At 34.3% G+C, this 72,089-nt stretch overlaps 1 protein-coding gene and 2 pseudogenes across 2 annotated transcripts in view; 2 read left to right on the forward strand and 1 right to left on the reverse strand.

The window, feature by feature from the left end:
• Window positions 1-1,258, forward strand: part of LOC143233144 (5-hydroxytryptamine receptor pseudogene) — a 1,267-nt pseudogene extending 9 nt beyond the window's left edge.
• A 25,266-nt stretch (window positions 1,259-26,524) lies between these two features.
• Window positions 26,525-48,782, reverse strand: LOC143234468 (RNA-binding protein 45-like; annotated as a pseudogene). Its single transcript, XR_013018681.1, has 9 exons — window positions 48,413-48,782; window positions 44,374-44,626; window positions 42,461-42,628; window positions 41,520-41,675; window positions 41,051-41,177; window positions 38,091-38,224; window positions 35,739-35,987; window positions 34,055-34,210; window positions 26,525-27,152 (listed from the first exon to the last, which is right to left on the reverse strand). The product of XR_013018681.1 is annotated as an RNA-binding protein 45-like (transcript).
• A 22,797-nt stretch (window positions 48,783-71,579) lies between these two features.
• LOC143235742 (uncharacterized) overlaps window positions 71,580-72,089 on the forward strand; it is a 103,938-nt gene continuing 103,428 nt past the window's right edge. The window contains exon 1 of the mRNA XM_076473948.1: window positions 71,580-71,915. Within this exon, the coding sequence (XP_076330063.1) occupies window positions 71,837-71,915 (79 nt within the window). The 5' untranslated portion in view covers window positions 71,580-71,836. The remainder of the gene's footprint in view (window positions 71,916-72,089) is intronic.

The following is a 72,089-nucleotide window of genomic DNA, read 5'->3' on the forward strand; positions in this document are numbered from 1 at the left end:
TCCTATTATATTTAAAATATAAAAATTCTACATTTTTCAGGAAGAAAAATAAAATAAGGCAGATTCTTGGTCCCAGCCATGAGTGGCTTCGAGACATCGAATGGTTCTAGTCTTTCTTCCGAAATCCGAAATCTGTCGTCTGAAGTAACAACAGCAGCTAGCAGCTCCCTCTACGTTATCATAGTGTCTGTAGTATTAGGCCTCCTGATTCTCGCTACAGTAGTCGGAAACCTATTTGTAATTGCCGCTATACTGATAGAGAAGCACCTGAGGTCCATCGGCAATTATCTCGTGCTCTCATTGGCTGTCGCTGATCTCATGGTGGCTTGTCTGGTCATGCCTCTGAGTGCCGTGTATGAAGTTACTAACGAGTGGGTTTTGGGTTCGGGTTTATGTGAAGCGTGGACATTCTGTGACGTGCTCTGCTGCACGGCCTCCATTCTCCACCTACTCGCTATTGCCGTGGACAGATATTGGGCTGTCACTCGCGTGGACTATGTTCGCCAAAGAAGTTCTCGCCGAATAGGTCTGATGATTTTCCTGGTCTGGGGGGTGGCCGTCGTTGTATCGGTGGCGCCTGTGTTTGGCTGGAAAGACACGAACTTCCAAAAGCGGGTTGAAGAAGACAGAATGTGTTTGGTCAGTCAGGACTTAGCTTACCAGGTGTTTGCCACTTGTTCCAGTTTTTATTTACCTCTCATTGTTATCCTTCTTCTCTACTGGAAAATCTTTCAAGTAGCGATAAATCGGATTCGGAATAAACCTGGAGCCAAAGCTTTTCTCCTAGTTCGGAAGGCGACAACCAACGTGACCATCGCCGTTGCTGGAAATGATCAAAAAAGTTCCAACGGTGTCAACAGTGGGATTACTAGGCTTGTAGCTCTTGCCAAAAGAGACAAACATCGGAGACGAGAAACCTTGGAGACGAGGCGCGAACGGAAGGCTGCAAAAACGCTTGCAATAATTACTGGGGTTTTTGTCATTTGCTGGCTGCCGTTCTTCGTGATGGCGGTTGTGATGCCAATGTGCAGCTCCTGTCAACCCAATAAAATATTCTTCAGTTTCTTTCTCTGGTTGGGCTATATTAACTCCTTGGTTAATCCAATAATTTACACCATCTTCAGCCCAGACTTCCGAGGTGCTTTCCGTCGAATTCTCTGTGGAATGGAGGTGTTACCGACGCCGAGGGCGACTTAGGCTTAGACACGTAACAAGACAAACTTTAAAAAAAAACCTCACTGATCAAATGGCAACTAGGGCGCCATCTAGAACACTAATAAATAATGTAATGCTCCTATGTTTCATTAGTCTTAAGCTTGCGTAAAAATACGAGTTGAAGTCGAAATATTCAATAAAATATTTAATTAAAAAATAACAATTTTATTAAATTCTTTATGTAAACAATGCCCCACCTTAAGTATGTTTTAACTTACTTTATTTATTTTTATTTCTGAAGACATTTATGTTTAGACAGATTTTAGGAACACTTGACAAGCAAGAAAAAACAACAAACAAACTATAGGTATACTAGAAACTATAGATACACTAGATAAAGACATATTTTACGTTATATCTTTGTGTGAAAAATCAGTTTCCGTGAAAATTATCTTTACAGAAATTCAGACTTTTGGTAATACCCTTATTAATATTATATGAAAAAAACACATCTGTTGTACTGAATATATCCAAACTAATCCGTAATATTACTTTATGAACTTCGTATTTAAAAGTATATTTTTAGAAAACGTAGTTGTCTTCTTAAATGAAATTACTAGAATAAATTATGTTGAAATAATCTGTTCCCTTTTATAATTATGTGAACAGCAACAACAAATAATTAAATTTTGTAGCCTATATAAATATTTAATTGAGTGATGACGCATGGCTTGTCAGTTTGAACAAGTGAGTTAAACGTGAATTTTCAACAAATGTAATAATTGCCTTAGAAACTGCACTTTGGTTAGGTATAATTTCTGTGTGGTTGCCATATTTTTAAACACTTTAGTTTTTGAGTAAAAAATGAAACAAAATATGCGCGTCCTCGAACTCAAGTTCCTCTCGGTCGTTCGGCTGTTTCCGTGACGTTTTACAACTATGACGTAATAGTTGCCAAATACGTTTCGTTGCGCGCCGACCATTTTGTTCCTTTTAGTACTGGTGTTTTATGTAAATCTATTGGTGCTTTTTTCAGATTACATACCTTGTGAGACTATTTTTTGTCTTGATATTGCTACTTTATGTTTGTCTTATGATAACATGGTTTACTGCATTGCTTGTGGTTGTAAAAACGGTTTGTCATCGGACAAAAGCTTCTTTTCGTTTCCGTGCAAGGAGAAGGAACCGACAAGGTGGCGACAGTGGGTGCGGATGGTAAATAAGAAGAACTGGATTCACCCCATGCAAAGCTTTGTCAAGATCACTTTGAACGCTTATGTTTTCTGTCGGATCCCACTGTTTACAATTCCGTGGGTTTCAAGCTAGGCAGGTTGAGACAGAATTACGACGTATAATTGAAATTCATTTTGTTACGAGTCATAAATACCCGGTACAATGATTGTGGAAGGGCCGAGTATCAGTTACCATAGTCGGCAAAGTATAAACAATTAAAACCCAGGCTGTCATACCAATAAGTTATAAACACCAGACAGATTTCGAGATGCTTAAAATTGCACGTGAAATAATACAGACCATACGAGATCTGTTCAAAAAATACGCGGACTGACGTCATAAAACAAAATGTACTTTATTTAGAAGTTACAGGTCTGGGACTCCTTCAAAGTACTCTCCTCCCCAACGCACACACTTATCCCAACGGTGTTTCCACTTGTTGAAACATTCCTGGTACGCTTCTTTTGTAATGTCCTCCAGCTCCTTCGTCGCATTTGACTTAATCTCGGGAATCGTCTCAAATCTTCTTCCTTTCAAGGGTCTTTTGAGTTTGGGGAACAAGACAAAATCGCAAGGAGCATTGTCAGGTGAGTAGGGGGGTGGGGAAGAACAGTGATCGAGTGTTTGGCCAAAAACGCACGAGTTCTGAGGGCTGAATTTTTCAGCAACGCGATGCATCTTCACTTCTTCGGTCAAAATCTCGTAACAAGATCCAACTGATATCCCACACTCTTCAGAAAGCTCCCTGACAGTCAGACGTCGATTTGCCCGCACCAGGGTGTTGATTTTGTCGACGTGTGGGTCGTCAGTTGACGTGGAAGGACGTCCAGGACGCACATCATCTTCAATGGACTGTCGACCATCCTTAAAACGTTCATGCCACTTGAAACATGCCGTACGCTTCATAGCAACATCACCGTAAGCCGTGTTAAGCATAGCAAAAGTTTCAGTCGCAGATTTTCCAAGTTTAACACAAAATTTCACAGCAAGTCGTTGCTCCTTCAGGTCATTCATTCTGAAATCCGCCAAACGAAAAAATCGCACTTCACTTAAAACCGCGTAGCTAATACACAAATGAAGATATCTGCAATCGGGAAATGGCGTCGTATTCAGCTGATCTGTGCGAACCTAGCGACACCAAGCGGATTCCCCTGGAACCAACTGGAGCCGCGCAATTTAAACAGTCCGCGTATTTTTTGAACAGCCCTCGTATTTGTCGCCATAACTTAGGCTTATCATTCTTGCACTGGAGGTAAAACCGACTCGCAACCGGCCTGAGCGCTATCAGTATCACTCACAGTTCCGCATATCTCGCTCGTGGAACTGTCCTCATCACTAGAACTTGTCAGATCTGTGTCAAAAGTAACTGTTCTACGTTCGTTCAGTGTAGGTTTGAATTGATATGGCGCTGCTCGACACTGTTCAGAACACAAAGTCAAAACAGACTCCGCCTCTGTTTCTCCGTATGCACTGGCCATGTTTATTTACATTCAACGCGCCGGCGTTGGCGGTTTGTTTGGCAACTATTACGTCACAGTACTTTTTCTCGCGGCAAACGTAAAAACTAAAACGTTCGGATTGCCACTCAGAAAGGGCTCTTTCTGTACTAAGTTCTATATTTCATTTATTAGTACATTTTTTTTTTAATTTGAACCTACAAAATTAATCAGTATAAGTAGTTTTTTTTACTGCAAAGTTTTCTTTTTCCGTAAAATTCACCCTTAAAGGCAATTTGGTATCACTTATTTTATTTTTATTTTTAAATGATTTAACGATAAATTTTGTCAGATCTAAAGAGTTATACCAAATTCTGGAAACAGTAATGCTATCGTAAAGACGTTACTAAAATTTCTTATCTCCGGTATGGTTGCTTGTTCTGAGATCTTCTGTAAAACATTAGATCGCCAAAGAAAAGTGAATTATTTCTGCTTTTAGCTGTCTTCAAATGATTGGCTATCTTAATAGACAAGTGACCAATCCCACTCTTCCTACTATTACGTCATACACATTGTAGTAATACGTCTACCTAGAAATGGTAAAATGGTTTATATGTAAAGAAACGAATCCACAAGATGGTGTGAAACATGGAATTGGAAACTTTAGGATAAGAAACAAATAAATTGAGAATTTTTTTAATGTTTTCTCTCTTGTAAATATTTCTGAGTTTACATGCCATTAAAATATGAGAAACTCTCGTAACACCCATTGTTCACAAAGGCTTAACTAACACCAAATCATATACGTAAAAACTGAGAGGCGTTGAATGACGTCAGATATTTAATACTATTTTTTCACACTCAGTGATTCGCAACGTTAACTAACACTCTAATCACTTCAAATTTCTTGTAGTATATTTCACTTTCTTATTATCGATTATGACGTCACAAGTTGATATAATTAGTTTAAAATAAAACTCCACTTAGCTTTTATTGTACGCATTAGTTTAAGAGTAACTCGCATTATAGCACAGAGTTGTTTTCGTAACCTGAATCTAAGTGGGGTGAAAGCAATTTCAATTTACTAAAACTTCTCGAGCGCACGAGAGGTTTGATTAGCATACGAAAAATACTGCAAAATACGAGTAGATTGTTTGAATATAAAAACTCAGGCAGATGTTTGTTTTACTTCAGATAGCATTAAACTGCAGTTTTCAACACGTTTCTTTCTTTGTAAAGCACTTAAATGAAGTTTCCTGAGAAAGACAACATTCGTAAAGCTTATTCGACATACATTGGAATTAGTAAGTAATTTTGTGGAAATTCTAAAGAACAACTTTCGTGTTTGACTTAACCCTTATCTCGTGCTTTCATGCTCTTTTTAAAACTATATTTAATGTCTCGAAATTTCTTATGCTGGAAAAATTAAATTCAGGTTTTTGTTACTTTTTCTCTGGTGTTTCATGTGGTAATGTTGTAGGTCACACGGAATTCCAAGAATTTATAGTTTCAACCACTATATACACACCAGTTTTGTTGTTTTTCTTCATTGTTATTTACTGACCTGGTCATTCTGACCGACTTCAACAGTTTTTCTTTAAAATCATTATTTTAATTAATAACATATAACTGATGGCCTAAGTGTTTTTTTTTTTTGTCGTTTGCTTGATACTTATAATTAAGATCCCTCTAATGGATCAGTGACAAGTCCGAGAAGTCACACTAATAAAAACCGGGTTCTGATACCTGCGGTAGGCACAACACGGACAATCCATTGTGAAGATATAAAACTAAACAAAAAGTTTATTAAGTTAAAAAAACATGTTTGAAAAATATTTATGATCATAAACATGTTGCGAAAAAAAAATTGGACCCGATAAACTTAATTTTTCAGCGACTACAGTGTACGCACTTTAACGATAATGTAACGAAACAAAATTGGCAAACACCATTTTAAATCTTTAAAAATCATGTCCTGAAACCTAGACTTTTTTCCTTGGTTGGAGAACACCACTTACACGAAACATTAAAAATAATTTGTAATTTTACGCCAGGAACGACAGACTTACCTTTGTAACGCTGGGTGGCGCAAGGGTAGGTGCGTTTTTCGTTGTTGAGCGCGAAGTCACGCGATGACCTAGCGAAGATCGTAGTGTTAAGCCTAAAGATAGATATACTGTTGTGCCACTGGAGTGGGTGGCGAACAGTGGAGCATTGCATCTTTTTGTATATTCACCCAGTTGGGTTTTTCAGAACAAAATCTAATTAAACTTAAGTGTTTCAACTTATAAATATGCGTTTTACCAAAATACATAATTCTCTTAAATTTATTTGTTTGGAGTTAAGCATAAAGCTACACAATGGATTATTTGTGCTTTGCCCACCACGGGTATTGAAACTAGATTTCTAGGGCGGTCAGTCCGCAGACATGCCGGTGTGCTACTTGAGGACTCGTGTACGATCTTTCTCTCAGTCTGCATACGTTAAGATCAACATTTATAAAAAATAATTTCACATTCGAATCGAATTTTAATTAATACAAATAGAAAGGCCAAGTAAAGACAACAAGAAAACTGCTCGCGAAATATAAAAAGTATAAAATCGCATTAAACCAAAACGTTCAAAGCGGTCAAAGAGGAGTTATAAGAAAAAAACAACATTTTTAGTAAGTCATTCATTTGACCTCTTGTGGTGAGCTCTAACGTGTAAACACTGAAACAAAAGACAGCTTTTATAAAACAAGGTACTTACTGTCAGCGTTTCACTTAACGTGCAGGTAACTGTTCTTCATTTGTCACTAGTATATGTCTTGTTACGATGTTAATAATGTATTTAATAATTGAGCCAGGTCGTATTGTCACACCAGTACGACTCAGGTTTCACCAGTTAATATGTAATAATGTCTTTAATAACTGAACCATATCGTATTGTCATACCAGTACGACTCAGGTTTCACCAGTTAATATGTAATAATGTCTTTAATAACTGAACCATATCGTATTGTCATATTTAGAATGACTCGGATTCCACCAGTTATTAAATTCTATTTGAAAGCATGTTGTACCTGTAGTTAGATTTTTCTTTATGTACAATATTATCCAGAAATAAAGTAAGTACACACCTTCAAGTTTCGGAGCAAGTTTTGATTTCAATTTAAACCCTAATGCATTTCAAAATGTGTGAAATAGAAAACATATTTATAGGTTTCAATATTATGTCCAGAGTTATATGAAACACGAAAAAAGACAAACAATACAGGAAATGTCATTTTCCACCCGCCTCTTCTCTTTCATGCCTCTTCTCATTAGAAATAATTTATTTATGAAGCGATATCCAAATAAGTCACAGCTAAAGAACATAATGAAAACATTACCTGAAGGATTACAACTGTGTCATTTTGCTGTTATAATAAAATATACATATATAGATACTGGAGTCATGTACCACCATGTCCTGTTATTAGAGCTAATCCAAACTTATATTACTATACAATATCACAAAAGGAAAACGTTCTCGTAAGGCTAATTATATCCAAACCAATTATTGTAAAATATAATACAATATCACAAAAGTACCACTTCTACACGTTTTATCTAAGGCTAATTACATCCAAACCAATTATTGTAAAATATAATACAATATCACAAAAGGGCCACTTCTACACGTTTTTTTCTAAGGCTAATTACATCCAAACCAATTATTGTAAAATATAATACAATATCACAAAAGGACCACTTCTACACGTTTTTTTCAAAGGCTAATTACATCCAAACCAATTATTGTAAAATATAATACAATATCACAAAAGAACCACTTCTACACGTTTTTGTAAGGCTAATTATATCCAAACGAATTATTGTAAAACATAATACAATATCACAAAAAACCCACTTCCACACGTTCTTGTAAGGCTAATTATATCCAAACGAATTATTGTAAAACATAATACAATATCACAAAAGGATTACATGTATATGTTTTTGTAAGATTAATTACATCCAAACCAATGACTGTAAAAACAAAATAAAAACTTACTTAGTGAAACAGAAACGTGATGGTTGGATTTCTATCTGACTCTTGATTTCTTTAATACAATTTTTTATGCATGGAATACAGACAATATTATTTCTTTTAAAATCTTAACGCATTTTATGAAACTATATTTGTAATAAATTATTATTATGCAAAAGAAATACTTTAGTTTTTAACACACGACTTTAGAAACTAAAACTATATATATAGTGTTACATGTAATCAGAAACGTATTTTCTAAGACTACGCTAATACTGGGAAAGATTTGAGCTACTTTTCGGACGCGCGTGTATTCCATTGATTGGTGAGAAAAGTTCATTCGCGGACACTCAAACTGTCTTTTATTTTAATAACTGCATGTGCATTGTTTTGTTTTCTCAATAATAGATCAACTTTAACCAAGGAAGGACCTCTATGGTTTTGGAAAATTTCGTTCCAACTTTTAATACCATATTTCACTGAACGTAGTGACTTCAACTTGCGACAGATGTCTCTTTACGCAGTACCGTAAATACATAAATACAAATTTGTAGGTTTATTTTGTGGATTCTTATGATATTGGCAGGTATTTCATAACCTGGTTTCGATTCCAAAGTGTAATTTTCGATGTAATTTAAAAAAAAACATCAAAAATTATCTTTTTGTATTTTAATTACCGATCAGTGACTTTTTAATACATAATTGCAATGTTAGAATTGAAAAACTAGACTTATATTTATATTTAGTTTGAGATGCAGCTCCCCGCTAGTACAGCGGTAAGTCTAGGATTTACAACGCTAAAATCAGAGGTTCGATTCGCCTCGGTGGGCTCAGGAGATAGCCCGATGTGGCTTTGCTGTAAGAACACATGCATATATATACATAGACATATCGATAAAAATAAATTAGCCAAAATCTTAAGGTAAAAGAAACGTTTATAATTTGTACAACGCGTAACAAAAATATACTATGTAAAAACTACACTGACAAACATCAATATTATTTATAAAATACAATGTGATAACTGCCACGACTTCTGTATTGGAGAAACAAGTAGAAAAATGGAGACCAGATTCAAAGAACACTGCAAATCAAATAAACATAACATAACCATAGAAAACACCCAAATATTAAATAAAGAAACAAACATTAACAAATGCAAAATTAAAGCCTTACTTATACAACAACTCAAACCCAAGCACGCCCTCTACATTCCTACACTCAATTACACAACAACCTTCAAACATGTGGTCAGTAACACTTTAGAGCGAACGATGATCATACGCAGCACGGAAGTTGAAGAGAAGGAACCTGACCCTCCATGGTCCGAACATATCATGTCCAAACACCGAGAGAACAACCCTTTCTTTGTGAGTCTGACGACGACCGAAGAAGGTCGAAACGTTGATCGCTCCTCTATTAGTGCCTTCTCTATCCATACCATCCGTTTTTAAATATATGTGTCTGTTTCAGTTTTGTTCTCGACACAACTTCCTACATAACCACAAGTGTCTGTTTCAGTTTTATTCTGGACACAACTTCCTATATAACCACAAGTGTCTGTTTCAGTTTTGTTCTCGATACAACTTCCTATATAACCACAAGTGTCTGTTTCAGTTTTGTTCTGGACACAACTTCCTACATAACCACAAGTGTCTGTTTCAGTTTTGTTCTCGACACAACTTCCTACATAACCACAAGTGTCTGTTTCAGTTTTGTTCTCGACACAACTTCCTACATAACCACAAGTGTCTGTTTCAGTTTTATTCTGGACACAACTTCCTATATAACCACAAGTGTCTGTTTCAGTTTTGTTCTCGATACAACTTCCTATATAACCACAAGTGTCTGTTTCAGTTTTGTTCTCGATACAACTTCCTATATAACCAGAAGTGTCTGTTTCAGTTTTGTTCTGGACACAACTTCCTACATAACCACAAGTGTCTGTTTCAGTTTTGTTCTCGACACAACTTCCTACATAACCACAAGTGTCTGTTTCAGTTTTGTTCTCGACACAACTTCCTACATAACCACAAGTGTCTGTTTCAGTTTTGTTCTCGATACAACTTCCTATATAACCACAAGTGTCTGTTTCAGTTTTGTTCTCGATACAACTTCCTATATAACCAGAAGTGTCTGTTTCAGTTTTGTTCTCGACACAACTTCCTACATAACCACAAGTGTCTGTTTCAGTTTTGTTCTCGACACAACTTCCTACATAACCACAAGTGTCTGTTTCAGTTTTATTCTGGACACAACTTCCTATATAACCACAAGTGTCTGTTTCAGTTTTGTTCTCGATACAACTTCCTATATAACCACAAGTGTCTGTTTCAGTTTTGTTCTCGATACAACTTCCTACATAACCACAAGTGTCTGTTTCAGTTTTATTCTGGACACAACTTCCTATATAACCACAAGTGTCTGTTTCAGTTTTGTTCTCGATACAACTTCCTACATAACCACAAGTGTCTGTTTCAGTTTTATTCTCGACACAACTTCCTATATAACCAGAAGTGTCTGTTTCAGTTTTGTTCTGGACACAACTTCCTACATAACCACAAGTGTCTGTTTCAGTTTTGTTCTCGACACAACTTCCTACATAACCACAAGTGTCTGTTTCAGTTTTGTTCTCGACACAACTTCCTACATAACCACAAGTGTCTGTTTCAGGTTTGTTCTGGACACAACGTCATATATGAACTTTACCAGAAATTCAAACAATTGATTCATCTGATTCAAGGTTATCCAGGTTTAAGAAAACAATGTAATAAAGAATCACAGCTGTTTTCTTCTTCATTAATAAAACTGATGTCGACCACGTATCATCGTGTTTACTATTCGCTCTTGTTTCCGAAATGGAAATCAATGGTCACTGTCGGGAACACGTGCTTTGAATAATAACTACACTGGTTTGAGCACCAAAAGAAACGGTGTTGAGTACAAAAGACATGATATTAGCTTCACTACCGTTTTTTGTTCTTTTCTAACTTTTGTAATGCATTATTCTACATGACACTAAACGTTTTATTTCAGACTTGTATACATATTTACGTCACGTGTATGAAAAGTTAATTAGCAGTCATCATTTGTCACAGGTGATTAATCCTGAGTAATTTGGATTAATTAAGTAGAAAAGTTAGTGTCATTAACTAATCCGAATTCTGTATTGGTTGTATGTAACACCCTGCAAGTTTTATCAATTTACCCCTTTAAAAGGGTACGTTTTAAAAAAATAAATAAATCTGGCTTTATACATGACTGCCATCTGGCGGTAGTTATCAAAAAACTTAAATTATTATCTTTAGTTTCCTTGTTAGTTTGTTTATTTTTAAGCACAAAACTATGCAATGGGCTACCTGTACTCTGCCTACCACGGGTATCTAAACCTGAATTTTAATATTTTAAACCTGCAGACTTACTGGCGAGAGTGTTGATTTTCTTTGAGAGTTTAGTTCTGTTTTTGTTAAACTACACATTAAACACTCAGTCACTGATTAATAATCTGATAAGATATATTAAGTCTACCACTGGATACCAAAGGTCGTCAGAAATGGTTTTAACAACTTGTTTTAACTCTCTTACCACTGCGCTACTGACTAACCCTATCTAGAATCTAATGTCACTTTCAAATTTGAAGTCAATGTATTTTGTAAGCAATATTTGTACACTGGATATACTGTAACATCATGCTAAGGATGTGATGTGATTTATTTGTTATTCTACTTTTATTTTCCGTAATGTTAATAGTTTACAAAGTTAAAAGTCCATTAAAGAAGGCACAAAATTCATTCCTAGATGTCTTTTGGCATCAAGAAACGGTACAACGGCGTGAGCCGAGCGAACTTAAATTAGAAGCTGTTCGAATTAGTATATTCATATGAGGTTGTATTTCATATGAAATAAAACCTGTTGCATATTAGCGACGTGAATTATCGCGTGGAAATGAAATACTGGTGTACAATCATCTCAGACACAACCCATATTGTGCCAGTTAAAGATGGTGTGATTTATATTATTACGAGCCTCATTAGGAAATCTTACTACAAGTATTATCACAATAAATTTCACACTTCGCAGCTTATAAACTTGTAAGCCTTGTATAAAAACCTATTCATCTACTGATAAAGGTGTTGAGCTAAGGTTTTCTTAAAACATGGTTAGTTAATAAAGCTATCCTACTAGTGCTGGACCATTAAGGATGACGTTTTGAAAACAATTGTATGTCTTGCTGTCATGTAGTGGACTTTATTGTTACAACCTGCATTAGGTTCGCCATGATGCATTATGACGTAGCATAACTTGTCGTTGTTACAACCGTATTGCGGAATCCATGACGTATTGTTATCAGTATAAGGTTACAACTAGCTTTTTATGTTTAGACTGAGGCCAGATATCAGTGTTCTGAGTTTTGCTTGTTCTCGAATAGTAAAAGTACAAAAAAAAACAACATATGATGTAGCTTAGCTCTTGTACACCGACATTCGACTCCTTTAGGTGAACAAAGCAGATAGTCCAAAGTGGTTTGCTATGAGAAGACCCACAAATATCCAAGCTTCGTGTAGGCATCTGATGCTTGTTTGTTTGTATTTAACCACGAAGCTAAAGAATAGTCTATACGTGCTCTGACAACTACGAGTATCGAAACACGAATTCTAGCGTTGTAAGTCCGCTAACATACCGTTGTTTGTTAGTTTGTTTTGAATTTCACGCAAAGCTACTCGAGGGCTATCTGCGCTAGCCATCCCTAATTTAGCAGTGAAAGAATAGAGGGAAGACAGCTAGTCATCACCAACTCTTGGGCTACTGTTTTATCAACGAATAGTGGGATTGAGCATACATTATAACGCCTCCATGGCTGAAAGGGCATGTTTGGTGCGACCGAATTCAAATCCGCGACCCTCGGATTACGAGTCGAACGCCTTAACACTTGGCCATGCCGGGCCACATACCGTTGTGCCACTGATAATGAAGAAATATTTTACAGCTTTGTACACGTTAGAATTTAAAGTTCAGTGTTTGATTGGTTATTTCAGAGCAAAGCCACATTGGACTATCTGCTCTGTTCACCGCAATGAATTTAACCATGATTTTAGCGATGTAAGTCCGTGAACTTACAGAAGTTTAACGTTTTAGTTAAATTAAATAGTTGAATTTTAGATTAGTCTAGAGGTATAGATGGCGCAAGCTACGTCTTGTTTATTTTTTAATTTAGTGCAAAGCTACTGGAGGACTATCTGCGCTAGCCGTTCCTAATTTAACAGTGTAAGACAGGAGGGAAGGCAGCTAGTCATCACCACCCACCGCCAACTCTTTTACCAACGAATAGTAGGATCGACTGTTACGTTATAACGCTTTAACGGGTGAAAAGACGAGCGTGTTTGATGCGATGGGAATTCGAACCCGTGATCCTCAGATTACGAGTCAAACACCTTAACCCACCTGGCCATGCTGGTCCCTACGTCTTCTTATAATGTATGTTAAATTACCACCGAGACGATAATTGTATTAAATTTTCATTTGAACATAAAAATATGAGGCTTAAGAGTAGCAATTCGAAGGCCGCGGTTCAAATCTCTGTCACACCAAACGTGCTCGCCCTTTCAGACTTAGGGGCGTTATAACGTGACGGTTAATCCAGCTATTCGTTGGTAAAAGAGTGCCGAAGAGCTGGCGGTGATGACTAGCTGCCTTTCCTCTAGTCTTACACTGATAAATTAGGGACGGCTAGCGCAGATAGTCCTCAGTAGCTTTGCACGAAATTCAAAATACACCAAACTTGACAGTTTGTGATGACCGGATATCCATCGTTGCCGTCGTTCCAACTCCATACTTCCGCCTGAGTCTGATAGCTAGTTATTTATTAAATTATTTTTCGCAGTATTAGACAATGAATTAAAGTAGTTAATTAGCATTTAGTAATAAAAATCTAAATCATCTTAGGCTATTTTATAACCATGACATACATTTTACCACAAAGTTTCGCACACTTACGATAAAGCTTTTCTTTAGAACTGCATGACATTTTGTTTGTGCTGCCATCTAGTTATGGCTAAATCCTTAAACTCTTGCACTACCTAAAATTATTGTACTATTGGTCTGTTTGTTGGTACTCTACCATATACGTGTACAAAAATATGGCAGTAATTGCTTGTTTAATTAATAGTTTCTATTTTCTTTCGCTCCCAATGGCACAGCGGTATGACTGCGGACATACAACGCTATAAATAAGGTTTCGATACCCGTGGTGGGCAGAGCACAGACAGCTCACTGTTTAGCTCTGAACTTAACATAAAACAAGAACAACAAAAAACTATTTGCTTCAAACAGCACGTCCTTGTTTATTTGCACTTAAGCACAAAGCCACATAGTGGGTTGCTTGAGCTCTCTTCACCACGGGTATCAAAACCTGGTTTCTGGCGTTGTAAGTTCGCAAACATACCGCTGTGTCACCGAAGTCCAAAGAACAATTTTAATAGATCCTAGAACAGATTACAAAAAACAAACCTTATACATATATATACACTTTACAAGAATATTTAAAAAACTTATAAATTTTAAAAAACGTACGAGTCCTGTTATAAAACAAGCATTAAAATGATAATAATAAATTTATAAAACTTTGGCCAACGGATAAGTGTGTAAAGCTGCCAAGATATAAACTAAATTTAATGAGTTCATGATTGTGTTTTTAATTTTTTCCTTTCATTTTATAGTAGGACCCCAATTTCATTTTTATTTCTGTATTTTTTATACTCTTCTAAATTATATACTTTACCTTTAGAAATTGTTGGGTGTCTATCCATTAATATTTAGCACCATCTATCGTGTTGAAAAGATATTGAAGTACGTGAATGAGATATTTACCACTTATAATATACCTGTGACTATATATATAATATACATGGAGTTAGCTAGAGAAAATCTGTAGCGACAATCCGAGCCGACTAGGCACTAGCCCCGTTGACGTGATCAGGTAGATAGGTGTCAGACGAAAAAGTTGTTGTTTAGAAATATTTTAGTTGTTTAATCGAAAATATTAGCAACCATTTTTAGTGTATTATTATTATATATGCGCATAAGATATCATAACCAATACCTTGAACTGCCTATTTTTTGCATGGGCATTCGATAGGGTGGTTTCACAGCGCATGAACTACTGGTATTTGGAATCCTTGTAGATCCCAACAATAGGCCCAAAACGAATAATGAACTTGAAAACACTGCAACTGTTTATACAAATGTCCTTCATTGCAGATTTGCGTTTTCTGTTTGGAACGATTTTCTTCCTTTTGATGTTAACATGCTTGACTATTTAAGTACTAACTTTCTACGTACGTACGTAGTTACATCAGAAATGCCTATCGCGTAACATTATATAGACTGGTATTTTCACAGAGTCTGAACTAAGTAGTCAGGGCGCTCGACTCGTAATTTGAGAGCTATGGGGACTCGAATCCCTGTCACACCAAACGTAGTCGTCGTTTCAGCCATGGGGGCGTTATAAATTTACGGTAAATCCCACTATTCGTTGGTAAAAAGAGTAGCCCAAAAGATGACAGTGGGTGGTGATGACTAGCTGCCTTCCCTCTAATCTTACACTGCAAAAGTAGACGGCTAGCGCAGATAGCCCTCGAGTAGCTTTGCGTGAAATTCAAAACAATTCAATGTGAATTTGATCTATTATGAGTGTTTTTCCAATGTACTTTTCTCAACCAAGAAGAATGGTTGTTATGAAGTAACCTTTACTTCCCTCTAATACCTTTTTGTGTTCAAAAAAGGCAAGAAACACACTATCTCTTTTCGAGAAACGTGAAAATACAATTTAAAACACGTATCATTTTTCAACACGAGTGAATTTCTATTGTTCTCGAGTTTTCTAGCGTAAAGCAAGAAGCGCCACCTACAGTTATTTTTTAAAAAAACGACAACAATAAAATAAAATAATTTAAAACAAATATGTACCTATAACACATTAACGGCGCATTTGTCTTAAACAGTTAAAATTTAAATAACTAGAAGAACGGACGTTTTCCAATCTGAACAGTGAGGTCAGTGTTAGAGAGACTGGTTTAGTCACTTTTAAAATAATTTTGTCACTGAACGTCACAGTAACGGTATGAAATTAAGATATTGTGACGTTTCATTTCAAAACTTGTACTTTACCATTTATTTTACCTTCTTCTACTCTTTCCCCCGCAAAAAAAATTTCCAACTTCTGTTGTGAAGAAAGTTTGTTGTGGATAACATTCTCATAGCATGTTTTGGGCGCCACCTAGTGGAAATCTAGCCCCTGATTTGAGCGTTGGAAATCCGTAGAATTACCGCTGTTCCAACTGGAGATGTAACATTCAATCAACATTAGTTTTCTTACATGTACAACTTATTTATTCCCTGTTTAAAACCTAACCCTAACGGCGAATTGCAAAATCTGCTGCGATACTCACCATCTGGTTACATTAACAAACAAAAATTTGATTCTCTGTTTGTTTCTTATTAAGCACAAAGCCGGACGATGGACTGGCTATATTTCCTGAGCCTAACGTAGATAATGAAATACGTTTTGTTTGTTTTTTGTGTTTAAAGCCCTCAGATTTTCCAAAAGCGTTGCCTGTTGGTTAGGGCACTCAACTCGCAACTTCGGACCCTTTTCTCCAAACGTGTTCACCCTTTCAGCCACTGGGGCGTTATAATGTTATGTCAAATCCCCTTTTTCTTTTCAAAGGGTAGCCCATACGTTGACGGCTGGTGTTGCTGACAAGATGCCTTTTTATCTAGTCCATCCCTAACTTAATTGAAGACAGCTAATGCAGGTAGCTCTCATGCACCTCTGAGCGAAGTTAGATGAACAAAACATTTGTTCTTCATTTGTCACTAGTATATGTCTTGTTACGATGTTAATAATGTATTTAATAATTGAGCCAGGTCGTGTTGTCATACCAGTGTGGCTTAGGTTTCACCAGTTAATATGTAATAATGTCTTTAATAACTGAACCATATGTATTGTCACACCAGTGACATCCCTAACTTAATTGAAGACAGCTAATGCAGGTAGCTTTCATGTACCTCTGAGCGAAGTTAGATGAACAAAACAGACACCCCCCCCCCCAGTGACAGAGTGGTATGACTTATAGCGTAGAAACCTGGCTTCGATATCTGTGGTGAACAGAGCACAGATAGCCCCTTGTGTAACTAATAATAAACAACAAAACAAATAACCAGACATTTCTCAGAATAAGTTCAGCGCTGTGCTTCTCCAACTTGTATTCTAAGAAAAAAACAAAAGCACATCGTTGTTTACATTGAGATGTTGACATCTTACCATGCTGAGTGCAACAACATTATGACCGAAGAACCCATACACTGCAACACTATCAGCAACAAATTCTTCTTTTACCGGAAGTTAGTGAAAAGGTACATTTGGACTCAGACTCTTACAACATGCTTACAAGTGTGGAATATTATGGATTGTTTTGATTTTATCGTGGACTTTTCCTAGTTACATAAATCAATAAATCAGAATGAAGACCCCAGCAACAAACTAATGTCACAACTTCTTCTGAACCTTGTTTTAGTAACTGTGCCTCACAGACTTGCTTCACACTGTAATATAGTTAAGAATTAATCGTCTGCTCGTCATTGTCCAATCCACTGATGATCGGTTGCTTATTGTGAAATCTGCTCAGCTGTAGATCGCTGTTTACTAAAAATAATAACAATGTCGATCAAGAAGCATTAACACGTAAACTTCGTTTCAAAACTTCATACAAACGGCGTAATGGAACTGTTCTTCTCTCAATACAAATACTATTTTATAACGCCAGAATCCGGGGTTCGACTCATAATGAGGGTTCCAGGTTCGCTTCCCCGTCGCACCAAACATGCTTGCCCTTTTAGCCGAGGGGGCGTTATAATGTGACTGTCAATCCCACTATTCGTTGGTAAAAGAGTAGCCCAAGAGTTGGTGGTGATGACTAGCTGCCTTTCCTCTAGTCTTACACTGCTAAATTAGGGACGGCTAGCGCACATAGCCCTCGAGTAGATTTGCGCGAAATTCAAAACAAACAAACGTTCAATATTCAATACATAATTGATTTTAACTCATCCCATGGTGTGTTGTCCATTTATGTTGAAATAATAGGTAATGTTAGGAATAAAGGGGCTATTTCTCACCCACTTTTTTCTGAATGCGGTTATCTACCTAAAATTATCTCTCGTTTGTCATGTATATTTCTTTATCTTAAATATCCATCTTTAACTAGAAGGGCGAGTACTGTGGTTATATCAAACAATACCGTATTATTCGACAAAATTTAATTAACTTAAACGTGTACTTTCTCTTACAACAATATACAAAACAACAACAACGAAATAGATGAACCCGGCAATATGTACACTGTCCATTAATCTTCACCAATGGTGGAACTCAAGACCTGCCAACTTTTGTTCTCGACAGCCAATGGACCGACCACTGACATTTACATGAATCTAGTCGCACTGTGTAGCACATCTGACCAGAACATTTTTGTAGGTTTCAAGCCAACTTGATCCGTATGTTCACTTCATACTCTTAAGCAAAGCACACCACAACGTAGAGCAGCATATAACACGTGCAAGTCGAAAGGTTTTGTTAAAACAGTACTTTACTAGTGATATCTATTGGTATAATGCTTCTTCAGACGAGTAGCAGGTTCAAATCATGTTCAGAAGAGATAGAAACAAAAAACAATGTTACAAAAAAATGTGGCAATCCAGCACCGTGAAATAAGGACGGGTTTTACTTGTGAAGACTGTCGTAGTTCACATTTTTAGCGCCTTCCTCTCGCTCAGTCAGGTGTATTTTGAATTTCGTTTAAAACTACTCTAGGGCTATCTGCGCTAGCTGTCCCTAATTTAGCAGTGTAAGACTAGAGGGAAGGTAAGTAGACATCACCACCCACCGCCAACTCTTGGGCTACTCTTTTACCAACGAATAACAGGATTGGCCGTGACTTTATAACGCTCCCACGGCTGAAAAGGCATATTTGGAGTGATGGGGATTCGAACCCACGAGCCTCAGATTACGAGCCGAGTGCCTTAACCACCCGGCCATGCCGGGCCACTTGTTGGGTGTATGAAACACTTTTGTTACTTGAAGCCGAGGAAATATATTACTTAGCTGATTACCAACCACAAACAGAACTGCAGATACATTTCTGAAACCCGAGAACTTTGTTCGGTCCAACAGCTGTTATTTACCATTAAAAAATACCCTTTTATCAGATAAACAAGGATTTATTCAAAAACGAACATTCGTTGTAGCGTTAGAGAAAAAGAAAACAACTCATCGTTTTGTGATTTTGTTTGAAACTAAATTATCCAAACATAATAGTTCTATGGGCTCTCCTTTGTTCGCTTCTCTTCATGAGACTGGACTTAGCCAATTATCTCTCGTTTCTCAATAACCGTTCCATAACTTAATTATCTAACAGTTCTTTAGAAATTATAACATTCAAAGATAAGTTTAAATATTTAATTTAAAATTCCCATTAGAAACTTCAAATTTATAACAGCCTATTTCTGAATTATGTAATAGGTTTCTTGTCAAACCTACACTAGGAGGCAAAACGAGTCCTAACAAGGACAAAGAATCCGGAACCTTCTGGTAAAAGTACGTTTCTTTTAAGAAAGGTATTCACAGTGAAGTCACGAACGTGGAAAGAGCGAATTATTTTATTGCAAAAATTTTATGGAAGTATTGTAGATAGCAGTGTAATTGTATACACGATGGACGGGCTACCTGCTGTATTCACTATGAGGAATCAAACCTCAGGTTTTATGGTTGTGTGTAACTCTACTCTACTGTGACACCGAGGTATCGATGTCCAATCATCAATTACCAGGACGTCACTGCATCAAATAGTGTATGTCAACCAGTTTCCAGTACCGTAATATAACATCCAAACTCAAATAGTGTATGTCGACCAGTTTCCAGTACCGTAATATAACATCCAAACATCAAATAGTGTATGTCAACCAGTTTCCAGTACCGTAATATAACATCCAAACTCAAATAGTGTATGTCAACCAGTTTCCAGTACCGTAATATAACATGCAAACATCAAATAGTGTATGTCAACCAGTTTCCAGTACCGTAATATAACATCCAAACATCAAATAGTGTATGTCAACCAGTTTCCAGTACCGTAATATAACATGCAAACATCAAATAGTGTATGTCAACCAGTTTCCAGTACCGTAATATAACATGCAAACATCAAATAGTGTATGTCAACCAGTTTCCAGTACCGTAATATAACATGCAAACATCAAATAGTGTATGTCAACCAGTTTCCAGTACCGTAATATAACATCCAAACATCAAATAGTGTATGTCAACCAGTTTCCAGTACCGTAATATAACATCCAAACATCAAATAGTGTATGTCAACCAGTTTCCAGTACCGTAATATAACATCCAAACTCAAATAGTGTATGTCAACCAGTTTCCAGTACCGTAATATAACATCCAAACTCAAATAGTGTATGTCAACCAGTTTCCAGTACCGTAATATAACATCCAAACATCAAATAGTGTATGTCAACCAGTTTCCAGTACCGTAATATAACATCCAAACTCAAATAGTGTATGTCAACCAGTTTCCAGTACCGTAATATAACATGCAAACATCAAATAGTGTATGTCAACCAGTTTCCAGTACCGTAATATAACATCCAAACATCAAATAGTGTATGTCAACCAGTTTCCAGTACCGTAATATAACATGCAAACATCAAATAGTGTATGTCAACCAGTTTCCAGTACCGTAATATAACATGCAAACATCAAATAGTGTATGTCAACCAGTTTCCAGTACCGTAATATAACATGCAAACATCAAATAGTGTATGTCAACCAGTTTCCAGTACCGTAATATAACATCCAAACATCAAATAGTGTGTCAACCAGTTTCCAGTACCGTAATATAACATCCAAACATCAAATAGTGTATGTCAACCAGTTTCCAGTACCGTAATATAACATCCAAACTCAAATAGTGTATGTCAACCAGTTTCCAGTACCGTAATATAACATCCAAACATCAAATAGTGTATGTCAACCAGTTTCCAGTACCGTAATATAACATGCAAACATCAAATAGTGTATGTCAACCAGTTTCCAGTACCGTAATATAACATGCAAACATCAAATAGTGTATGTCAACCAGTTTCCAGTACCGTAATATAACATGCAAACATCAAATAGTGTATGTCAACCAGTTTCCAGTACCGTAATATAACATCCAAACATCAAATAGTGTATGTCAACCAGTTTCCAGTACCGTAATATAACATGCAAACATCAAATAGTGTATGTCAACCAGTTTCCAGTACCGTAATATAACATCCAAACTCAAATAGTGTATGTCAACCAGTTTCCAGTACCGTAATATAACATCCAAACATCAAATAGTGTATGTCAACCAGTTTCCAGTACCGTAATATAACATCCAAACATCAAATAGTGTATGTCAACCAGTTTCCAGTACCGTAATATAACATGCAAACATCAAATAGTGTATGTCAACCAGTTTCCAGTACCGTAATATAACATCCAAACTCAAATAGTGTATGTCAACCAGTTTCCAGTACCGTAATATAACATGCAAACATCAAATAGTGTATGTCAACCAGTTTCCAGTACCGTAATATAACATCCAAACTCAAATAGTGTATGTCAACCAGTTTCCAGTACCGTAATATAACATGCAAACATCAAATAGTGTATGTCAACCAGTTTCCAGTACCGTAATATAACATCCAAACATCAAATAGTGTATGTCAACCAGTTTCCAGTACCGTAATATAACATGCAAACATCAAATAGTGTATGTCAACCAGTTTCCAGTACCGTAATATAACATGCAAACATCAAATAGTGTATGTCAACCAGTTTCCAGTACCGTAATATAACATGCAAACATCAAATAGTGTATGTCAACCAGTTTCCAGTACCGTAATATAACATCCAAACATCAAATAGTGTATGTCAACCAGTTTCCAGTACCGTAATATAACATCCAAACATCAAATAGTGTATGTCAACCAGTTTCCAGTACCGTAATATAACATCCAAACATCAAATAGTGTATGTCAACCAGTTTCCAGTACCGTAATATAACATCCAAACATCAAATAGTGTATGTCAACCAGTTTCCAGTACCGTAATATAACATCCAAACATCAAATAGTGTATGTCAACCAGTTTCCAGTACCGTAATATAACATCCAAACATCAAATAGTGTATGTCAACCAGTTTCCAGTACCGTAATATAACATCCAAACTCACGTCACAAAAGGTAATATTTACCACTTTTCATCCTTCTAAGCAGAAACGGAAACAGCTGTTTATAGTGGTAACAAACTGAGAATATTAATAAATGAATTCCATATTATGAGCTCCAGGAAACAGCACAGTTGGTTTAAAACAGTCATGAATGGAAAAAAGTCGCTTAGGGACAATACAAGAGAGAAAATAATCGTTCTAAAGTAGCAACTCGGGACAATATAAAACTGTTACAAACATAAAATAGTCGCTCTAAAGTAGCAACTCGGGACAATATAAAACTGTTACAAACATAAAATAGTTGTTCTAAAGTAGCAATTCGGAACAACATAAAACTGTTACAAACATAAAATAGTCGCTCTAAAGTAGCAACTCAGGGACAATATAAAACTGTTACAAACATAAAATAGTCGTTCTAAAGTAGCAACTCAGGGACAATATAAAACTGTTACAAACATAAAATAGTCGTTCTAAAGTAGCAACTCGGGACAATATAAAACTGTTACAAACATAAAATAGTCGCTCTAAAGTAGCAACTCAGGGACAATATAAAACTGTTACAAACATAAAATAGTCGCTCTAAAGTAGCAACTCAGGGACAATATAAAACTGTTACAAACATAAAATAGTCGTTCTAAAGTAGCAACTTAGGGACAATATAAAACTGTTACAAACATAAAACAGTCGCTCTAAAGTAGCAACTCAGGGACAATATAAAACTGTTACAAAGATAAAATAGTCGTTCTAAAGTAGCAACTCAGGGACAATATAAAACTGTTACAAACATAAAATAGTCGTTCTAAAGTAGCAACTTAGGGACAATATAAAACTGTTACAAACATAAAACAGTCGCTCTAAAGTAGCAACTCAGGGACAATATAAAACTGTTACAAACATAAAATAGTCGCTCTAAAGTAGCAACTCAGGGACAATATAAAACTGTTACAAACATAAAATAGTCGTTCTAAAGTAGCAACTTAGGGACAATATAAAACTGTTACAAACATAAAACAGTCGCTCTAAAGTAGCAACTCAGGGACAATATAAAACTGTTACAAAGATAAAATAGTCGTTCTAAAGTAGCAACTCAGGGACAATATAAAACTGTTACAAACATAAAATAGTCGCTCTAAAGTAGCAACTCAGGGACAATATAAAACTGTTACAAACATAAAATAGTCGTTCTAAAGTAGCAACTTAGGGACAATATAAAACTGTTACAAAGATAAAATAGTCGTTCTAAAGTAGCAACTTAGGGACAATATAAAAACGTTTCATCTTACACATCGAAGATACTCTTTCTAAATATACAATTTGTTTGTTTGAAGTTAGGCACAAAGGGCTATCTGTGTTTTGCCCATTAAAGGTATCAAAACCAAGTTTCTAGAGTTAGAAGTCCAAAGACATATCGCTGTGCCTCTGGAGGACTAGATATACGACTGCTGAAATGTATGTATACACATATATAATGCACAGCGTATTGTGTTTTTCTTATAGCAAAGCCACATAGTGCTATTTGCTGAGCCCACCGAGGGGAATCGAACCCATGAGTTTATTGTCGTGAATCTGTAGACTTACAACGCTAAACTCAGGGTTTCGTATTAAACCATCACACATCAACATAAACCAAACGTAGATTATAAAAAAAAAATATCACACAAAACAAAACAAGTTAGTTTACGCACAGAAACTGTTTCATATCTTACTGTTCAACGTCGTGTGAATAACTCGTTACAGGTTTTTAGTTTCTCTTTCGATCGTATACCAGAAGTTCCTTCAAACTATTGATCCAAAAACTGACCACAAGTGAACATTATCAAAAGTAACAATCGTGTTGCCTGTCTGTACACCATTTAGGGACTGAGCTACCACAGTTTATTCAAAACTTGTCCTTGTTTATATCACAGGAATGTGAAAAGTGCCATGACGTAAAGTAAAATATTATATTATTGTAGTTTGTTATTGATTTGTTTTGAATTTCGCGCAAAGCTACACGCGGGCTATCTGTGCTAGCCGTCCCTAATTTAGCAGTGTAAGACTAGAGGGAAGGCAGCTAGTCATCGCCACCCACCCCAACTTTTGGGCTACTCTTTTACCAACGAACAGTAAAATTGAGTCACTTTATAACGCCCCCAGGCTGAAAGGGCGAACATGTTTGGTGTGACGTGGATTCGAACCCACAACCCTCGGATTACGAGTCGAGTGCCTTTACCACTTGGCCCAGTAGTTTATGGTTGTTGTTAAGCGTAAAGCTTACATATTTGGCTTCCTACGTTCTGCCCTCCACGAAAATTCAAAATCCGAGTTTTAGTGTCGTAAGCATGCACACTTATCCCTGATCTACAAGGGTTGGGGGTTATTTCAGTTCCAGTATGGAGCAGTGTTACAATGAAAGATACGACTTCGTGTCACCATTTTTGGATAATTATTTAAGCAGAGGTTTTACATAAAGTGTTGTGTTATTTCAGTGTTAATATATATTAGTTATGTGAATCTGATGCAACACTCCTGTTTCAAGTTCGCAAAGGCTGAAACACATCATGAAAATGACCTTTGATGTGTTGAAGCTGTTCATGATGGTCTTATGAACACACAAACATTAGTAGAAAAGTAGTTTTATGGTGATCTTGAGAACATACACAAATATCAAGTGTTCAGGGTAGTTTCATGATCTTGAGAACAGACAAACATCAAGTGTTCAGGGTAGTTTCATGATCTTGAAAACACACAAACATCAAGTGTTCAGGGTAGTTTCATGATATTGAGAACAGACAAACATCAAGTGTTCAGGGTAGTTTCATGGTGGTCTTGCAAACACACAAATATTAAGTGTTAAGAGTAGTTTCATTGTGCAGGTCTGACTTGAATTTGTTAACACAGGTGACAGTTAAAGGAACCACAAACTTATAGTGTAAAACCAGAGTTCTGTAATGAAAGATAACTCATCATTCTACATTGGGCCTGATAATGAGCAAAGCACCATGTAAAATCTGGTGATATTAGTTTGGGGTATTTTAGATTGGTATCTTAGCAACAGCATTGGATCACTCTAAATTGTTGCTTGAAGATGGTTTATTCCACCGAGAGAAAACAAAGGTTGGTGCCAAACATAGCAAATTCTGGCTGTAAATATTAACATTAAAAAATTCAAGGTGTGTGTGTTTTCTTAGTGCAGAGCCACATCAGGCTATCTGCTGAGCCCACCGAGGGGATCGAACCCCTGATTTTAGCGTTGTAAATCCGGAAACATACAGCTGTACTATCGGGGCTAAAAAATTGATATTTATTAAAATAAGAAAACAATAGCTTGTGTGAAGTGAAGCACAAAACCATACAATCTGTGCTACAGCCATCACAAGGTTTGTAACTTGACTGTTACTACAATAACGCTTCATACTTACCATTAAGCCATTTGATGAGGGAGGGGGGGTGTGACCACAATGTTCAAACACAAATCTTTTCTTCTCATTAGTTTAAATATTTATACATAATACAGAAAACAATCTTTTTCCTAAAACGTGGACCTTTCTTCTACTCAAAAAACTGAGGTGATGAACATGAAAGGTAAGGGTTAATCACAGAAATAATCACAAGATAACAAAAGTTTTGGATAATGTAGAAATAAGATAATTATTCAGCCTCTCACACCCTACTACCTTCACTCAGTCGTCAAAAAAACTTTTAATTCCACAAGCAACTTTTACAATAATTAATTTTGAAGTTAATCACAAGTCCAATCAATTTTCATTTCGGTATTTGTTGGCATAAACACAGTTCAGAAATTTTTTATCTTTTGAGCTATAAAGTTCAATTTAACCATCAGTTGATTTTATTATAATTTTATACAATCTCAAGAAAGAGATTAGTACAAAAATTACCATTACTTGTTTGAAATCACTTTCACCATACAAGTTTTGAAGCTAGTTCCATGGTGAACTTGGGAACACGTAACTATCGTATAAGTGTGTGTAATCACACTGCTAAATATTTCTTTTTAATAGCATTACTTATCACACAAAATAAATGACACTACAAACAAACCACTGTCAATATTTCAAACAAGTTTTACAACCCTGAAAAAAACAATTCATGTTGATCTATCATTTCTTGTTCTTAGATATTTTATAACGATCCACTTGTGAAAAAACAATTCAAGATGGTCTATTATTTCTTGTTCTTAGATGGTATATGCTGTACATACTTGTTGTTTTTTTTTAAATTTAAATTTATCTTCCACAGAAAACCAAAATATCTATTTCTGCAATGGTAATAAGTTGGACTCTGCTATACAAGTCATAGTTATGTATATAAATCATGCAGTGGCATTTCTTTATAATGTATTTAGTTATGATTCAGTCAGACTTTGTTTCTCTGGGCCTTTTATTTTTGAAACATTCATACACAACATCGTTGAACAAGTCATAAAATTACACAAGTTTAATTATAGAAGTGCAACACGAGTTAAATGTGAAACAGTGCACTTTGCAATGGTGACAAAAAGTACTAATACACTAGTTTAGGCTGCACTATTTTGACCCTAAGGCGAGTCAATTACTTCGTCTGTGTGTTTTCCAGTCAGAAAAACATGCATAGTGCTTAAATTTTCTATTGCAAAAGAAAGTTACACAAAGTAGAGACATAATGAATGGAAAGAATGAAAGTGTAAGAAGTTCCATGTGAATATTTTTTACTCAGATGTTACCAATGTTAAAAATGAGCATAAACACCAGTTCCCTCTAGTGGAGCCTAAACCAGATGAGACAACACGTGAAAACTTAAATGTGGTCTTTCTGTCTGTTTAATCTAGTCACATACACAGTACCATGAAATACTGAATTCAGTCAGCTCTTTGTCTAAGAACGGTCCCATGGTGGTAGTGGTATTCTCCAATTCAACTGTCGTCCCATGTTTCCGTTTATTGTACGGTAAGGTAAGAGTATCACGACACTTAAAGCCCAGAAAGTGTCACAAAGGTAAGCTGTTGTCAAACCTAAATAAGGTTTGTAAAGAGAAAAACACATTAAGACAACATATTAAAACATTTAGTTTTTGTTTGAAGAGTTCGTTTTTAGTCTCTTAAATCGAAATGTCACCGCATTCTCTGTTTACGTTGTTTAAACCAGGACTTCCAAAAATTTTCTTAACTTTGTGTCAATTTTCGTATGATAAAATGATCATGTAACGATTTATGTTTACTGTAAACTGAGTTGTAATTAACATATTTATATTGTTACAGTCTCAACGAGATTGTTCAGAAAGTTGAAATCCAAACTTTGGGAAATACTGGTTTAAGGGGAACTGTAATTAGTAACTGCATTTTCTCAACATATCAACCTAACAACTTGAACTTGTAACATGATGTCTTCAAACCTTTAAATAGTGTCACACCATCAATACATGTATGTATGTATGTTAGTGTGTATATATACATACATACAGGGTGAAACAAACTTGTGGCATAGTTGATACAAAAGAAGGTATTACAAACACAATTTATTTTTGTTTGTTTAGTAGTACCAGTTCAAAATTAAAGTATGTCTTACATTGAATAACAGTAAAGCTTCTTTTATACCACTATCTATATATGCACTCACAAAGGTAAGTAAACATTGCGTTGTCCAACATAAACCCAATTTTTTAATACAATCTAAGAGCACTGGTCAGTGTTCTTTAGCAGCATTTACCTCAAATGTCAGCTATGAAAAACAACGTCATCTGAAAAGTGATTTATAAATCATACTTTAATAAATGTCCAAACATGTAACTCAGTGTAAAAACAATTTGGTACTAAAACCATGATGTACCATTTCTAACTCTCAGTTTGTCACTGATGGAATTATTCTTACCTTTCCTGGACGTGCACAGTCTTGAGAAAATGTAATACAACAGAAAGCATCCTTTACAAAAGAAAAACTTCCAAGAACATTTACAAAACCTCTTACTTCTAACTACTTATAAATCCATTTGCTAAGAATGTTTAGAAAACCTCTTATCTATTAGAACATTTACAAACCCCCTCACTTCCAACAATATTTACCAAACCTCTCATTCCCAACATTTATAAATCCCCTTACTTCTATTTATAAAACATCTAACTTCCAACAGTATTTACAAAACATCTAACTTTCAACAGTATTTACAAAACATCTAACTTCCAACAACATTTACAAAACATCTAACTTCCAACAACATTTACAAAACATCTAACTTCCAACAACATTTACAAAACATCTAACTTCCAACAACATTTACAAAACATCTAACTTCCAACAGTATTTACAAAACCTCTAACTTCCAACAACATTTACAAAACCCTCTAACTCTTAACAATATTTATAAAATGTCTTACTTCAAACAATATTTATAAATCCTCTTAATTTTACAATTTAAAAAACCCTCTTATTTATAAAAACATCTACAAAACCTCTTACTTCCAACATTTATAAAACCCTCTAACTCTTAATATTTATAAAATGTCTTACTTCGAACAATATTTATAAATCCTCTTACTTTTACAATTTAAAAAACCCTATTACTTCCAGCAACAATTACAAAATCCTATTACTTCCAACAGTATGTATAAAACGTCTTACTTTTACAATTTAAAAAACCCTCTTACTTATAAGAACATCTTCAAAACCTCTTACTTCCAACATTTATAAAACCCTCTAACTCTTAATATTTATAAAATGTCTTACTTCGACAATATTTATAAATCCTCTTACTTTTACAATTTAAAAAACCCTATTACTTCCAACAACAATTAAAAACCCTATTACTTCCAGCAACAATTACAAAACCCTATTACTTCCAGCAACAATTACAAAACCTTATTACTTCCAGCAACAATTACAAAACCTTATTACTTCCAACAATATGTATAAAACGTCTTACTTTTACAATTTAAAAAACCCTCTTACTTATAAGAAACCTCTTACTTTTATAATTTAAAAAACCCTCTTACTTATAAGAACATTTACAAAACCCTATTACTTCCAACAACAATTACGAAACCTTATTACTTCCAACAATATTTATAAAACGTCTTATTTTTACAATTTAAAAACCCTCTTACTTATAAGAACATTTACAAAACCCTATTACTTAAAACAATATTTATAAAACGTCTTACTTTGACAATTTAAAAACTCCCCTTACTTATAAGAACATCTACAAACCCTGTTACTTCCAACATCTATAAAACCCTCTAACTCTTAACAATATTTATAAAATGTCTTACTTCGAACAATATTTATAAAACCTCTTACTTTTATAATTTAAAAAACCCTCTTATTTATAAGAACATTTACAAAACCCTGTTACTTCCAACAACAATTACAAAACCCTATTACTTCCAGCAACAATTACAAAACCTTATTACTTCCAACAATATTTATAAAACATCTTACTTTTACAATTTAAAAACCCTCTTATTTATAAGAACATTTACAAAACCCTATTACTTCCAGCACCAATTACAAAACCTTATTACTTCCAACAATATTTATAAAACATCTTACTTTTACAATTTAAAAACCCTCTTACTTATAAGAACATCTACAAAACCTCTTACTTCCAACATATATAAAACCCTCTAACTCTTAACAATATTTATAAAATGTCTTACTTCGAACAATATTTATAAATCTTCTTACTTTTACAATTTAAAAAACCGTCTTATTTATAAGAACATCGACAAAACCCTATTACTTCCAACAACAATTACAAAACCTTATTACTTCCAACAATATTTATAAAACATCTTACTTTTACAATTTAAAAACCCTCTTATTTATAAGAACATTTACAAAACCCTATTACTTCCAGCACCAATTACAAAACCTTATTACTTCCAACAATATTTATAAAACATCTTACTTTTACAATTTAAAAACCCTCTTACTTATAAGAACATCTACAAAACCTCTTACTTCCAACATATATAAAACCCTCTAACTCTTAACAATATTTATAAAATGTCTTACTTCGAACAATATTTATAAATCTTCTTACTTTTACAATTTAAAAAACCGTCTTATTTATAAGAACATTGACAAAACCCTATTACTTCCAACAACAATTACAAAACCCTATTACTTCCAACAACAATTACAAATCCCTCTTACTTCCAACAATATTTATAAAACATCTTACTTTTACAATTTAAAAACCCTCTTACTTATAAGAACATCTACAAAACTTCTTACTTCCAACATTTATAAAACCCTCTAACTCTTAATATTTATAAAATGTCTTACTTCGAACAATATTTATAAATCCTCTTACTTTTACAATTTAAAAAACCCTATTACTTCCAACAACAATTACAAAACCCTATTACTTCCAGCAACAATTACAAAACCTTATTACTTCCAACAGTATGTATAAAACGTCTTACTTTTACAATTTAAAAAACCCTCTTACTTATAAGAACATCTTCAAAACCTCTTACTTCCAACATTTATAAAACCCTCTAACTCTTAATATTTATAAAATGTCTTACTTCGAACAATATTTATAAATCCTCTTACTTTTACAATTTAAAAAACCCTCTTATTTATAAGAATATTTACAAAACCCTATTACTTCCAGCAACAATTACAAAACCTTATTACTTCCAACAATATGTATAAAACGTCTTACTTTTACAATTTAAAAAACCCTCTTACTTATAAGGACATCTACGAAACCTCTTACTTCCAACATATATAAAACCCTCTAACTCTTAATATTTATAAAACCTCTTACTTGGTTGCTACTGGACGTAAGTTGTTAAGCCTATTAAAATTTCACATGCGTAGGATATCAAATAAAATTTAAGTTTTATATATATACAGCTGAATAACCAAAAAAATCATAAAAAGCTATACTATTACCACAGAATTACACTATAATTTATTATAACTTAATTTATAAGTTTAGTAACTAAGATTCATTTAGATTAAAAACAAAATCTTTGAGCAGATTAAAGACAAAACCTACCTTCTTTAAATCTTAGTTTAAAAGAACATGGTAGCCTTTTCACAGATTAAAATGGCTGAAAAAAATTACTCTCGGGACATTCTAAGCTGCTGAATTGTTATTCCAATCATATATTTTAGTAAGAGTATATAAGGACTGTTTCAAAATATAGAAAGATTTGAACAGGGCCACTGTGTTTGATTCTGTATATAAGTCATATCTCGGCACAGTAAAAAGATACGAGGTTCTTATTTTATATTCTAACTCAATATTATTAGTAATTTGATTTCCTAATTTGCAGAAGCTACAGACTTAGTATTTTGACAACACAAACATCTAATTTTAAACAGTGCTACAACATACCATGTGACTCACTAAAATTAATATTTAAATGTTATTTTAATATTTACTTTTAAGTTAAGAAATTAATTCATATATAATATTAAAATTTAAATTATAATCTACAATTTGATTTCAAACTTATTGACATTAATTCATTAGATTTTCTGAACAGTAGTTCAGTAAACCTTTGAATGCAAGTCAACAAACCAAATAAGGTGGCCTTTGACCCGTGACCCATCACAAAAGGGTTAATCGGTTTTTCTTCCAAATGCTCTCTGTACATAATATTTTGGTTCCATCAGAATTACTGATGAGTAAATAAAGACCCAATTAGCTTTTTCAACATGTTTTTAGAAACTACTTTTGCACTTAAATTCTTGTAGGTCCTCGACGTTGTTGATTCATACGATTCCTTCTAACAAAAAAAAAATAGTAATTCAGTGTCCAAAAACCTGTTATACTGAGTTATAACAGTTACTTTTTGAAAGCCATTTGCTTGTTCTCAGTAGAAAAACAAGTCACCAATATTGAAGATTTCATCTTTATTAAAAACCTGAAAATGAAATTGTTAACTCGTGGTTTTCTTCATTTAAATTTTCTGCCATCCTTTACCCTAGAGAACTGGAGTAATAAAGAAATTCATAATTCTTTCACTTTCTGGCGTGATCCATCAAAGCTGTTAAATGTCGACAGTATACAACTTATTTTGCGTACCCATGTTAGTGTTAGGATAGCAAAAACAATAAAGACCTTACCCATGTATGACTTATTTTCTTAATTATCCGGAATACTTAACATACACTTGTCATTTAATCACAATGGTTACATCTATACCAGTCAGCCACCTTTCAGGAAGCATGCCTTCGTCATCAATGGTTTCGATCAACTTTAAGTTCTAAATGTTTTAACTTCTTCTGTATTAAAAGATGGCTATTATGAAACTGTTAAAATACAAATACTTCATGACTCTATTATCAGCTAAGTACCAGATTTGGAACACTAAATTCACAGCTAAGTACCAGATTTGGAACACTAAATTCACAGCTAAGTACCAGATTTGGAACACTAAATTCACAGCTAAGTACCAGATTTGGAACACTAAATTCACAGCTAAGTACCAGATTTGGAACACTAAATTCACAGCTAAGTACCAGATTTGGAACACTAAATTCACAGCTAAGTACCAGATTTGGAACACTAAATTCACAGCTAAGTACCAGATTTGGAACACTAAATTCATAAAACATTTCAAATGTTAAATCATCTGAAGATAATAAGTCTAGTTTTATGTTTCAAAATGCTGTAACTTTTACTGTAAAGAGCTGGTTGAGATACAGACTCAAAACATGTTCCAAAAATCTGTAATTTCAGGTTTAGTTGTAATGGTGTAAATTAAGCTGCTGAAACAGTGTTAGAAACTAGTGTACAGCGGCCACCACCTACATCTATTGGTCCTACGTGACAGGAGCTGAATTGTATACAATATTGTGATCTGAAATTATATTTTTGCAACTGTTCTTTAATTTTTGACAAATCTGAGGCACTCCATTGAATGAGTGGATACCTCAGACCAATGAAATATGCCACATAGATTATCAATAGCATGTTAAAATTATAAGTTATGAGATGGACTATGTGTACAAAAAAGGAGGCATAATGGATGAATATAACCAATATCCTATAGATTGCTCCAAGTGGATCAAATAGAAAATTCATTGCGATGTAACCTGTACTATATAATTCTGAAAACAAGGTAAAAAAAATGAGGCAAATTAGCACAGAGTAAAACAAGACAAATGAAACAGATAACGTTTTGAAATGGTACACTTTAGCTTTATAGATTCCCGTCACTGCTGGACAAATAACAAGCTGTTCCACTGTAGCCACAAAGGATGGGCAAACAGCACAAACAAATCAAACAGATTATGTTTGTGTTAATCATCATGCATATACACAATTAACATGAGCTTTCCATTCCTCTGTTGGAATGTAGACAAGATTTTCATATCACCTGTTTTTAAAGAGAAAAATGTGTGGTCTTTTTGGTTGACAATTTGAAATGCATTTGTAGACATATAGGATCAATGTCAATCAATATTTTAATATTTTATGTTCTGGAAATGTAAATATCATTATATCATGAGTCTAAATAAATATAATATGAAACATTGTGTTGTTTTCGGAGAACTGTTCTGTAAGTCTCCTTCCTGGTACTGGTTTTGCATTATTCACTGCTGCACAACATAACCGATGAAGCTGAGTCTATCATAATTACATTTAATGACAATAAAAATTCACTAGTTTCTGATAAATTTAAAAATGCCTACACATGTGCATTATTTATTTGACTATGAAATGTTTAATTTCTTGGGAAATATGAAAACCACTTTCTAAAAACAATACATTTATATGGTTTATGCAATGGAATTTTAGAATATAATTTTAAATATATATATATATTAAATTTTGAAATGCTTTAGAAGTATTTCTCATAAAGTTTTATTAAGAAACTGTAGCATTTCTTACTGAACCCAGTATAAAAAACAAATTGATAAAGCATTTTTTTCCCCCCTCTATAATCATACATACCTTTGTTCAAAGTTAAACAGTGTCGTTGCGAGACTGCTTGGAAAACGTATCTGCATCATCTTGTTGCAACGATCGTTTTTTTTCTCTGTCTCCCTTCTCAGGGTTTGCAACGGTTACTTTCATCCTGCCTCCTGCAACTTCAAAACCATGCAGAGTCTAGAAGGGGAGAAATCAGAAATTATGTTTTACACATTTTCTCATATGGACAGCTTGACTGTAATTATACCAAAAGTTTAAAAATTCACAATATTTGTTTTTAAAACAGTTACAACTGAACGTCTAATGATCTGTGTACATCTACTAGTAGAGATTACGTTCCTTCTCGTAACAGCCACTTGTCAAAATCTTACATTGTTTAACATTTACACTCGTAGTTAAGCTTACAGACACTAATTACAAGTGTAATACATTTCTCACCTCAAAGTTTCATCACCTAAAAAAGTTATTTCAAAAACAATACAGTTTACAAAGAAAGTGAAATATAATCCAGAATATCAAAGTTGTTTTATTTTATAAAAGTAAAGAAACAACTTTGAAAAACAGAACCCTTTTTGCCCAAAGATTGTCCTGGTTTATTTAACCAATGTTGATTATGTCCCATATGCACAGACTTTTACACTACAAAACTAAAATAATGGATCTTAACACACCAATGGATATGAGAATGGTGACTTTCACTCATATCAAGAATATATCACATGAATGTCTTTGGTGACAGTTCTGTGTCAACTGAACTAATATTCCTTCATGTTTCACTTTAATAATCTTTGATTTAATCTTAAATTTACTGCTATATAAAACTAGATTAACCACACAGACGATAAAAAGTTCTAAATGCCAGAATTACAATAAAATTCTATTAACATGCATCTCACACTGATTCAATACTTTTCACAAGAAATATTACAATCTGGCCAAAATGTTCTTCATTAGGTGGTGTTAGTTGCAAGAAATACTGCTTGCTTTCCAAGACTATACACATTCTTGTAGACCAGCAAAACTTCACAAAAGAAAGGAGGGAGGAAAAAGAATAATAAGATATATTATTGAAGAACAAATAAAAAATATGTATTAATACAGACTATTTGTGAAACATGCATCAAAGAGAATTTTCTAACCTTGTATCTTTCATATAACAAAGTTTCTATGTCAGAATCAAACCTGTCAGTATCAGGCAGGATACTAACAACAAGCCAGCACGGACACGAGTACAGATATTAAATTTAAGTGTTTTTACAAGTGTTCTTGTATTTTAAGTAGTTCAATATGGAACCCAAAATTTTTGTCTTAGGAACCTTTTGCAAAAACGTTTTAGACGAAACCTTGTATACAAAGGTCATCTACAGGAACACAGCAATCAAGTCACAACAATAATGACAGAATAACACACGTCACAAAAACAAATCAATAACTATAAGGAAAATCAGTTACTGATATGATCATTCATCTTGTCTAATGGATGACCTAAAATGTTATATATGTTTAAAAATCTTAAACCTCCACTAACTTTGGAAGAGTACAACGTTCATATCATTTGAGGTAACAACATGATATTTGAAACAACTACACTTCTTAAATGGATTAGAAGAAACTAAAAGTTTACCTCAGCACAGATTCAGTTGATTTGGAATGGCCTAGTCACCCATATGTTTCCTATTATCTTTCTAAAGTTAGTGTCACTTACTTGTATGGCACGAAGAGCTGACTGTTTGTCAGCAAATTTGGCAAAACCACAGTTTTTTTCCTGGAAGAAGATAGATTTCCATCAAGTTCCCAAATCGACTAAACAAGTTCTCGAGCATTTTGTGTGGTAGTCGTTCGGGCATGACGATGAACAATCGCTCCTTCATCTCACTACCAGGCTTGGCTAAAGGTTGGGGTGGAGGTAGTCCTCCAAACTCTTGCATACTGTTCCCAGTGTTTGGCATTAAACCTATGTAAAAAAGTGTCTTATAAAACCATCAGTTCCACATAAAACCTGTAGTAAAGGGATAAAATAGTCATACCTTGAGTTATACAATTATATTACAAACAGAAAAACCAAATGTAGCCACAGTATTTAAAAACAATTTCAACTTAGTAGGCATGTCAATGATAGTATGACTAAGAAAAATGGAAATAATATCTATCAGAGCTTGACAGATTAATGCCACAAAAAATAATTAATGTAACAAAGAGGGAAAACAAACAAAATGAGTGAATATACTTGAAACTAATGGTTACTAAGGCGATGAAGTAACATGACTGGCAGCTGATGTACTTTGACTTCTAGTAATTTTGCAAAAAAAAACAGAAATAAGTGTGTTAGAGAAACTTCAGACTTGTGAGAAGGATGTCCTTGTGTGCTGAGAAATACAAGTTAAAAATCTCAGTATTTACATTTAGAATTCTGTCTGACTGAGTTTAGACAGTATAAATTTCTCAGGTAGCCAATACAATACAGAACTATTTTAACCCTCCATTCAAGACTTTTCATCATTTCTATTGTAAATGTATATAGTTTAAAATATATCAGTCTCTACACAACAAACAGTACCCCTACAAAACTCGTGGTTTAATGCACTGACACAGCTAGTTAAGTTACAATGATTTAATGTGATCTACAAGTTTCACAGAATTTATCTGGTATTTTTACTCAATTCTCATGTTTCATGAATCTAGTGTTTGTACTGTTATACGTACTAGAGGTGTTCAATTCATTAACTATTTCTTTTAATCAGTATCATACATAGATAAATATTTTGCATTATAATACATAAAACTATGTAAAAATGAGATGAGTTATGAAATCTAAAAATCAGGAAAAGACATTACCAATGGTTTATTCACGACTCATTTTTGTTTCAACTCTTAATATAAATGCTCACTTAGCTAAAAAGAAATGGATAAACTTTTTGATATTAAAGCATGCCAAACTATATTGTTTTCAAAGTTATGTGCACTGCTAGTAACAAAAGTCTAAATTGGATGAAACTATGATATTGTGTTATGTTGAATTGTTAAACTTTATTTAGACGTGGATTACAAGACTGAAAAGATTTTACAGTCATCACAATTTAAAGTGTACTAATATTTTAAATAGGCCAAAGACAATGTCATGTGCCATCAAAAATTGGACAACACATACAGGCCAAAGACAATGTCATGTGCCATCAAAAATTGGACAACACATACAGGCCAAAGACAATGTCATGTGCCATCAAAACTGGACAACACATACAGGTCAAAGGCAATGTCATGTGCCATCAAAAACTGGACAACACGTACAGGTCAAAGGCAATGTCATGTGTCATCAAAAACTGGACAACACGTACAGGCCAAAGGCAATGTCATGTGCCATCAAAAACTGGACAACACATACAGGCCAAAGGCAATGTCATGTGCCATCAAAAACTGGACAACACATACAGGCCAAAGGATATGTCATGTGCCATCAAAAACTGGACAACACATACAGGCCAAAGGCAATGTCATGTGCCATCAAAAACTGGACAACACATACAGGCCAAAGGCAATGTCATGTGCCATCAAAAACTGGACAACACATACAGGCCAAAGGCAATGTCATGTGCCATCAAAAACTGGACAACACATACAGGCCAAAGGCAATGTCATGTGCCATCAAAAACTGGACAACACATACAGGCCAAAGGCAATGTCATGTGCCATCAAAAGCTGGACAACACATAGAGGCCAAAGGTAATGCTTGTTTTGGTTTTTCAAGAAATGCCTACTCCTGATTAGCTGAAAGAATTACTTCAACAATATCTTCTATAATAACTGCTTGTAAAATAATTTTAATACCTGAAATCTCTAAAATGATCCAATATCTACTGTAATAGCTTGTCCAGAATTATTTAGATAATCAAAATCTGTGTTAAGCTTAATCTTCAAATAAAACTTAATAATGCATTATTACCCAGGGTTTTTTTTTTCAACAGTTCACAAGCAGTAAAATATGTGAAAAATAAAAACCAAGCTGTATTTTTTGTAATTTTTTTTGAAATATCTTGAAAAGAGATTCAACTTAGCAAACCTGGAGAATTGTTTACATGAAAACCGACATTCTTCAACACGTTAGTTGCCTCCGAGATTTTTTCCACCAGTGATGCAATATGATTAGTCAACTGTCCAGCTGGGGCCGAGCCCAGCATTGTATCAGGTCGAGCACTGTAAGAGAAAAAAACAATTTTAATATTTGAAATTTTAAAGAAAAAAGTTTTTATCAAATGACTTGAGAAGAAACAATACTGCTACATTTTTAAGGCACTTAACAGGAGTGAAACACACATACAAATAGTTTTAAATATTTTGAGTAATGGATTTCAAAGAACATGTAGCATAACTGTCATAAGTCAATCAAGCTCATTATATTTAAATACAGGGTGTCCCAAAATAAACATACCATAAAAGTCAATTAACTTTATTACTTGATATAATACAAAGCAAAACGTCCTCTGAAGACTGAAGTTTTATTAAAGTTATTTATTATTTATATTATATAACTTAATCATTTGTTTTACTGCAGACTTCAGAATAGATCCTGTTTTTAAGTAAAATGGCAACTACCGAAGACGTCCGACCATTTGGATTTTTATTTTTGGGTATTTTCGAAAACAGAGGTCTGTCATGACAAATTTAGTTTTAAGATGTGTACAATTAATTACAATCTATGTGTAATAGTTTCTTTTACCAAAAAATTCCTTAGCACAGTAAAATAAATACCAAAACCTTACAACATGCTTTTAGAACACACAACTTCATACATATAAAGCAAAATCATGCACAAGGCAACACACAACTTCATACAGATAAACAAAATCATGCACAAGTCAGTCTTTTATTTGATTTCATACACCAAAAAATGGTAGTCATTGATAATAACATAACTAGAGGGGGAAACACGAGCACCAATGACAGTGTTCTAGAGGGGGAAACACGAGCACCAATGACAGTGTTCTAGAGGGGGAAACACGAGCACCAATGACAGTGTTCTAGAGGGGGAAACACGAGCACCAATGACAGTGTTCTAGAGGGGGAAACACGAGCACCAATGACAGTGTTCTAGAGGGGGAAACACGAGCAGCAATGACAGTGTTCTAGAGGGGGAAACACGAGCACCAATGACAGTGTTCTAGAGGGGGAAACATGAGCAGCAATGACAGTGTTCTAGAGGGGGAAACATGAGCACCAATGACAGTGTTCTAGAGGGGGAAACACGAGCACCAATGACAGTGTTCTAGAGGGGGAAACACGAGCACCAATGACAGTGTTCTAGAGGGGGAAACACGAGCACCAATGACAGTGTTCTAGAGGGGGAAACATGAGCACCAATGACAGTGTTCTAGAGGAGGAAACATGAGCACCAATGACAGTGTTCTAGAGGAGGAAACATGAGCACCAATGACAGTGTTCTAGAGGGGAAAACATGAGCACCAATGGCAGTGATCTAGAGGGGGAAACATGAGCACCAATGGCAGTGTTCTAGAGGGGGAAATACGAGCACCAATGACAGTGTTCTAGAGGAGGAAACACGAGCACCAATGACAGTGTTCTAGAGGGGGAAACACGAGCACCAATGGCAGTACTCTAGAGGGGGAAACATGAGCACCAATGGCAGTATTCTATAGGGGGAAACATGAGCACCAATGGCTGTGTTCTAGAGGGGGAAACATGAGCAGCAATGGCAGTGTTCTAGAGGGGGAAACATGAGCACCAATGGCAGTGTTCTAGAGGGGGAAACATGAGCAGCAATGGCAGTGTTCTAGAGGGGGAAACATGAGCAGCAATGGCAGTGTTCTAAAGGGGGAAACATGAGCACCAATGACAGTGTTCTAGAGGGGGAAACACGAGCACCAATGACAGTGTTCTAGAGGGGGAAACATGAGCACCAATGACAGTGTTCTAGAGGGGGAAATACGAGCACCAATGGCAGTGTTCTAGAGGGGGAAACATGAGCACCAATGACATGTTCCAGAGGGGGGAAATGTATACTTTTCACAACAATGCAATATGACCCATAGTGGTAGAAGAGTTAATTAGAAGAATCTTTAAACTCAAGGTAACATATTTAATAACCACATAACATTCTCTTTTCTGTTGCTTCTGATATCTTAATTTTAAACACAAGTATGAAAAATAATTACTTTAATTTTAAATACCACCTGTACATGCTGCAGTAGAACAATTTAATTTTCTCGTGTTTTAAACTTAATTTTGTCTGGTGTGTGAATAAAAGATTATTAATGTTATTTAGACAGAATTTTTTCATGATTTCAATGTATGAAAAATAGGGGAACTAATTACTTTCTTAAAGTTAAGAATAAAACCAATGACTTTCTTGTACATTAAGATTCAGTTTTTAAGTAAGAATAAAACCAATGACTTTCTTGTACATTAAGATTCAGTTTTTAAGTAAGAATAAAACCAATGACTTTCTTGTACATTAAGATTCAGTTTTTAAGTAAGAATATAACCAATGACTTTCTTGTACATTAAGATTCAGTTTTTAAGTAAGAATATAACCAATGACTTTCTTGCACATTAAGATTCAGTTTTTAAGTAAGAATATAACCAATGACTTTCTTGTACATTAAGATTCAGTTTTTAAGTAAGAATAAAACCAATGACTTTCTTGTACATTAAGATTCAGTTTTTAAGTAAGAATAAAACCAATGACTTTCTTGTACATTAAGATTCAGTTTTTAAGTAAGAATAAAACAAATGACTTTCTTGTACATTAAGATTCAGTTTTTCTTTTCAAACAGTTTACGCTACATAAATGCTTCTGTTAATAGGCTGTTCAAACTGCCACACTGCACTATAAGCATTTATATTAAAATAAAACAAAACAATTTGTTTTCAGTGTAAGAAAAAGGGTCTAGAGAATTGCCTTGTATGATTTACTCAGAAATTAAAACTTTTAAAAACTGCATTGTGCACAAATAAACTAAGCACTCAGATGTGTCAAATGTTAAACTTATGATAATAACATACTTCACTCCTCCACCAGTTGAGATGTCCACAATTTGTAGCATAAATCCTGGTGGATATTCCAGACGACAGATTTTCTGTCTTGCCCATGCAGCGGCCTCAGGATTGCTGAACTTTAGGCTAGCAAGACCTAAATCAGTAGAGTGGTATTTAGAAAGGATAAGTAGTCCCCATAAGACCAGTTTTATTGTGTTTTTAAAGTAAACCACATTCTAAAGACTATTAATTTCAATAGTATTATGTTATTTTTATTTAAACAACATATTTACTTGATATTATATCAAGTATGTTTGTTCTTTAAATAGGAAAAAGCCTATAACAAAAGTGGTATAGTTTGCAGTCAACACCTTTTGGGAAAATTACAAATCATTTATGTTAGTTCCACTTGCATTAAAGTTAATGCAATATCTTGAGGACGGTATACTTGTATGTGTTAAGTACCTTAGAAAGGAATGCTCGGAAAGAAACGTACCAGAATTTACATCACAACGTTCCAGTCCAGGAATCAAGTCAAACAGGTGATAAAGTTGTTCGTAGCTTGCTGCCTGCGGAACTGCAACATTGACTCTAAGAATATCGTCAGCTACAGTAGCAGGCATACACTGAGTAGCATCAAACCCGGTATTCACTAAAATTAAACCAAAATTATTACAATTTTATCACATGGACTTAGAACTCATCAAAACAACATACAATGAAATTAAAGGTAAAGCAAAAAACTGGAATGTTTCGTCCATACTATTAATCAGTGAAGGTTGTGTTTATGTTTTGAACACCTGTCCTTTTGTCGAAAGAACACTGTGAAATATTTATATTTTGAAACTTGAGATCAAATAAGTTTCTACTCAAAATAGTAACTTATTTTCATTATTAAAACTGCAATATAAAAAAATAACCAAATACAGACATTTTCTACACTTCCACTATTAATCACATAGGTAGCATGTATTATTTCTGTAAACTGATTAACACCAATCACCACATTACCTTCCAGTATTCAATCCTTCATGGTGATTCAGTATGAAACTACACATGAAATATTTTCAATTGGTTAGTATGACGATTTATGTTAAACCTTTTTTAGAGGTAAATCAGAAACCATATACAATTTAATACGTAAGTGGACACTTATATTTACATTTAGAAAAACTGCGGAGGTGTTGTAACAAACTGGAAAGTGTTAAGCCTACATTATATTTATTAATACAGTGTACTTTCCAGCTAGTGCATTTCCAGAAAAGCCTATTTGACTTTTACGTACAAACTGAAAAAACCCACAAACAGATAAAAAAAAAAAATTCAGATTTTGTTGTGCGGAAAACTTTCCAATTACATTTACTGACTTTTATATTTGCTTCACATTGTTTTTATCATCCTTGAGTTGAAATGCCTTCGCTACCACACAACACTTACGTGTTCCTGGAAAATGTCCAATCAGAGGAGTAGACTGAGGTGGTGGTGGTGGTGGTGGTGGAGCTCCTTGTGAAGCATCAAAACCCCAAACCCCACCTCCTAAACCAAGATTTTTGTCTCGCTGGGAATGACTAGATGGTCTTGGGTCTGCAAACTTAGCCTTGAAAGCTAAAAGTACAGAAAATAATTTTTTACAAGGTGTTACCTCTAAAGATAACTTGTATCAAATAAATTAATCTAATACTTCAATGCACAGCAACTGTACTATACTTTGTTGGCTGAATTAACTATGTCTGTATGTTACAGTGGGCCGACATTGTGAGAGGGCAAGAGGTAATGCAGTAAACTAAATCAACAAACTGGGTTTACCTGTAGAATTGAAGAGAGCTTTCCTGGTTTAATCCTAGTAAAGAGCGAGTCCACTAAGATTCTTAAGAAATAAAGTACCAATGAAATAGAATGTAAAACCCACAACAAACACAGATAGCTGTGAGAGGCTCGACTGGTTTTAAAAAAATAAACTTTGATTATCTACTACCAACAAGCCTTTAATTTCACTGGTAAAACTTAACAGGTAGAAATATTCTGAAGAGGTGTAGGAAAAAAAACAGAACTGAAATAATCACATACTGGTATAAGTTGTGTTTTTTAAAGACAGAAATGTGAAACATTAAAATATGACACAAATAACTGATGACCAGACTTTTTCTGTACTTGTTATACTCTAATTAGTAACCCTGAAATGAGATAAAAAATATTAGATTTATAATTTTTCTTAGAATTAAGCCTTGGTAATTAAATCCTCTACATGTTACTACTGTGATATTGGAAGTGTTAGTAATATTATCTTCTCGTTATTCTTGAATCTCAGAAAGCATAATATTAACAGACAGATAAGTATTATTAATAAGTAAATAATTCATTCTTTTGACAAATTCTCCCATTACTTATGAGACAAAATTTTCCATAACTATACATGTAACATCCTTTCTTCACATTTCTACAACTAAATAACAATTTGAACTTGTTATAAGTGGAAATAAACTCATCATAGTTACTTCATTCCAGTGATGTAAGTATGCCTCTGCACATGTTTCAGAACTTTAACCACTATTATAGGGAAATAAATGTAGATTGTCTAATTAATTTATTATGTAGAGGGCTTGTCCTCTGCAGTTACACCACAGCTTTATGTCACTGGATTACAGAACATCTTTAAATAAGAATCTTACAAGTTGATTGTAGACAATAAAGGAATTAGACAATTAAAACAAGTGAAATTAAGAACAGACTAACAGACAAAGATGTCAATAACCAGTAGAGTTAAGCAGCATGGCTTGCAAGCAAATGAAAGTACGGAGATAAAAACAAAACTCTGTCTCTGCATGTGTGTGCATTAAAGACTTCTCTTTTTTCACCAGAGGTAAAATTAAAAAAAAGATATTGGTATTCAGATACCCAAAGTAAATTATATGGTGAAGTAGAACAGATTCAGACATCCAGAGTTACTTTCCTGTTGTTGTCTAGATTTGGGGATAATTTTAAAGCTCCCTAACTTTCCTTCGGTTGTGGCCACAAACAAATTTGGCAGAATGATTAATTTACTGCTAGCTTTGCAATGATAAACTGAATGAAAATAACAAAGTTAAAAATAAAGAAAAATATTTTACTTCCTGAATTTATTGTTTTATACATAAAAAACAACCGTAATAACAAAAGAAACTTTCAGTAAAACCAGAAAGGTTCTGAGAAACCTGTTAACACACAAAGAACAAACTGTATATTTCATAGCTTCCAATAACTTAGTCAGAGAAGGCTTAAGTTGGTATTAAAAACATCAAAAGGAAAAGAGGAGTACTTGTCACTAATTAAAAGTAAGACTTACTCTTTGGACAGTTCAAAGTAAGACTTACTTTTTGGACAGTTCTCAAAAGCATTTGCAGCTGACGACATTTTCAAATACTTGACATAACCAAATCCTTTGCTGTCCCCTGTACTGTGATCTCTAACTATGTTCACACGATCCAGTTCACCATATTGTTCAAAGTCCTTTTTTAAATCATCCTCTGTATAAGTTTTCGGAACCATCACAAATAGACGCAACACCCGTTCCTCCTCGTTTGCTTCCTTTTTACTTCCATCTTCCCGGTTATGAGCTATCCTCACCTGACAAGAAAGTATCTAAACAGTGAGTGAAAACAATAACGTTTACACCATATACCAAAACTTAAGTAGATAGCCATTTAGCTCCTGAACAACAAAGGATTTCTTAAAATGGTTTTCCTGTTTGCAACATAGAAGGGTGACAATGTTTATATTAGTCAAAACTCTATGAAGTGTATGTGTGTACATAAAAATACGTAACCTATGACATTGTTCCAACACTTCTAGTTAAAGTTTAATTTGATTTCAGTTTCTCTCGTAAGTGGACAACCATCTGCAGGTGAATCTGTTTGTTTTTTTTATGAATGGACAGCATACTACAGGAGAAACTGAGTTGTTTTTTTATATATCAGCAGAAACATACCCAAAGATCAATTGTAGTTGTTTTATGAGTGGACAGTAATCTACAGATGAACTGAGTTCTTTTCTTTGAGTCAGGAGTAAATTAGTGGACTCCACATGTCAGAACATGCTTCAAAGACCATTTAAACTATAGCAACAAATGACCATTTTACCGTGAAAAGTACATTTTCAAAATGTAATAGATTTACTTTGAAAACTTTATTTAATATTTATTCCATAATTATACACAAGTTTGTTTACACATTTACACATGTTAAGTATTTGCACTATAACTACTGATGTAGCATGTGCACCTTCATAAACTTTGGTAGACATTTATTAAAGATTACATGTATCTTGCAAACAAAAAAATCAGATAATTAAATTTTTACTAAATATTTGTTTGTAAAAATAGTGTTTCATTACTAGTCTGAGTGCAAAGTGATTTCATGTTATGATTAAGAAACCTTTTTGTCCTAAAAAATCTAAAATATTATTTGTGTACTTTCTAAAACTTCCTAAATACATTTCAAACTTTTATTTTTAGTAAGACTATATTTTTTGTTGTTTTCAATACACTTAAATACGTAGGGTCCGTCACTTAAACAGCCTCATAAACGTTATAAAAAATTAGAAAATACAAATGGTTTTTTTGTGCTACAAAATACATGTTACAGTTTTTTTCAGTATCTTTGTACACTAGTTTTTACTTTTCTATACTATGAGTTGTTGCTTAATTAGCAATGTAAAATGAATTTAATAGTTGATAATTTTGACATCAAGTACACCATGCTTTGGATGGTACTCTCTAAAAGGCCATTGTCTACACCCTGAACCCCATCCACAGACCATTTCATAATGCTTGTTGACTTGCATTAAAAATTGTTATTAAATTACTATTTTATGAAGTTATGTCAATAAGTTTGGAATCAAACTGTAAATTATAATTCAAACTTTTAGTGAGTCGCAGGGTATGTCGAATGCAGCACTTTAAAATTAGATGCTTCTGATGTCAAAACACTAAGTCTGTAGTTTTGTACAAATTACTAATATTGAAAAGCTAGAATATAAAATAAGAACATTTGTTTTATTTTGCTGAGATACGGCTTATGCACTGAATCAAACACACTGACCCTGTTCACCTCTTTCTATATTTTGAAATGGTCTCATATATTCTTACTACAATATATGACAAATAACCAATCAACAGCTTAAAATATCCACCTGATGGTTTTTCTCAGCCATTTTAATCTATGAAAAGACTAACATATTCTTACAAACCAAGATTTCATGAAGTTAGTTTGTGTCTTCAGTCTGCTCAAAGTTTCATGACTTTATAAATTTAAATATATCTTAGTTACTAAACTTAATAAATTATAGTGGAGTTTTATAGTATCAGTATAGTTTTGTATGATTTTGTGGTTATGAAACTGTATATATAAAAACCTAAAAAAAATGTTTTGTTCGATATCCTCAACATGCACAATTTTAATAGGCTTAACAACCCATGTCCAGCAGCAACCAAGTTCAAAGGTTGTAATGAAAAAGAGAGAATTGTTTGCTTTACTTCTTGAGTTGTTGTTCTATATTTTAATACAAAATAAATTTAATATTTTATTTCTAAATAGTAATAAATATATAACATACAATAATTGAAATGTGACTATACATTACAAAATAGCCAAGACAGGGAAGTCTTAAAGCTCAGTTTTATATTACTGGATACGTAAAGGGTGCACTGTCTAAATGGAAGTTATATAATGTTAGCTAAACAGAACTGAAATGTCAATATAATAACTAGACTAAACATTTGTTTTTTTGTGTAATAATAAGTTGTCATTCTAGCACGAAAAAAGCAAAATTTATCTTTTTTTTATGATAGTTATAAGTTTGTCAAGTGACAGACCCCACACAGAATATAGAAAATAAAATATAAAGTATTATTAAAAACAAGCATTTGAAATGTATTTAAGAGTTTCTAGAGATTACACAAGTAACATTTGAGATTTTTAGGACGAAGAATAGTTTTCTTAACCATAACATGAAATCACTTTGCGCTCAGACTAGTAACAAAACAGACTATTATTCACAAACAAATCTTTCTTTAAAATATTTCATTAAAAATCTGATTTTTGCTGTACAAAATACATGTATTCTTTATCAATTTTCTACCAAATTTTGTGAAGATACAAATGTTGTATAGAAAGTTATAGTACAAATACTTAACGTGTGTAAATGTGTAGATGAATTTGTATATACTACATCAAGCCCATAGCAAAAGGGTTAACTGGATATTTCAATGCCTCCCACCACTTGTGTATTATATACCCTTGTCTTAAATACCCTTTTACTTTTTTGTTTTCATATAAAGTCTTACAAATTTAGGGTTAATATGTTACATTGAAAAGAGAAATTCGCTTTCTTTCCTTACCAACACAAATTTTTAATGCACTTTGGATCTTTATTTATTATGAACAGTTAATCTCATGGATTTTAACTTCAGATTTCATCATCTATACAGGCAACACAGATGATAAATTTAAATGCTATATAATTCAATTAAGAGATACTGGACATAAATCTGATATTTAGAATTACACTGCACTGCTAATACAAACTAGATAAAGTGATTTTGCAAATTATGTCAAATTCTATATGCAATTAATTTGATACTTCCCGATCTGGTTACTTCTGGTGGCATTACTCGGGAAAATTATAAATCTACAAGTTATCAAACAACTCAATAAAGCATGAAGGAAACTATATAATTTGTTATAAGCAGTTTGAAAACTTTATAGGACTTGATATGTCTGTTAGAAGAAAAGACGGTATCTTGGCTTCCATACTGCAATTGTATAAAGTTAAAATGTCTTGTTTTCTTTCAAACGGAAGCTAGTGCAAGTCCAATAGCATTATCATACTACTATGCCTAAAGTTCCCTACAAATTTTCATGTATAATAAACAGTTAATAATAACAGTCTAAAAAAAATGGAACCACAAATGATTTCCATCTTTTCTTAATTTTAAATATGCAAGACAGTCAAGTTTATCCTGTTGTTAATCCAAACTGTTTTTAATCAAAAGGACAAGTGAAACACATTCTGTAAAGTTAGTTACAATACTTACTACAAGCCAAGGGTTCTGGACACCCAATAATATACGACTAAATATCTTTTAGCCAATTTGTTAATTTAAAATACTAATGACACTTACATTTCTATACTTGATAATAATAATAAAAAAACAATATATAACTTGTAAACTGTACACTTAACTAAAAAATTGTAAACTAATAACCTATTGGTTCACGATACTGATATAAAATTAAAGCTTTTTTCATTTATTTTCTTGTTATTCATAACTATAAGTTAAGCCTAAATATTGTTAACTTTTATTGAAGAATTTCAGCAGCAATGTTAGTCGGTGTTAAATGTTGTTGCACAAACCTTCATTGGGATTTGGTTTTCACGTATACGTTTCCCGTCCATTGTTTCCATAGCTATCGCCGCCTCTGACGTTTTTGAAAATCTCACATAAGCTACGCCTTTAGGCTTATTGGTTGACCGGTCTTTCACAACCCAAATATCTTCTATTCTGCCAAACTTTTCAAATGTTTCGCGAATTTCTTCTTCCGTTGTTTGTTTATCGCACAAAATAAAAAGCCTACTGTGAGGTGGAGCACCATCATGTCTGTCCTTCCTGTCTCTATCAGAGGATTTGGAATTGGAAGCGTTTTCTCCATAACCTCCAGTATAGCCTTTCCAATAACCACCGTAATCCGCCATTTTAACACGCTTTGAACAAAATTGAATCGTCTTAACTGCCTTTATGCGATTGTTCTGCCCTCTCAATTCTAGCGGTACAAATTATACATTTTAAAACTTAAAAAAATTAAAATGTGGTAAAAAACTATTACGATGCAATTAAACAGTTTCTGACTTTCTTTCTTTCTTAAATTTCAAAAGGTTAAACAGCAATTGTTCTCAGCTTTGCTGCCAATTTAGTTTTATCGTAGATAGGCAATATTATCAATGTAAATGGAAACATTCGTCAAAATACTAGCAATTACACAATTCTTTTATCAAACTGTCTTTGAATGTATAATCAATTGGCATAACTTATTTTACTGAACTTTTGTGACAGCTAATGTTTAAATTTTTTCACACAGTGCAACGTACGGTGTTCACTGAGTGAACACTTTATTTATTATATTATTAAAACCCTCGGTCGCGAGAAAGTATGGTATTTTACTAAAAACTGGTCGGAAAATAATGAAAAAGTGGATAAAGCACAATAATAACTATTAATAAACAGTTTAGCTACATTAGTTTACCTCATATCATAACAACTTTTATGTATTCTCAAGACGGTTGGTATGTGTATTAGCACGTGAATTAAAATAAAGTACAGAACAACATTTCGGCCTGAGGTCATCTTCAGGTTAAAAATCTTCTTTGTTAGTCTAGAGATGACTTAAGAAGGTCGAAACGTTTACTTTATTTTAGTCCAAGTCCTAATACCCATACCAGCCGTCTTGAGAATACATTTTTATTTTAAGAGAGTTTCTCGTCATTACAAATCACAACTTTCAGATTTTCAATCCAATGCCAAGAAGCTTGAAAACAGTAGTAAATAGTAGTGTGTGATGACCACAACAAACAAAGAAAAGAACGTGCCATATTTGCCGTATTTGTGATTCATTACCCTCGTCCACTGTATCTACGACACATCTTAACTAGAACAGAAAGTGTAAAGTCGGCAGTTGATGAATCAGTAATAATAATAATAAAAGCGTAGCCACGTCAGGACCGAATTTATCGCGGCTCCGGGTCAAACAACCTCAACGATATTTTCGGATCAAAGAAAAAACATAAATATGCTCAGTACGATATACATGTACAAGACTTTTGACGGAGTTTAGTTTCTTCCAAAATTGTGTTGTTGTTTCTTTGTATTTCTTCATACCAAACGAATTTGTAGAACATTTCGTTTACTTAACATCACCAAAATGGATTCATAATATAATGTTTTATGTGATAAACTGGTATTTATTAATGTAGATATTTAATTTCTTTATGGTTGTTGTAAATAACAATGGGCAAAAGCAAAGATTTTTCCAACTTTTAAAGGTGTAGGGGAGTTATCTGTCATCAGGATTTTTATCATGGTCACTTTTCAAAAGTGTCAGTGATCAGTTTGTCAATTGTTTGGTTTGTTTTAAATTTACAGCAAAGCTACTCAAGGACTACATGTGTTAGCCGTTCCTAAGTTAGCTATGACAGTCAATAGCAACCTTAGATAACACTTGAACTACCCTTTTACCAAAAAATAGTGGGATTGACGGAAACATTATCTCGCCTTTACTGTTGAAGGACGAGCATCTTAGCTACCAGGCCCTACTAAACCGTTTGTCAACAGTGGAAAGCAACTGATTTGTAACCGATTTACCATTTACATTCATTTTAGTGCCTACGATTGTTTCTGTATAGTTTTCCTCTTTGCATGTGCCGTATATTATGAACTGTGTATTGCGCAAGTCCCGCCTGTCCTCGAAAATTGCAGAACGTTCGTGTGCGTAAAAATCAACAATACTTCTTTAAGAAAGCGAGCGAGAACATTGTCGAGATTTCTACAAACTCGCGTAATTTCTATAAAAAGCGGCTAACCGAGAGACAGAAAAGAAAATTATTGGATAGCTACGGTAAGTATACTATAGGCCTAGAAAGCTTTTATTGTGTTTAACGTCTAATAACCGGGAAACTGCAGAATTTGACCAGGAATGTTTTTAGATTTCGACCATTACGAACTGTTTAGTGAATTACTTCAGACGTTATTATCTCCCTCGATAATAAGTCAGCTTTAACCGGTGTAAAGCCAACCGAACTAACCAGCTTATGGAAGGTGTGAGACAATATCAACTCATAATTAAGTTGCTCGTTATGAACCTGGATCGTCGGTAAAATACTCAGTTCTAGACCGTATATAAAAATCAGTACTGTTTGTAAGTTTGTAAAACTGTTATATATAAACTGCGATTTGCAATAACCATACAAAATAACCGTTATTATGAATTATATTGTTTTTATGTTTGCATATTAAAATATATTTGTATTGAAAAAAAAGAAATTTTGTGTATCGATTGTGTTGACAAATAACAAATTTTAATGTGTATTAACATTTTATTAACTTACAGATTTGAATTTTCGGTTATTTGAAATAGCAACACGTTAACATACGTAACGTAATAAATTGGAGACTCTTTCGAAGTAAGTAATAATACGTAATAGCTTTTACTTTCAGAAAAGCTGTGACTGTGTAGTATATGAAAATGCAATGCGTTTTATCTTCCTTTATTATTAATGCAGTATGTATCCCATGTTGGTGTACGTGTAGGTTTCACAAAGCACGTGACTGAGAAATTCGTTAAGTTCATTTTATTGTGTCTGTTTTTGCTATTTTCTAGAAGATAATACCTATTTTGTTCTTGAGTATTTAGCTGTAACGTTGCAAGTTGTGAAATGGTATCGGTAACAATTTTTTTCTGAAATAGCTTAAGTGGTATCTTAAGGTTACGGCTTCACCAATATTTGAACGAGAATGACCAGTCACGTAGTATTGCTATTCTATTTGCTTCCTGTCTGAAATAAATCTGAAGAACAAACAATCTTAAAGAAAGAGTTCAATAAAAAGAGGTATAGACATACTAAATGTGGTGGATTGTACTGTTTATAGACATGTTGGATGTGGTGGATTGTACTGTTTATAGACATACTAAATGTGGTGGATTGTACTGTTTCTAGACATGTTGGATGTGGTGGATTGTACTGTTTATAGACATGTTGGATGTGGTGGATTGTACTGTTTATAGACATGTTGGATGTGGTGGATTGCACTGTTTATAGACATTTTGGATGTGGTGGATTGTACTGTTTATAGACATGTTGGATGTGGTGGATTGTACTGTTTATAGACATACTAAATGTGGTGGATTGTACTGTTTCTAGACATGTTGGATGTGGTGGATTGTACTGTTTATAGACATGTTGGATGTGGTGGATTGTACTGTTTATAGACATGTTGGATGTGGTGGATTGCACTGTTTATAGACATTTTGGATGTGGTGGATTGTACTGTTTATAGACATATTGGATGTGGTGGATTGTACTGTTTATAGACATATTGGATGTGGTGGATTGTACTGTTTATAGACATGTTGGATGTGGTGGATTGTACTGTTTATAGACATGTTGGATGTGGTGGATTGTACTGTTTATAGACATGTTGGATGTGGTGGATTGTACTGTCAATATACATACTAAATGTGGTGGATTGTACTGTTTATAGACATGTTGGATGTGGTGGATTGTACTGTTTATAGACATGTTGGATGTGATGGATTGTACTGTTTATAAACATGTTGGATGTGGTGGATTGTACTGTTTATAGACATGTTGGATGTGGTGGATTGTACTGTTTATAGACATATTGGATGTGGTGGATTGTACTGTCAATAGACATGTTGGATGTGGTGGATTGTACTGTTTATAAACATGCTGGATGTGGTGGATTGTACTGTTTATAGACATATTGGATGTGGTGGATTGTACTGTTTATAGACATATTGGATGTGGTGGATTGTACTGTTTATAGACATATTGGATGTGGTGGATTGTACTGTTTATAGACATGTTGGATGTGGTGGATTGTACTGTTTATAGACATGTTGGATGTGGTGGATTGTACTGTTTATAGACATGTTGGATGTGGTGGATTGTACTGTTTATAGACATGTTGGATGTGGTGGATTGTACTGTTTATAGACATATTGGATGTGGTGGATTGTACTGTCAATAGACATATTGGATGTGGTGGATTGTACTGTTTATAGACATACTAAACGTGGTGGATTGTACTGTTTATAGACATGTTGGATGTGGTGGATTGTACTGTTTATAGACATACTAAATGTGGTGTATTGTACTGTTTATAGACATATTGGATGTGGTGGATTGTACTGTTTATAGACATACTAAATGTGGTGGATTGTACTGTTTATAGACATGTTGGATGTGGTGGATTGTACTGTTTATAGACATATTGGATGTGGTGGATTGTACTGTTTATAGACATGTTGGATGTGGTGGATTGTACTGTCAATAGACATATTGGATGTGGTGGATTGTACTGTTTATAGACATATTGGATGTGGTGGATTGTACTGTTTATAGACATACTAAATGTGGTGGATTGTACTGTTTATAGACATGTTGGATGTGGTGGATTGTACTGTTTATAGACATGTTGGATGTGGTGGATTGTACTGTTTATAGACATATTGGATGTGGTAGATTGTACTGTTTATAGACATACTAAATGTGGTGGATTGCACTGTTTATAGACATATTGGATATGGTGGATTGTACTGTTTATAGACATGTTGGATGTGGTGGATTGTACTGTTTATAGACATACTAAATGTGGTGGATTGTACTGTCAATATACATACTAAATGTGGTGGATTGTACTGTTTATAGACATATTGGATGTGGTGGATTGTACTGTTTATAGACATACTAAATGTGGTGGATTGTACTGTTTATAGACATGTTGGATGTGGTGGATTGTACTGTTTATAGACATGTTGGATGTGGTGGATTGTACTGTTTATAGACATGTTGGATGTGGTGGATTGCACTGTTTATAGACATATTGGATGTGGTGGATTGTACTGTTTATAGACATATTGGATGTGGTGGATTGTACTGTTTATAGACATATTGGATGTGGTGGATTGTACTGTTTATAGACATGTTGGATGTGGTGGATTGTACTGTTTATAGACATGTTGGATGTGGTGGATTGTACTGTTTATAGACATGTTGGATGTGGTGGATTGTACTGTTTATAGACATATTGGATGTGGTGGATTGTACTGTTTATAGACATACTAAATGTGGTGGATTGCACTGTTTATAGACATATTGGATATGGTGGATTGTACTGTTTATAGACATGTTGGATGTGGTGGATTGTACTGTTTATAGACATACTAAATGTGGTGGATTGTACTGTTTATAGACATATTGGATGTGGTGGATTGTACTGTTTATAGACATACTAAATGTGGTAGATTGTACTGTTTATAGACATACTAAATGTGGTGGATTGTACTGTTTATAGACATGTTGGATGTGGTGGATTGTACTGTTTATAGACATGTTGGATGTGGTGGATTGTACTGTTTATAGACATGTTGGATGTGGTGGATTGCACTGTTTATAGACATATTGGATGTGGTGGATTGTACTGTTTATAGACATATTGGATGTGGTGGATTGTACTGTTTATAGACAAATTGGATGTGGTGGATTGTACTGTTTATAGACATGTTGGATGTGGTGGATTGTACTGTTTATAGACATGTTGGATGTGGTGGATTGTACTGTTTATAGACATGTTGGATGTGGTAGATGTACTGTTTATAGACATACTAAATGTGGTGGATTGCACTGTTTATAGACATATTGGATATGGTGGATTGTGCTGTTTATAGACATGTTGGATGTGGTGGATTGTACTGTTTATAGACATACTAAATGTGGTGGATTGTACTGTCAATATACATACTAAATGTGGTGGATTGTACTGTTTATAGACATATTGGATGTGGTGGATTGTACTGTTTATAGACATACTAAATGTGGTGGATTGTACTGTTTATAGACATGTTGGATGTGGTGGATTGTACTGTTTATAGACATACTAAATGTGGTGGATTGTACTGTTTATAGACATGTTGGATGTGGTAGATTGTACTGTTTATAGACATACTAAATGTGGTGGATTGTACTGTTTATAGACATGTTGGATGTGGTGGATTGTACTGTTTATAGACATGTTGGATGTGGTGGATTGTACTGTTTATAGACATGTTGGATGTGGTGGATTGTACTGTTTATAGACAAGTTGGATGTGGTGGATTGTACTGTTTATAGACATGTTGGATGTGGTGGATTGTACTGTTTATAGACATATTGGATGTGGTGGATTGTACTGTTTATAGACATACTAAATGTGGTGGATTGCACTGTTTATAGACATATTGGATATGGTGGATTGTACTGTTTATAGACATGTTGGATGTGGTGGATTGTACTGTTTATAGACATACTAAATGTGGTGGATTGTACTGTTTATAGACATATTGGATGTGGTGGATTGTACTGTTTATAGACATACTAAATGTGGTAGATTGTACTGTTTATAGACATACTAAATGTGGTGGATTGTACTGTTTATAGACATGTTGGATGTGGTGGATTGTACTGTTTATAGACATGTTGGATGTGGTGGATTGTACTGTTTATAGACATGTTGGATGTGGTGGATTGCACTGTTTATAGACATATTGGATGTGGTGGATTGTACTGTTTATAGACATATTGGATGTGGTGGATTGTACTGTTTATAGACATATTGGATGTGGTGGATTGTACTGTTTATAGACATACTAAATGTGGTGGATTGCACTGTTTATAGACATATTGGATATGGTGGATTGTACTGTTTATAGACATGTTGGATGTGGTGGATTGTACTGTTTATAGACATACTAAATGTGGTGGATTGTACTGTCAATATACATACTAAATGTGGTGGATTGTACTGTTTATAGACATGTTGGATGTGGTGGATTGTACTGTTTATAGACATATTGGATGTGGTGGATTGTACTGTTTATAGACATACTAAATGTGGTGGATTGTACTGTTTATAGACATACTAAATGTGGTGGATTGTACTGTTTATAGACATGTTGGATGTGGTGGATTGTACTGTTTATAGACATACTAAATGTGGTGGATTGTACTGTTTATAGACATGTTGGATGTGGTGGATTGTACTGTTTATAGACATGTTGGATATGGTGGATTGTACTGTTTATAGACATGTTGGATGTGGTGGATTGTACTGTCAATAGACATATTGGATGTGGTGGATTGTACTGTTTATAGACATATTGGATGTGGTGGATTGTACTGTTTATAGACATACTAAATGTGGTGGATTGTACTGTTTATAGACATGTTGGATGTGGTGGATTGTACTGTTTATAGACATGTTGGATGTGGTGGATTGTACTGTTTATAGACATATTGGATGTGGTAGATTGTACTGTTTATAGACATACTAAATGTGGTGGATTGCACTGTTTATAGACATATTGGATATGGTGGATTGTACTGTTTATAGACATGTTGGATGTGGTGGATTGTACTGTTTATAGACATACTAAATGTGGTGGATTGTACTGTCAATATACATACTAAATGTGGTGGATTGTACTGTTTATAGACATATTGGATGTGGTGGATTGTACTGTTTATAGACATACTAAATGTGGTGGATTGTACTGTTTATAGACATGTTGGATGTGGTGGATTGTACTGTTTATAGACATGTTGGATGTGGTGGATTGTACTGTTTATAGACATGTTGGATGTGGTGGATTGCACTGTTTATAGACATATTGGATGTGGTGGATTGTACTGTTTATAGACATATTGGATGTGGTGGATTGTACTGTTTATAGACATATTGGATGTGGTGGATTGTACTGTTTATAGACATGTTGGATGTGGTGGATTGTACTGTTTATAGACATGTTGGATGTGGTGGATTGTACTGTTTATAGACATGTTGGATGTGGTGGATTGTACTGTTTATAGACATATTGGATGTGGTGGATTGTACTGTTTATAGACATACTAAATGTGGTGGATTGCACTGTTTATAGACATATTGGATATGGTGGATTGTACTGTTTATAGACATGTTGGATGTGGTGGATTGTACTGTTTATAGACATACTAAATGTGGTGGATTGTACTGTTTATAGACATATTGGATGTGGTGGATTGTACTGTTTATAGACATACTAAATGTGGTAGATTGTACTGTTTATAGACATACTAAATGTGGTGGATTGTACTGTTTATAGACATGTTGGATGTGGTGGATTGTACTGTTTATAGACATGTTGGATGTGGTGGATTGTACTGTTTATAGACATGTTGGATGTGGTGGATTGCACTGTTTATAGACATATTGGATGTGGTGGATTGTACTGTTTATAGACATATTGGATGTGGTGGATTGTACTGTTTATAGACAAATTGGATGTGGTGGATTGTACTGTTTATAGACATGTTGGATGTGGTGGATTGTACTGTTTATAGACATGTTGGATGTGGTGGATTGTACTGTTTATAGACATGTTGGATGTGGTAGATTGTACTGTTTATAGACATACTAAATGTGGTGGATTGCACTGTTTATAGACATATTGGATATGGTGGATTGTGCTGTTTATAGACATGTTGGATGTGGTGGATTGTACTGTTTATAGACATACTAAATGTGGTGGATTGTACTGTCAATATACATACTAAATGTGGTGGATTGTACTGTTTATAGACATATTGGATGTGGTGGATTGTACTGTTTATAGACATACTAAATGTGGTGGATTGTACTGTTTATAGACATGTTGGATGTGGTGGATTGTACTGTTTATAGACATACTAAATGTGGTGGATTGTACTGTTTATAGACATGTTGGATGTGGTAGATTGTACTGTTTATAGACATACTAAATGTGGTGGATTGTACTGTTTATAGACATGTTGGATGTGGTGGATTGTACTGTTTATAGACATGTTGGATGTGGTGGATTGTACTGTTTATAGACATGTTGGATGTGGTGGATTGTACTGTTTATAGACAAGTTGGATGTGGTGGATTGTACTGTTTATAGACATGTTGGATGTGGTGGATTGTACTGTTTATAGACATATTGGATGTGGTGGATTGTACTGTTTATAGACATACTAAATGTGGTGGATTGCACTGTTTATAGACATATTGGATATGGTGGATTGTACTGTTTATAGACATGTTGGATGTGGTGGATTGTACTGTTTATAGACATACTAAATGTGGTGGATTGTACTGTTTATAGACATATTGGATGTGGTGGATTGTACTGTTTATAGACATACTAAATGTGGTAGATTGTACTGTTTATAGACATACTAAATGTGGTGGATTGTACTGTTTATAGACATGTTGGATGTGGTGGATTGTACTGTTTATAGACATGTTGGATGTGGTGGATTGTACTGTTTATAGACATGTTGGATGTGGTGGATTGCACTGTTTATAGACATATTGGATGTGATGGATTGTACTGTTTATAGACATATTGGATGTGGTGGATTGTACTGTTTATAGACATATTGGATGTGGTGGATTGTACTGTTTATAGACATATTGGATATGGTGGATTGTACTGTTTATAGACATGTTGGATGTGGTGGATTGTACTGTTTATAGACATACTAAATGTGGTGGATTGTACTGTCAATATACATACTAAATGTGGTGGATTGTACTGTTTATAGACATGTTGGATGTGGTGGATTGTACTGTTTATAGACATATTGGATGTGGTGGATTGTACTGTTTATAGACATACTAAATGTGGTGGATTGTACTGTTTATAGACATACTAAATGTGGTGGATTGTACTGTTTATAGACATGTTGGATGTGGTGGATTGTACTGTTTATAGACATACTAAATGTGGTGGATTGTACTGTTTATAGACATGTTGGATGTGGTGGATTGTACTGTTTATAGACATACTAAATGTGGTGGATTGTACTGTTTATAGACATGTTGGATGTGGTGGATTGTACTGTTTATAGACATGTTGGATGTGGTGGATTGTACTGTTTATAGACATGTTGGATGTGGTGGATTGCACTGTTTATAGACATATTGGATGTGGTGGATTGTACTGTTTATAGACATATTGGATGTGGTGGATTGCACTGTTTATAGACATGTTGGATGTGGTGGATTGTACTGTTTATAGACATGTTGGATGTGGTGGATTGTACTTTTTATAGACATGTTGGATGTGGTAGATTGTACCTTTTATAGAAAGCCACGCTTCTGATCCATTAGGCCCAGCATGGCCAGGTAGTTAGGACGCTCGACTCGGAATCTGAGGATCGTGGATTTGAATCCCCGACACATCAAATATGCTGCCCTTTCAGCCGTGGCGGCATTATAATGTGACGGTCAATCCAACTATTCGTTGGTAAAAGAGTAGCTTAAGAGTTGGCAGTGGGTGGTGATGACTAGCTGCCTTCCTTCTGGTCTTACACTGCTGAGTTATGGACGGCTAGCGCAGATAATCCTCATGTAGCTTTGCGTAAAATTCAAAACAAACAAACAAAGTGGCCCACTAGGCTTATATATACATATATATAACCTCAAACACACTTGGGTTGGTAGTTTTAGCAATATAACATTACAGGTAAATATCACCTGCTGGATGTCATGTCGAAGACAATTTCTCTAAAGTTCAGTGAAAAGCATATACAAAGAGAAGAACTGAAGACCTATATAAGAGTAGAATAACCTAAGCCACTTTAATCCTGTAGTCCAGGTAAAGGGCAATCAGCCCGCATCACCTGCCACTTACATGGCTACACTTTACTAGATAGCAGGGTCGACGTGTATGAAGGTAGAACACAATAATTACCGTGTCACATCTGTTATTTTTATGCTGTATGAATGCTCAACATGTATACGGCCCAGTATGACCAGGTGGTGAAAAAACTCGACTTGTAATTTGAGGGTCGGGGATTCGAATCTCTTTCACATCGAAATGCTTGCTCTTGCAGCCATGGGAACGTTATAATATGACGGTAAGAGTAGCCAAAGAGTTTGCAGTATGTGGGTGGTGATGAATAAGTGCCTTCCTTCTGGTCTTACACTGCTAAATTAGGGATGGCTCGCGCAGAAAAAAGCCCTTGTGTAGCTTTGTGCGAAATTCAAGAACAAGTAAACAAACAAACATATATATACATATATATATATCAGAAAATATTTATAAATAAAGAGGGTTACCAAGTGTAGACCAGTATTGTTCTTTACGTTTGCTGAGATTTCAGTTATTAAGTGTAATATTCCACTATCCTTCCAGTTCCATATGTATAAAGTTACCACTGTGGTACAGTATTGTTTTTAAATTTCATGTTTCAGTTGCCAAGTCTATCATCCTCAAGTTATCCTAGGTTATTAATGTAGTCTCTTATAAAATCTGCTATTCCGGGGTGTTTATATTGTTTGTTGAACGTTCAGTTGGTAACATCAGTAAAGTTTAGAATTAACAATGTCCAAATGCAACATTTATAACAGTGCCTTTATTCTAGATTACCATATGTTTAGTTTACAACTCTAGTGCTGTATTATTTTTTAATGGGTTGAGTGTATCTTTGGCAAGTAGAATGGCATACTATTCTCCCACTTTATTATCTATCCAGTTGCCAAATTCATTATGCACTATTCTGGCAGATTACCAAGTCAAGTAGTTGAGTCTGGAGAAAGAATTGTTCTTCCTGTAATTTTCTTCTAGTTTCTCTTGCGTTCAGTTTCCAAGCCTAGAAACTTAACTAATCATCTTGTGGTGACCTTTTATCCCCCAGTGTCACAGTGGCATGTTTGCGGACTAATAATTCTAAAAACCGGGTTTCGATACTCGTGAAGGGCAGAGCACAACTCTTTCTGTAGCTTTGTGTATAATAACAAAACAAACAAACTGGTATTCTAGTTTTTTATCTCTTCGGTTTCTAAAAATAATATTATTTTGCTCTTCCAATTATGACGTGTTCAGTTTTCTAAGTATATTAAACTACAACCAACAAACAAGCTGTTATTATTTAAACACTTCTGTGGTTGTTTCGTTTGAAACAAATCTCCAATTGTTTTCCGATATAAGACTACCAACTGACAGATTAAAAAACCAAAACATAAACTTTACAAGTATGTATGGTTTTAAGATAAATGTATTATTTAGTAAGATTAATCGAGTTGCATAGATGTAGATGTGTTTGTTTCCTGCAGAATTTTCGCTCGTAAATACAAAAAGGTATCTACACTTAGCTGTACATTATTTTAAATTATTCATTGTCAGGTACAAAGCTACACAATTTGTTATTTGTGCTGTTCAATTATGCAATTATCTAAAATAAGTTTCTTACTTTTAAAATAATATATTAATTTATGTTTTGATGACAGGCGGCATCACTGTAAGGAACGTGTGATGTTTATTTTATTTTATTTTCTACTATCTTGTTTGAGTTTCTGTGTTTATGTTTGTGTTTCATTATTGCAAACAAAAATCGGACTGTCTGCTGAGTCCACCGAGGGAAATCGAACCCCTCATTTTAGCATTGTAAGTCAGCAGACTTACCGCTCTAATAGCGGGAGGTTAGCTTGTTCGAAATTATGGTTTAAATACTGTCAATTGATGTTCAGTCTTTTTTCCTTTAAACAATAATGGCGCCGGCCCTCTAGTGGCTTAGCGATATGTCAGTAGACTAAACAAAATTAAGAACCACATACTGATAGCCTTGGTGGGCACATTACACATACTGTATTTCATCATGGTGCTATGTGTTTTAACTACATTAAATAAATAAACTAATCGCTTTGCAGAGGTAGCGACATCTATTGTATATATGTGTCATTTTTGAAATAAAAGTAATGGGTAATATTGTTTCTAAATTAAATTAATAGTTTAAACTACTAAATTAGTTTATTCAGTAGTCAGTTTTCTGTTTTTGACATATAATATACTAAACTGTAAAAGACATTATTAATAATTTCATAAAATTGTTGTATATCTAGTTTGGAATATGCAATTTTGATAAATATCAGCAGTTTTATAGTACCACATAGGAATTATACCTAACCAAAGTACAGTTTCAAAGGCAATTACTAAATTTGTTGAAAAATCACCTTTAATTCTAAACAAACAATCAGCATTTTCAACAAATTTAATAATTGTCTTAGAAACTGTACTTTGGTTAGGTATAATTCTGTGTGGTTGCCATATTTTAAACACTTTAGTTTTTAGGTAAAAAATGAAACAAAATATGCGGGCCCTCGAACTCAATTTCCTCTCGGTCGTTCGGCTGTTTCCGTGACGTTTTACAACTATGACATAATAGTTGCCAAACACGCTTCGTTGGGCGCCGACCATTTTGTTCCTTTCAGTGCTGGTGTTTTATGTAAATCTATCGCTGCTTTTTTCGGATTACATACTTTGTGAGCCTATTTTTTTGTCTTGATATTGCAACTTTATGTTTGTTTTATGATAACATGGTTTACTGCGTTGCTTATGGTTGTAAAAACGGTTTGTCATCGGACAAAAGCTTCTTTTCGTTTCCGTGCAAGGAGAAGGAACCAGCAAGGTGGTGACAGTGGGTGTGGATGGTCAGTAGGAAGAACTGGACTCCTTCACACCATGCAAAGCTTTGTCAAGATCACTTTAAACACTCATGTTTCGTGTCGGATCCCACTGTTTTGGATTTCGTGGGTTTCAAGCCAGGCAGATTGAGACTGAAAAAACCATCAGCAGTAGACAGGATCGTCCCCACCATCTTTTCTCTTGTAGAGCTGAGGACTGATCTCAGCCTGCAGCGTACAGGTTCCACCCCTCTGAGGTCATCCCTTGCCATCATGAAATGAACAAACGTAAAGGTATTGTGTAGTATAAAGCGATAAACAATAACTAGTATAATATAATAATTTAAAAGTACAAGTTTTTTGAAGAATGTTACTAGACATACACATTTCACATTCATGAGCGTGTTTTGCATTTGTGGCACCTTAAAGTCAGTGAAACCTTGATATCCTAGTCTAGACAGTGGACAAATTTATCCCAAATAGAGTATATTCCAAGTTTAAAAGCTGGTAGATTATTCTGTGGATGTTTTTGTATCATTTTTAAATATGGAAAAGTTTGAAGAAATCCATTTTTCAAATTTAACATTTCAAGATAAATTAACTATTCAGACTGCTACATCTAGTTTGATTTTATAGACAGAATTATGACGTATAATTAAAATTCATTTTGCTACGATTCATAAATACCTGGTACAATGATTGTGGAAGGGCCGAGTATTAGTTACCATAATCGGTAAAGCATAAACAAATAAAACCCAGTCTGTGATACCAATAATTTATAAACACCAGAGAGGTTTCGAGATGCTTAACATTGCACGTGAAATAATACAGACCATATTTGTTGTCATGACTTAGGCTTACCATTCTTCCACTGGAGGTATGACCGACTCGCAACCGACCTGGGCGCTATCTGTGTCACTCACAGTTCCGCTACTTTCGCTCATGGAACTGTCCTCATCACTAGAACTTGTCACATCTGTGTCAAAAGTAACTATTATAGGTTCGTTCAGAGTATGTTCGAATTGATATGGCGCTGCTCGACACTGTTTAGAACACAAAGTCAAAACAGACTCCGCCTCTGTTTCTCCGTATGCACTGGCCATGTTTAGTTACATTCAACACGCTGGCGTTGGCGGTTTGTTTGGCAACTATTACGTTACAGTACGTTTCTTAGCGGCAAACGTAAAAACTAAAACGTTCGGATTGCCGCTCGGAAAGGGCTTTTTCTGCGCCAAGTTTTATGTTTCATTTATTAGCACATATTTTTTTATAAAAAAATGTAAACGTGCAAAATTAATCAGTATGAGTAGTTCTTTTGACTGCAAAGTTTTCTTTTTTCTGTAAAATTCACCTTTAAGCGCAAAGGTACACAATGGACTACTTCTGTTCTGCCCACCACAGGTATCAAAACTCAGTTTTCAGCAGTGTGAGTCCACAGACCGTGCCACTGGGGGGGTGGGGTAAAATACTTGTTTGTTTTTGAATTTCACGTAAAGCTACAAGAAGACTATCTGCGCTAGCCGTCCCTAATTTAGCAGTGTAAGGCTAGAGGGAAGGCAGCTAGTCATCACCACCCACAGCCAACTCTTGGGCTACTCTCATACCAATGAATAGTGAGACTGACCGTCATATTATAACACCTCCACGACTGAAAGGGCGAGCATGCTTCGTGTGACAGAAAATCGAACTCGTAACCTCAGATTACGAGTCGAGTGCCTTAACCCTCTGGCCATGCCGGGCCACATGACATCTGCAATTTTTCCCAATGTTTTAGAACAGTTCGAGTAATATATAACATGAGTTGAGGTAAATTATTGTTGATTTTGAAAGTTTGTGAACCACATTGAGTCAGAAATAATGAAGTTCAGTTTTGACATAAAAATAACTGTTGTATGTATGCTGAACTTGGGTATTACCAAAGGTCATATATTGTAACTGTCTTTGGAAGCACATCGATGAACAACAGAACAAGTGGTCAGCTTAAGACAAAACCTTGGAAAAGGTTATTAAATTTTCTGAAGAGTTTGGAGTTCATATCAAGGTCACTTGCAATGCATTACCAAGAGTGGAACTATTAGCAAGCTCCCACAAACATCTACCTCAAGACAATTTCTCTCGTGAGAAGACGGCAAATGGTGATAAAGGATCGGAGATTATCCCTCAAAGAGACTTGGCGATTGAATAATTTAGATACAATAAGCAGAACATATTTCTATATATTAACCAAAGTAATGATTATACTTTGTTTGATATATTTCGTTTATTATTTAATGATTATAATTTCCATATTTATTAATATTAATGTTATTAACAGCAAATAGTTACGTCATTAGAAGTTTAAATTACCATTGTTTGTTTTCCATAAGAGTATTCAAGGAAGTTCACAATATAGAGAGGTGGCAGTGTTGTAGGTTATGTTTTTAATCTAGTCTTGATAGATCTAGAGATTTACATGCAGTGGTGGGCTTTGCTCAGCATCTGGAATTTTCACCAAAGTTTTATAACATTTTTGTGTCTACTAGTTTGAACTAATGGGTTGTTATTGATCGAGTTGCTTATTCAGTTAGTTCAGCTTTGGAATATTATGTATTCATTATGGACGAAATCACCATACTTATGAGAGGAAATTAGTAGAACTAATGAGAGGAAATTAGCATGTATTGTAAACCTAGGCCTACCAATGAATATTAGTTCAACTAGATTCTATAACTTGTAGTTTAAGCAAAGCAAAAACATTCCTTATAATTAACTGGACTAGACTTTCCATACCTCATTTTTCTGAATAAATTGATAGGATTCACTCAACAGTATTAACCATTACATTTCTTATAATTAACTGGACTAGTCTTTCCATACCTCATTTTTCTGAATAAATTGATAGGATTCACTCAACAGTATTAACCATTACATTTCTTATAATTAACTGGACTAGACTTTCCATACCTCATTTTCTGAATAAATTGATAGGATTCACTCAACAGTATTAACCATTACATTTCTTATAATTAACTGGACTAGTCTTTCCATACCTCATTTTTCTGAATAAATTGATAGGATTCGCTCAACAGTATTAACCATTACATTTCTTATAATTAACTGGACTAGTCTTTCCATACCTCATTTTTCTGAATAAATTGATAGGATTCACTCAACAGTATTAACCATTACATTTCTTATAATTAACTGGACTAGGCTTTCCATACCTCATTTTTCTGAATAAATTGATAGGATTCACTCAACAGTATTAACCATTACATTCCTTATAATTAACTGGACTAGACTTTCCATACCTCATTTTTCTGAATAAATTGATAGGATTCACTCAACAGTATTAACCATTACATTTCTTATAATTAACTGGACTAGGCTTTCCATACCTCATTTTCTGAATAAATTGATAGGATTCACTCAACAGTATTAACCATTACATTCCTTATAATTAACTGGACTAGACTTTCCATACCTCATTTTTCTGAATAAATTGATAGGATTCACTCAACAGTATTAACCATTACATTCCTTATAATTAACTGGACTAGACTTTCCATACCTCATTTTTTCTGAATAAATTGATAGGATTCACTCAACAGTATTAACCATTACATTCCTTATAATTAACTGGACTAGACTTTCCATACCTCATTTTTCTGAATAAATTGATAGGATTCACTCAACAGTATTAACCATTACATTTCTTATAATTAACTGGACTAGACTTTCCATACCTCATTTTTCTGAATAAATTGATAGGATTCACTCAACAGTATTAACCATTACATTTCTTATAATTAACTGGACTAGACTTTCCATACCTCATTTTCTGAATAAATTGATAGGATTCACTCAACAGTATTAACCATTACATTTCTTATAATTAACTGGACTAGACTTTCCATACCTCATTTTCTGAATAAATTGATAGGATTCGCTAAACAGTATTAACCATTACATTCCTTATAATTAACTGGACTAGACTTTCCATACCTCATTTTCTGAATAAATTGATAGGATTCGCTCAACAGTATTAACCATTACATTTCTTATAATTAACTGGACTAGACTTTCCATACCTCATTTTTCTGAATAAATTGATAGGATTCGCTCAACAGTATTAACCATTACATTTCTTATAATTAACTGGACTAGGCTTTCCATACCTCATTTTCTGAATAAATTGATAGGATTCACTCAACAGTATTAACCATTACATTTCTTATAATTAACTGGACTAGGCTTTCCATACCTCATTTTTCTGAATAAATTGATAGGATTCACTCAACAGTATTAACCATTACATTTCTTATAATTAACTGGACTAGACTTTCCATACCTCATTTTTCTGAATAAATTGATAGGATTCACTCAACAGTATTAACCATTACATTTCTTATAATTAACTGGACTAGTCTTTCCATACCTCATTTTTCTGAATAAATTGATAGGATTCACTCAACAGTATTAACCATTACATTTCTTATAATTAACTGGACTAGACTTTCCATACCTCATTTTTCTGAATAAATTGATAGGATTCACTCAACAGTATTAACCATTACATTTCTTATAATTAACTGGACTAGTCTTTCCATACCTCATTTTTCTGAATAAATTGATAGGATTCACTCAACAGTATTAACCATTACATTCCTTATAATTAACTGGACTAGACTTTCCATACCTCATTTTTCTGAATAAATTGATGGGATTCACTCAACAGTATTAACCATTACATTCCTTATAATTAACTGGACTAGACTTTCCATACCTCATTTTTCTGAATAAATTGATAGGATTCACTCAACAGTATTAACCATTACATTTCTTATAATTAACTGGACTAGACTTTCCATACCTCATTTTTCTGAATAAATTGATAGGATTCACTCAACAGTATTAACCATTACATTTCTTATAATTAACTGGACTAGACTTTCCATACCTCATTTTTCTGAATAAATTGATAGGATTCACTCAACAGTATTAACCATTACATTTCTTATAATTAACTGGACTAGACTTTCCATACCTCATTTTTCTGAATAAATTGATAGGATTCGCTAAACAGTATTAACCATTACATTCCTTATAATTAACTGGACTAGACTTTCCATACCTCATTTTTCTGAATAAATTGATAGGATTCGCTCAACAGTATTAACCATTACATTTCTTATAATTAACTGGACTAGACTTTCCATACCTCATTTTCTCTGAATAAATTGATAGGATTCGCTCAACAGTATTAACCATTACATTTCTTATAATTAACTGGACTAGGCTTTCCATACCTCATTTTTCTGAATAAATTGATAGGATTCACTCAACAGTATTAACCATTACATTTCTTATAATTAACTGGACTAGGCTTTCCATACCTCATTTTTCTGAATAAATTGATAGGATTCACTCAACAGTATTAACCATTACATTTCTTATAATTAACTGGACTAGACTTTCCATGCCTCATTTTTCTGAATAAATTGATAGGATTCACTCAACAGTATTAACCATTACATTTCTTATAATTAACTGGACTAGACTTTCCACACCTCATTTTTCTGAATAAATTGATAGGATTCACTCAACAGTATTAACCATTACATTTCTTATAATTAACTGGACTAGGCTTTCCATACCTCATTTTTCTGAATAAATTGATAGGATTCACTCAACAGTATTAACCATTACATTTCTTATAATTAACTGGACTAGGCTTTCCATACCTCATTTTTTCTGAATAAATTGATAGGATTCACTCAACAGTATTAACCATTACATTTCTTATAATTAACTGGACTAGACTTTCCATACCTCATTTTTCTGAATAAATTGATAGGATTCACTCAACAGTATTAACCATTACATTTCTTATAATTAACTGGACTAGACTTTCCATACCTCATTTTTCTGAATAAATTGATAGGATTCACTCAACAGTATTAACCATTACATTTCTTATAATTAACTGGACTAGTCTTTCCATACCTCATTTTTCTGAATAAATTGATAGGATTCGCTAAACAGTATTAACCATTACAATATTAATGCAGAAATAAATGCTGTTGTTTTTAAGATGGTTTGGTTAAAAACATCTATCTTACAGCATATATACAAATTTATAAATAATTCAGTCTGGAGGGTAAATGTTCATTTAAGTATTGAAGGAGTTGTTTAAAAACCCAGGAAGTATAAAGTTCAGGACTTTGAGGTTAAAATCAGAGTATTTAGAGAGTGGAGTTAAATTTCAAACTCAATGTTGATACATATTTATAAAATATTGTTATGGACACTTAACTCTGGGGCCTGGCATGGTCAGGTGGTTAAGGCATTCCACACGTAATCCGAGGTTCACGGGCTCAAATTCCCATCATCCCAAAACATGCTCGCCCTATTAGTCGTGGAGCGTTAGAATGTAAGGGTCAAAACCACTATTCGTTGGTAAAAGAGTAGCCCAAGAGTCAGAAGTGGGTGATGATGACTAGCTATCTTCACTCTAGTTTTACACTGCAAAATTATGGATAGCTAGCGCAGATAGCCCTCGTATAGCTTTGCGCGAAATTCAAACCAAACCCAACTTAACTCTGGTCTTGTATTATAAGTGGCTCACTATTTCTGTGTGAGTTTTTTCCCCTTACTCAACAGTCAGTCATTATATACGATCCATTCTAGAATATTTATTTAAATTTTTGGAATAAAATATCAACTGCCCCAAGGTACTAAATACTATAGAGCATGTTGTAATAGCTTTTCGTTTTGTGAGGGAGCAAATAACAGACGATTTTAGAGAGACTTAAGCCTCGCAAGTTCTCAATAAGTTAAGAGTTCGTTTGGTATATTTATGTATTTTCCGAAAACGAATGAAACTATACAGAATTTACCTGCGATTATTGTTATTATTGTTGCTTCGAAATTATTATTGTACTTTTTTTGTCGTCGTTGTTGTTGTAACCAGTTTGGTTTTAATATTAAATGTTTATTTGAAACCAAGGATAGAAGTTTCTAATTAAATTTAGATTTTTATATGTGTTTTATTTCTGTAATAAAATTGCTAAATCTTTTCCTAATTTTGGCGACCTCTGGGGTTTCCTTAAAAGTACGATGAAAATGTTTTTAAAATGTTGAAAACTGAAATATAAATAGTTGGCTGACTTAAGCCTAACAAAATATATTCTCAGCATATAAAGTAAACAAACCTATTCCTTTTTACAAAACCATTGTTTTGTGTAATCTTGAATTGAACAAAAATTTGTTATTTGGTGAATAAGATGAACATTCGTTTGCAGTTTCATCCTACGAATCGGATTTTTTAAAGTCCCTTTTATTTGAATCTCAAAATAGTCAGAAGAGGGTAGCTTGAGAGCTGATAGTGGGTGTTATTCAGTACCCATCTTTCCTCAAGTTTATTGGATCAAAATTAGCGAAAAGGGACGGGTTTGGCATGACCGGGTTGTTAAAACACGACTTGGCATGACCAGGTTGTTAGGACATGGCTTGGCATGACCAGGTTGTTAGGACATGGCTTGGCATGACCAGATTTTTAGGACACTCGACTCGTAATCTAAGGGTCGCGGGTTCGAATCTCCGTCACAAAAAACATGCTCGCTCTTTCAGCAGTGGCGGCGTTATAATGTCGGTCAAACCCACAATTCGTTGTTAAAAGAGTAGCCCAAGAGTTGGCGATGGGTGGTGATGACTAGCTGCCTTTTCTCTAGTCTTACACTACTAAATTAGGGATGTCTAGTGCAGATAGTCTTTGTGTAGCTTTGCGCGAAATTAGGAAAAAAACAACAAACGCACAAATGTTTCTTTGCCTAGGATTTAGAGGGTGATTTACATTTATACACCAGTGGCTCCATCTCTACTTCTAATTCGGAAGTATAAGAACACAATGTTCTTAAAACTGAGTAATTGATTCACCATAAATGTTAGAAGTGATTATGAAAATGTTAAGATACAGAAATCAAGTACAACAGCGATATCACACCTTTATCGTGTGAAAATAAACTAGAAGTGGACGCACTCTAGAGACGATGCCTTTGTTTCCAGCCACATTTCTCTAGGAACGAAATATTACAGACAATCGTGTACAAATCGAAACAATAATACTCTGCACAAAAATGGCGGAAAAACGCCATGTTGAAAAGAGGTGAAAAGAGCAGTTTGTAAGTTTCTGAAGAAGATATACAACTCTGATACTGTTAATGACTCTATCAATAAAAGTGGTCAGGACAAGGAACAAAAAGGAATTCTGAAAGTACTGATAACACGTTCTTTACAAGACAGGCGATTGTCGAGTTCTTACTGTTAATACACTTGTGAATGTTATTCTTTTGCATTAAGATCCACATTATTAAGTTCAAATGGTCACAATAGAATGATCACAGTTAGAGACGTGAGGTGTTTTCACATATATCAAAGTGTGAACCAGTTTCCGAACTTTGGAAAGGTGAACAACAAGTAGGTACAAGTTTGGTGATCTATACAAAAGTGATGGCATTTTGACTGATGAAACACACAAGCAATTCCCAGACGAACGCAACTCATGGAGCGAAGATTTCCTCTTCAGATGTGGTGAAAACGTACCGCAACAATAGAAATGCGAAATGAACAATAAAGACCATGGCTTGGTCTGCACAAAATCCTGTATATAGAATTTTGTGTCTACGTGACTTTAGGTAGAAACTGAGAAAGTTAAAAGATGATCAAATGACTTGTCTCAGTTGTGGGGAGCAATACAAGAAATTTGGAACAGTATTCAATAATGTAATTACAGCAACATAGAAAATTATAACACTATGTATAAAGCAAACATTTACATATATAGCATTATTGAATATTACACCTTATTAAGTTTACGCCTACTTGTTTGTCACCCCTTTATGTGTATTGCTTTTCCATGTATAAATGTGTGTGTTTGAACAAATGTGTACATAGATGTGTGTGTTTAAAAATGTGCAGTCGTTAAAGTGATTCCATATAAAACGTTTTAGCATGTCTTTTAAGCATTGACGATGTTACATGTTCAATATGTTGCATATTTTATGGAATTCGATGTAAGCTGGTTACTTTAGACCTTTTACGCCCTTGCAATATTGTTTTGGAAAATTTTAGTCTTTAACACTCATCTTCATGAATAGATTTTCGATGCAGAAAACTGATTGCGTGGGAGGGTTCTCAAGTTAAAACTAGAAACAGAAAACTACCAAGATCTCTCCACGCCCACTCTTATTCGTACCGCAAGCCTACTGACGTCAAAGCTTCCGTTGTGACGTTTATCATCCAGGCACCCCACAGCTGTCAATCCGCCATTGTGGTTCAAGGATCGTACGAAAGCACCTGCAACGGCGGGAGTCTTGCAGGGAAAGCTAGTTTAGAAATATCTTGTGCCGGTGAACTTCCGATAGCTAAGCCTAAGTCTTTGTCTCACAGTTAACATTTGCTATAAACATATAATTTTTTATCACCTCGTAATTCTAATTCTTTTGACAGACGACATGAATGTGTAAGCGGCTCATCAACTTTACTGCACTCGATTAGCGATCACCATGACGCAAGGGTGGATGTTGCTTACACTGTTCCTGCTTTATCATGATGTGAAGGATGTCCGTCCGGAAAGCAATGTCGGTAAGGTTATGAGAACTGTCTCTTTACCACTGTATCAGCTTTAGTCTTGATTTGCTATTCATGTTCGAACTAACAATGATAAAAAAAATAAGGCTTAACTGAATTCAGCGAGCGTTATCAGCTTTTGCTGTCTTTTCATATTCGCTGACAGTTTTTTAAACACTTTATTTTTTA

The sequence above is a fragment of the Tachypleus tridentatus genome, chromosome 12 (assembly GCF_004210375.1).
Source record: "Tachypleus tridentatus isolate NWPU-2018 chromosome 12, ASM421037v1, whole genome shotgun sequence".
NCBI lineage: Eukaryota > Metazoa > Arthropoda > Merostomata > Xiphosura > Limulidae > Tachypleus > Tachypleus tridentatus.